The sequence below is a fragment of the Argiope bruennichi genome, chromosome 3, assembly GCF_947563725.1.
Source record: "Argiope bruennichi chromosome 3, qqArgBrue1.1, whole genome shotgun sequence".
Lineage (NCBI taxonomy): Eukaryota > Metazoa > Arthropoda > Arachnida > Araneae > Araneidae > Argiope > Argiope bruennichi.
Genome location: NC_079153.1, coordinates 58,199,603 through 58,260,327, shown reverse-complemented (window position 1 = coordinate 58,260,327; position 60,725 = coordinate 58,199,603). Strand labels below are relative to the sequence as shown.

At 28.0% G+C, this 60,725-nt stretch overlaps 2 protein-coding genes across 3 annotated transcripts; one reads left to right on the top strand and one right to left on the bottom strand.

Annotated features, from left to right (window-relative positions):
* Positions 1-22,485: 22,485 nt before the first annotated feature.
* On the top strand, positions 22,486-60,051 carry LOC129963583 (aldehyde dehydrogenase, dimeric NADP-preferring-like). 2 transcript variants are annotated; one of them, XM_056078047.1, is made up of 13 exons: positions 22,486-22,772; positions 46,828-46,885; positions 48,767-48,910; positions 50,191-50,286; positions 51,186-51,407; positions 53,032-53,195; positions 54,286-54,516; positions 55,297-55,423; positions 55,782-55,852; positions 56,389-56,504; positions 56,673-56,808; positions 58,457-58,607; positions 59,567-60,051. In XM_056078047.1, the coding sequence occupies exons 2-13, from the start codon at positions 46,862-46,864 to the stop codon at positions 59,588-59,590; spliced, it is 1,506 nt and encodes a 501-aa protein (XP_055934022.1). In that variant the 5' UTR covers positions 22,486-22,772; positions 46,828-46,861; the 3' UTR covers positions 59,591-60,051. The 2 variants fall into 2 exon arrangements, with proteins under 2 accessions (XP_055934022.1, XP_055934023.1); XM_056078048.1 differs by lacking the exon at positions 22,486-22,772 and adding an exon at positions 46,281-46,436.
* Positions 31,704-36,836, bottom strand: LOC129962852 (uncharacterized). Its single transcript, XM_056076851.1, has 4 exons — positions 36,446-36,836; positions 33,167-36,067; positions 32,840-33,058; positions 31,704-32,488 (listed from the first exon to the last, which is right to left on the bottom strand). The coding sequence occupies exons 1-4, from the start codon at positions 36,834-36,836 to the stop codon at positions 31,704-31,706; spliced, it is 4,296 nt and encodes a 1,431-aa protein (XP_055932826.1).
* Positions 60,052-60,725: the final 674 nt, after the last annotated feature.

The following is a 60,725-nucleotide window of genomic DNA, read 5'->3' as shown; positions in this document are numbered from 1 at the left end:
TGTGTGTGTGTGAAAGAGAGTGAGGGGGAGGAAGGGAGGGAGTAAAATTGACTGTGATTTTTCTCCTTTACAAAACACCCTATACAAATTTCACCAAATTTGGACAAAAATTACAGATTTGTATGAGAAACATGCACAGAAGAATATTCTCTCTATGTATAAACATCGTCTCATATCCACACACCTGTAATCATTATGACTACTGAATAGATGAATTGACATTAAAAAATAGGCTTTTAATAATAAACACAAAAAATATAGGTTTATTTATTAAATTCTTAAGGAATTACTAATTGAAAAAACTACACAAATATAGAAACGAATACTAAGATCGCAAAAAAAGCAAGAGTATTTACGATTTTACACTGTAAGTCGAAGAATGAAAGTAGCTATTGCTTTCAACATAAAAGTATAGCAAAATCATAATGAAAAGGAAATAAAAACAGTCGAAATTCTAAATCATAATTGGTAGAAAAAAATATTTAGATTAAGAAAGAAAGAATGACAATAAAAATTCTTCAATAATATACATGTATATTTTTATTTTATGGACTTAAAATAAAAATACTTAACAGCATCTTAAAAAATTTTCATTTAGAAAGAGGGCAAATGGAAAATATTTAATTCTGACTTTTACAGTTCATGTGGATAAAAGAATCACTGATTCATGTCTGGTCTGCTAAGCGTGTTTTATTGCAAAAATCAGATTTTCTTTTGAAGAGAATTAAGAATTAAATTTATTGAAATTAAGAGCAAAGATTATTAAAAAAGTGCTATGTTTTGAAAATTAAAATAAATTATTTTGTGGATTCTTTACCTGTATCTTCTCGTCATTGATTATCGGATAAAGACTTGATAATACTTAATTGAATAGATAATGGAATAGATAAAAAAATAACGGAATATAGTTTTCAAATAAAATATTACCTAACGCAACGCACTCTCTTCTGAAATAAAACTCACAACTTATTCGCGCTCAAGATTTAATCATATTTCATGATTTTAAGCATAACTAATTATTTGTTTTCAGTACAACAATGCTCGTCAAGTATATCTTTAATTAGTCTATGAGTCTTATTATATAAAACAGGAAAGAACAATCTTAATATATTTTTGTTCAGCAATATGTGATTTGCGAAACCTTCTGAATCGACTGTGAAGTAACATTTTTTTGTAGTAAATGACTTCTTAAAATATAAGAAAAGTGACAAAATTATAACTTACAATAAATAATTAATAAAATTTAGAAAGAATAAGTTAAAAAACTTAAAATGAAATTGAAATTCAATAAAATTAAAATTCAAGGTCAAAAAATTATTTTATTGTGAGCAGTGAAAATTATATAAAACAATAACATTCGAAATGGTATCAGATACAACTATGAATCATATTGGATTGTAAGTGGAGGTTATCAAATGAAACACTAAGTAATAATTAGCAAAAAAAAAAAAAATAGCTTTAAACTTTTAAAAACCTTTAAGAGGTCTCCTATTCGAATTTTTCCGAAAATCAAAAGACTAAAGTTTTTTGAAAAAATTAAAACCTCTTTCTTAATGAATACTTGTGACTCAAGAAATAACTACATGCCGAATCTGGAAATTCTGTTTCTTGCCGTATATTCTGTGGAATATTTTTAAGAGGACAATTTTGAAATTGCGTGATTTAGAGGGCTCCGATTTCGAAACTCAATTTCACTGAATAACCATCGCAAAGGAGGTTTGGTGTATACTAAATCCGTCGGAAATGCTAGTTGAGGTATAGTCCTCGTCGCCTAACCACTACTCAAAATTATGAAATACTTCATAAAATATAATTCTTTTAGCTTCTAAACTGCCCTAAATATAAGTGAATATAAAAGAAAGCAGCATGCATATTACGTTAAGCAATTTACAGTTAACACCCTAACCTGTAACCACTATAACGTTAAAAATTAATTACAAGATTCTAAAATATTTATAGATAGAGGATCCCTGAGATATTTTTTTTTGGTATTATTTCCAGTCAAATTTCTTATGCATATTTAATAATTCTCCCAAGGAAATATTCGTCAGTATCAAATTGTGACAGATATCATAGTCATGTTATTTTAAAAGCCTTTTGTCCCTTCAATTCATTTAATTTATGAACCATCTGTAATAGAATCAAATCCAAAGACACTGTGGTACTATTAAAAACTTGACTTCAGGATAATTTATCTTCAAATTTTTACGATAATGTATCTTTACTTTTCCATTTCTCATGCAAATGTACTGATATGAAATTATCTGATTGATAATATCTAATGTTAAAAAAAAAATTGCAAAAAGTTATTCTTAAAAATTGCCAAAATTCAAAAACAATTAAATTTATCCATTTCAAAAGAGAATTTTTTGAATTTGAATAACATAAAAATCAGTATGTGCTTTCGACAATTATCCTAGAAAAACACCAAGTATCTCTTACTTTTTAATTCTAGTTGAAATTCTAGTTATATCTTCGAAAAGTTTGCTCCAAGTACCACATTTCCATCCAACAAAGTATATCTGTGCCATGTTTGGTAGTTTCAAGTCAAACGGTTTGTGCTGTAAAGAGCACTGACACATACACATTCTCCTTTAATTTTAATAGAGATAATAAATAAGAAATTAAAAAGTAAAAAAAAAGAATTAAAATAAAAAAATTCTTATTTTCAGTACACTGATAAAATTCTGGTTGTAAAAAGTGTTTTTCTTTATTTTTTGCGTTATGTTGTAAGTCCTATCGAAATCTGAGTTTAAAAAAAATGAATCTTTTTCAAGTATAATAGAATCAGGTTAGCAAGCATTATTCAACAGCGCTTAGACACTGAAAAATTTTCAATGCATATATTCTTTCCCGTATAATTTTGCATGACCTATGTCAGGTGATTATATTTCCGGAAAGAAAAGAGCATTGTCTTTGTTTACGTCCCATTTCGATAGTGGTTACTTAATATCTGGTGTATCTTGCTGGCGATTGTTACAACCGGGTATTGTGCATTTCAACAATGCCGAAGCATCAAAAATTCATAACATTTGACTACTTTCCTTTTATTGCTGCTTTCACTAATACTGGAAAGTTCATTGCAGTAGAGAAAATTTTATTATGCATGCAAGTAATAAATATGATATGGTTTCTTATAATTAGATTAGAATATTGGAAATAACTTTTTGTGGAAATTTTCTGTATCTTATCATTTGTAAATTAAAATTGGATAATCATCTTTTTATTACAGATCTCTTAAACCACACGAAAAAAATAATGTCAAAATAACCGAAATAAAAGTTTACAGTTAGAAAGAAATGTTGAAATATATAAAGAGAATAGAATTATCTCTCGGAGGTTCTTCTCTTATTCTGGAAACAAGGTATTACGTCGAGAATATAAATTGCGTTTAGTTTCCTTAATTATCTTATGCATACTTAACATTCCTAATGCCGTCAACAAAGTAATTTTAAGCATCAAATTGTGATATAGCGATTGTGATATTGTGATTAAAGCGATATTGTCTTATTAGCTTACACTTATTCAGTTGAATGTAAACATTAATGGAGTCGAGTTTAGAGTCATCATAATGTCATTGAAATTTATCTGCACAGATAATCTCTTTCAATTGTGCATTGTATATTTCCTAATTTTTCTGCCATTTCTAAGCAATAAAACCACTACTGTACAATGAATTTCAATTTTTTCCCTATGAATTTGTGCCTTTGTTTTTTAACTTGACAATGCATTATTTAATGCATACACAAGTCAGCATTCGTCAGTCTATTTCTTAACACGCTTAAGATCCGCTTGGTATGAAAAATATAACCAAATTATAAGCTTGAATTACAATATTCAGTTTTCGATTTATTTGATTTAAAAAGTGCTCTTGTCGTTTCTTTTATCTATTTAAAACTATTTGTACTGAATGAAAGAAAGTGAATAAAATCGGCCTGTCTAGCATGCGTCAGATTTGACTCAACTACCATCAATAGGAAGACTGAGTTAGTATTATTAATAAATATTAAGTCGTAATAAATTTTAATTAAATATTAAGCCGTGAATAAATATTAATTTCTTACTTCTTATTCTTATAATTTTTTATACCGTGTGAATAATTTCAGCAAAAAATTACTTGAGCTCAGACTATAGATTCTAGAATGTGGATGCATAAAATCGATATAAAATGCCTGATAAAAGGCCCATATTTTGTTTAAATCTTATCCTTAAGTAAATTATTTTATTGCGGTTAAGAACTGCACTTCATATAAAAGCAGATTTTTTTTTTATTTCTCTTTTACGCATTACGTATTGTTTAAATGTTTTGATTAAAAGCATAGTCAACATGCTGACCAAAGATAAAGAGATTAAAAAAAAGAGAATGTGGGAATACATTCAAAGATTATATATCCTTAAATGGGAATTATTTCACCGGCATGATTTTCACGAGATACTATGGTTTTACGTTGTCCACTAAAATTGCAGAAATTAGACTCTGAGAAGCGAGGGAAAGCCAAAAACCTGGCCAATAAGTTAAAATGAAGTTGGAATTCAAGTAGTTACAAAATAATTATTTTTAAATAAACCGATAAATTAAAGATATTTATATAAATCTTGAATAACTATTCTTAAAAAATTAAGCATAATATTTAAATTCATATCATCAGATAAATGCAACTGCTTAGTTAGATAATAAGAACACAAAATTACAGAAAATCGATTTTGAACAAGTATTTTTAGAAATTTCTATTTAAAGAAAAATTTTAGAAGTGAAGCAATTTTATTATCAACATTGGTATTTAATCGTAATCGTTTTATCTCTTTGTCTTCGTAATCATTTTATCAAAAAAACGATTTAAACCAAATTCTTTTTAGAAGCTGATATGTTTTTATTTTTTTCCAATTAAAGAAAAAATTTAGAAAGTGAGCAATTTTATCATCCACATCGATATTAAAATGTTATCATTTTATCTTTATTTCGCTTAAAAGAATTTGCTGAATCACGTACTACAAGAATTCTCAAAGTCATTTATTATCCATTTTTGCACCTAATTGTGTTGGGATATCTAATCTACAAATGATCAAATAATTAAAATAATTACATATGAAATGATCAGCATTAATAACAGATAATAAACTTTCCTTAATTAACAGGCTACTCGCATAAAAACCTTGAATAAGGTTTCTAATTTTATTTAATTGAACACTTTTAGTATCGTTTTTTAAAAAATGAAATAGAATTTTTACAGGTACAGAATTCAATAACAATTCAAAATCGAAACAATACATACAATTCAATGTACATTTTTAAATTTGGCAAAATACCCACTTTTGCTCAACATGCAACAATTATATGTAACATCTTACGTTAACAGTATTCAGTATGTTTACCAAAAAAAACTCTATACAAGCTAAAAGACAAGGTATTCTTTGAGGCAAGGTTTCTATTTTATCTAAGTTACCATTTTCAAATTCTTTTCAATTGTTAGACAAAAAACAACGAGAATAGTCTTCCCAAAACATTCTCGCATACCCACCAATTAATTCCCCCCCCCCCTCTCATCCGCATAAAATTATGAAGTTTGGATAAAGTTACGAAGCCTTAAATGTCGCTCACTAACACCATGCAAAATAATTACAAATTACAGATGTGGTGATCATAACAAAATATAGATTTTTGGCATGAATCAAGCATTTTAATCTATTTTTGGAATACGTACCGCATTTTGCAGACCGATTCACACCACAATTTGAGATGGAACTACAACTGTAGTCACAAGACAATGTAGCGATTTTCATTGATTTAAGTCATTGTGTTTATACGCATGATAAAATACGGATCAACAAATAGTAACCGCTGGAAAAATTTCGCTCAAAATTTCATACGAATTTCCATTTCAAATGATACATTTGTGTGCCAATTTTTATTTGCATAGCTTTTTGTGTTTTCTAATTATTGAGTCCATTTGTATTCAAACAAATGGACGATCAAAACCTGATAGACAGACCTCCTCTTAACAGAGTTTTTGTAACATTTGATAGAAATCTACAAATTTGTTGAGAAAATTGTAAATGAAATTTTATTTGTCTACCTCAAAGCATTTTTTAATTATCTTTGTCACAGACTGACAGTTAGACAGCCATAATGCCAAAAACGCTTTTGCTTTTGAATATGCTTTTTTGAACTCGGGAAAGTTCGAAACGAAGAATTTCATCAAAATCTCGAATTTTAATATTTTGATAATTACAATACCTTCTCTATACTACGCATACGATAAATTAAAAATAAAATATTACATACTGAAACAACAATAGGTAACGTATTGTATTGCTATCAAACAATTAAATATTTATTGCAAAATAAATAATATTAAAGCACACATATTATAAAAATAATATACAAATCTAGGCTTGTTACTGAAAAGCTTTTAACAAGTCGGCAACAACTGAAAGTTTATCTCTGCCTTTTAAAAACATTTGAAGAAATTAATTATCGTTTGCAAATATTCTTCTTTCAATTAAAAACAAAGAATAATGTTTTGTGCTAGAAAGTGCGAACTTATCGTCTGATTTCCATTCAAATACTGGTGGGAAATAAAACATACTAACTATGTTAATAGTCACATTAACTATCGTATCAAATAGTCTTATATTGTCACGTAGGTTCTTTAGGGTGGAACTCAATGACACACACGCACACGCGCGCACGCACATACACACAAGAAGTAGAGCTAAACCAATTTAACTGAACTGAGAACACAGTGAATGACAGATCTTCTGCTTTTATACTGATAGGAAAAGTTCCAGAATACTTTTCTGGAGACAGTAAGAAAAGTTCAGAACACTTGTCTGTTAAACTAAAGAAATGTCCAGTATCTTCTGGAACATGAAATAAAGGAAAACATAAAATCAGGGAATTAAATATTTACACAGACTGTGAATCGCATTTTCTCTAGCGGAATTCGAACTTACGATCGCGTGATTAAGAGACCAATGTTATGACCATTCAGCCATGGAGAGTCGACTACCTGTTTTCAATGCGGCAATATTAATTGGAGTAAAAGGAAATTTTATTAAAACATTATTCTTTGGGAAAAAAACGGGATATATATACGTTTATTTGTGAATGAATTATATATCGTTGGTGAATATAGTCAATAGAAGAACATGGTATCTTTGCAGATTTTTTTCGATTAATTGCTGGTAGTCTGTTAATAAATGTATCTACACTTGTGTTGAAGCCATATTGATTGTTTTGTATTATTACAATATTTTTAATAAAATACACTCTCAGTAATGCTGCAGACATCAAACTAAAGGAACATTAAATTAAAAATATATATATATAATGATATTTTAAACTTAATTAATTTCCTAATTCTTAGCTTAATTCAGTCCATATTACCTTCATTCTAAATTGTTCTCTTATTTACTGATCCAATTCCACCTTTTTTATTAATTAATTCAACATGAGTTCTAAAATTGCTGATATCGACAAGTTCCCACCCTCAAAGAATAAAAAACTGTCAGCCAAGCGAATTCTTTTTAAAATATCCCTATAATTCCCTTACCCAATTCGACACGTGTAAAGAAATCCCTATCAAAATCTCGCAATATATAATCACGGGGATAAATTTTCTAAAGATTTTCCTCATTTCGTTCTTGTGACGTTTTGTGTTGATGTGTTCGCGCTTCTGCTTGTACATAAATCATGCCTCCCGAGATGGAATAAAACAAAATTAAAACTTCAAAGTGTCTTCTCTCTCTCTCTCTCTCTCTCTCTCTCTCTCTATATATATATATATATATATATATATATATATATATATATATATATATCGTTTTTATAAGTTGCCATTAAATCTTTCTTCTCCTTTATATTTATTTAATTAGTTTTATTTATGGTTTTTTTAATTAGTTTATTTATAGCTTTGTTAATTTTTACTCCACGTGCAGTTAAACAATTTCAAACTACGGAAATAAAATGTGATATAGATCACGCTAAATATTTATTTTCAATAATGCTGAATTATGCGCTAAAAATATTTTAAAATATGATTAACAGGACCTGCGAACTGAACAGAAATCTTACAGCTTTTCGTGTTTTAACCGTCATTATTGATTCACTTAGAATCAGCAAATCAGTAAATTTGAGAACTCAGAATTGATAGAATCTGGAGACTGTAAAAAAAATTTAGATTTTCTAATTTATAGCTTTTATCTTTGTAAATACTTTTAATGTCTATATTAATTCAAACAAAATAAAAAAATTATTTATATCAATATTATTTTTACAACTGGAACTATATGCCTATCTCTAATGGTTTAGTTATTGCACTACGATTGAAGCGGGCAAATTGCATATGTAATTTCATTCATTTGACTGAAACCTTACAACGAGACAGCAATTTAGTACATAACGAGATAGTAAACTATCGTTGCCATATTAGCATCTTTCGTCCAATAACCAAGCAAGGCAAACTCTTACAAAATAGTCTATAAGTATAAACTAACTTCCATCTTATCCTGACGCAACATTTACTATTGCCACCTCAGTTCTTAAATTATTTCAAAGGATTTCTATGATAATATTGGCAGACATTCAATAGCTGCATGGAAAAGAATTATTTCAATACATTTAATAACCCTGGTATGTGCTATATAACTGGTAGCATGCAAAGTATTTAAAATGTTAATTTGATGATAAAGTTAACATTTCCTGCATTTTACGAATTGTCAATTTTTTTTATACAATATTGGCTACCTTCGGTGATTTGCTTATTCTATTTCAATACTGAATTTATTTAATTACAGTTAAATAATTTGATTCGTGACTCCCTTAACAAATATTTTTATCAGTCTTGGATCATGGGTTAAGTGCTCAAATTGAGAGTTTTAACTGTGATAATTTAATTTTCTAATGAAGTCAAATAACTCACTGTGTCATCTAATAGTACATTATAGACATTATTTTCTTATTCCTTGAGCAAAATATGCTCTTGCTTTCGATGTTAAAATGGCGCGAAAGCTTTATTTTCTGCATTATGTTTACTGAAAAAAGGCTGATAAAATTAATTAAAGTTTGGCAACCATAATCGTTGCAAAGAGTCTCAAGTTTTTCTATGATATAGTTTTTCCCCCCTCTTTTTGTATAGTTTCATAAACCTTTCGTTTTTGTTTATTTCAAAGTATTTTTTTAATGTTTTCTTTTCAACTATATTTCCTAAGGAATGTTATAAGCAAATTTGTAATCCCCCCCCCATTAAAGGTGATGTTTTCATATCCACTCAACCGTTCAGTTATCGTAATGATTACAAGCACTAAGTTATGATATTCCATTCTATAATTTACTTATTATCTTAAAGGATCTTGTTTATATGTTTCATAGAAAAATTGATGTAATAAAATAAGAAAAGAAATCCATTGGGATATCACCTTTGCTTTGAACAATGAAAGAAAAATTCATAATTAAATATGCATCTGTATAAAAATGAAAGCTGATTGCATATCTTTGCTTAATTTGTTAAAACTAGGAAGAGAATTCATGACAATTACACTCGTATGTATGAAAAAATAATTTTTGCTCCTTTAAGACGATGCAAAAATTATTTCTGTATGATAATTTATCCAGAAATTATTGACGAAAAATGTCAACATTTTGGTTAATTTTTAATTAATTAATAATTTTATAAAAATTACATTGAAGTCCATATTTTTAACTTCTAAAATAAATTTTTCATCGTATTTGGTAGTTCTAATTCTAATGATGTGTATTGCATAACATCAACAAACACACATATAACAGATAGATACTCCAACATATTCTCTTTCATAATTGGTAGAAATAAATTAAAACACGATCTTTCCAGTCAGTGTTTAAATGCCGGTTTAGAGTTCACGTTTGTTTCGCTTAAACGATATAATAATAAAAATCAGGAAATTTTGCATCGTCATTCCAAAAAAATCGTAGAGATAGATTAATAATTGTAAGCGTATGTGCTATCATGAGAATAATCCATCAATCCTATCTGCTGTGGGTATCAACATCTGCAGAATTCGTAGATGTTACGAATTGGAATAAGAATTACGTAGAATTTTACTCAAAGTTTGAAATTCATATAAAATAATATTTAATAAAACTGTTCAGAAGGTTCAAAAATATAAGTAAATCTAACTATTTTAGAAGGTCTCGATTTTTTGTAAACTAAAAATTTTTAAAAAGTTATATTTACGAAAAAAAAAATCAAGAATTTTAAATTGACTATTCAAAAAGTGCTACACATATTACAAATACACGATATCGAACTGGTTATCACTTTCTTTTCATTTAACATAAGTTATAAATGCAAACAATTTAAAATGAACAATTTAAATATCTAGAAGGTTTTTAAATACTGATGTTTTAGATTTTTATTAAATTAATATTATTCTATAATTGCATGCTAATAAAATAATTATTAATAATTCTAATAGGAATTAGGTTTTTTTAAATACCTATAATTGCATGCAAATAAAATAATTATTAAATCATTCTAATAAGAATTAGATTTTTAAAAAATACCTATAATTGCATGCTAATAAAATAATTATTAATAACTCTAATAGGAATCAGATTTTTAATAGTCCAAAGCCTTTTTCAAACTATTTCAATTTTTCGAATTTGAATTTCAAAGAGCAATTGGTAGTAATCATATTCTTATTTAGTTTGTCCCTAAACTACTTGTCATGGTTAGAAATTATATTTAAATTAAATAAAAACTTTTCTTGAAATAATTTGTAATTATTCATTGATATTAAACGATTTTTTTGTTAGATTTCTTATACAATCAGCGAAAGTGTCTATTTACAATAAGAATATTTCAATTTTAAAAACTTACAACTTGTATTAAACATTTTTTAAAATCAAAAACTCCAATTTAATGTGGATAAGTTTTTTTTCATATAATTTAAAATGTTCTTCATCGAAGAATAAACTTTATTTTGCAAAATAGGAATACCTAATTTTACATAAGTACATATTATAGTGGCTGAATTGCTATAGATTAAGCTTATTTTCCAGTCATAAATTGTAATGCAATTTCGAAATCTAAATGGTGGAAAGGCTATTAGTTATAATGAAGTTCGTATATTCCGATATTTGAACACTACCGTCATAGAGGTTTTTTGTGTAAAAAGTCTTGAAATTAAATCACATAAATTTATTTCATTTTTGTTTTATATATTATTTCTCAAAAATATATAAAACTAGAAAATAATTGATTGACGATTTTTACTCTCATTATTGTAAGCTGAGTGCGAATGCCTCATAAAATGAATCCGCTTCAGAAAAAAAAAGCAATAACACCCGGAAGTCTTAAAAAATGGGTCAGTGTTGCATTGGTTGAAACACATAAAGAATTTTGTTTGTTTAAAAATAATCATTTTCTTTTTCTTGTCAGTTAGACATCACCATTCGTTTCGCAATCGAATAGTGATTTCTCTTAAACTGACAGGTAATAGGAACATATAGGTCATCGGAGATGGTAGAAAACGTCGTAACAAACATCATTCATGTTATCCAAGATAAACATGTCTCTCTTTTCGGTTTTAGAGCATTTCCATTTGCGAATATGTGAATTTCTGAAGCACTTAGCAATAAAATCAAATATTCGACTTTTCAGTAAACTACTAAATCTTTTTCCTTCAGGAAAAATATTGATGCAGAACTAATTTCATTTTTTTTTATTAAAATAATTTAAAAACTTTTTAAATACGCTTTTATAATGTTTTGGACACAGAAATCATTCTTTTAATTCACAGTTTTGGAAATCAAAGACTGGTCGTAAAGGCTTGTGAAACTAATTGTAACAGCCTAATTAAATTGAAATTGTTATTTCCTTTAGAAAATACTAGCTGAAAAACTTGGCGTTACTCGAAATAACAATTAATTATTTATAACATTTTTAATTAAAATTTATTTAATGTTGTATAAATAGTGTTGTATAAATTACTTTATTACACCTCACTATTTCATTGACTGCCCATTTAGTCTGATTAGTCATTTGAAATCCCTTGAAGCTGATCGGTAATTGGTAATTAATCTACTAATTGTAACAGACTAATTAAATTGAAATTTTTGTTTCATTTAGAAAATACTAACTGAATAACTTGGCGTTACTCGGAATAACAATTAATTTTTTCATAATACTTTTTAATAAAAACTAGTGTTATATAAATTACTTTATTGAACTTCACCATTTCATTGACTGCCCATTTAGTCTGATTAGTCATTTGTAATTTCTTGAAGCTGATCGGTAATTTTAATATTAATCCAGTATGCCAAAATTTTACTACACAATGTTTTTACTATTAATTAACATTTGAAGCTTTACATTTTTCTACTTCAAAACAAAAATTTGCCTCCTATTAATATTTCTTTTAAATGAAAATTTTTGACAAAAATTATCCAAACTTTAGGCCCGTTTCAGAAGTTCTAAATATTTTTCAATTTGATTAAAACATTTTTTGGTAAATATGTGGTCATACTGAAAACTTTTTATAGTATTCAAAATTTTAGATATCAGAAAAATATTTTTTTAGCGATACACTTTTATGTATAGTATATTTATGTGCTCTTAGAAATTTTTAATTAATTAATTAATCTTTCGAAATTTATTTAAATTAATTTTTTTTTCAATTAATTCTCAGAAGGCGTGCGTGTACGTGCGGAGGCGTGTTTGCAATGCTCATATAAAATATTTGGGGTTGCAGATTTCCTATAAAAGCCAATGAAAACACATTGCTTCTGAGCAACTAAAGGTTTAACGAACATAAAACAAATCAAGTTAAATAAAAGCGTGTAATAAATGGCAACAATTTATAAAAGAGTCAAAGCGAACGGTTAATTTTTATTGCATATAAATAGAAACAATTTCAGAATTAAAAAAATTCTGCTGTCTGTATGCTTTTTTAACTAATGATTTGTTAATACTACTTTTACAATTTTGACACCCATAATAAATTTATACAGAAAAATTTTAATAGAAATCTGTGTTCTAAAAACTGTTGTAAAAATTAGAATAAGTTTAAATCTTAATAAATTATTTAATAAAAATAAACCAGAAATAAAATTTTATTTTACAGTTGACCTGAACATAATCTGATTAAGCATAACATCTGATCAACATAATCTGATTAAATTAATTTCGGTCTTCTTTTTATTCTTTTAACATCTATCTGATTAAAATCATTGCATATTAATAAATATCCGTAGCCTCATAATCATATTGCATAACAATTATTCTAATTAATAAAAAGAATTTCGTTTTTATTTATTTATTTATTATTATTTTTTATTTTCTCTAGATGGAAGTTGTTTATTTATTTGATTTTTTCTGATGAACAGGCACATCTATATTTTTCCAAGAGTAACAAAACTTTAAAAAATCTCACCGAGACATATTTTATTACGCATCATATTTTATGCTAATTTTTTTTTTTTTTCAATTAATTGACAATACGTTTGGCCTTTTATTAAACGTGCCAATTAATAAAGTGTGAATTAAAACTAATCTATTGTAATTGAAATATTCTTTTGTGAAAATATTTAGATTAAATTAAAATTGAATATTTATAGAATGGAAAAATTGCATATTTATAGGATACATATTTATAGAATGCATATTTATACATTGGAAGATTTCATACTAGCAAAGTTCAGTATGCTACAGTTGCTTATGGGCCGCTCGGCTGATAAAGGGGTGCAGGCAGATCGGCTTTAGGAACACATTTTTAATAGAAATGATTTATTATCTTACTATTCAGTTCAAATTAATTTTAATTGCTTGTTTACATAGAGAAAAAAAATATTTCACTTCGCAGTTGTAAATCTAAATAGAAATCATATATTTTAAACAAAATGGCCAAGTGACAATTACGAAACTGTTGCTCCAACATGATACCGGAATATTTTAGTCAAACTATTTATAATAAAGTTTCGACATTTTCAGTGCTACGCCAATTAAAAAATTGTCCAGCTGAGAGAAAGTCAAACTTTCTTTTCTAAAAATAACTTCTTTACCATTTAATGCAAGGGGAAAAATCTTAATATAAAACTTTTACGACACGTGTTGGACGGCATAATTAATTTCCTCTTTATTAAGGACATTCCAAATTAGCTATGTAGCTAATGTATCTTCAGGTAGAGTTTTTTATTCGTTCATCGCATTATTTGTACTTACATTTTAAACTTCTCGAATTTCCACTCTTAATTTACGCAATTCTCTTTTTCTTCCGAACTTCACATTCTCTTCTGAACCGTGTAGCGATTTTTTATTATTTCTATTTATTTTATTTTATTTTTATTTTTTTGTATTCAAAATATATATTAAAAGGAAGCATTATAACCTAAAAAAATATTAAATAATTTGCAGATTTTGATAAATTTCAACTATTTAGATTTCTCCAATTCTGTTTTTTTTTTTTTTTTTTTTTTTTTTTTTTTTTTTTAAGAATTTTGTATTTCTGCCAATATGAATATAAGTAAAATGATTTAAAAATGTAGCAGGATGCTTGAATAAAATTTGATAGAACTATATATTCGCGCCAAATTCTTAATGAAATTCGCCTACGTTTTTCAATGACAGTGGAAGATTTCTTACTAAGCAGTTGTTTAGAGCCGTTCAGCTGATGGGAGGGGGCGCAAGTAGATGGTCTTCAAAAAAATTGATGAGTGGTTGATATATTTGATGCGCAATAGCTTGATATTTGCCTATTCTTTACTAATAATAATGGTGTGTGTGTGTGTGTGTGTGTGTGTGTGTGTGTGTGTGTGTGTGTGTGTGTGTGTGTGTGTGTGTGTGTGTGTGTGGCGTGCTCGTGTGTATGTGTGAATGTTGTGTGCTTGAGGGCGAGCGTGCGTGTCTTAGCTAGCGCTCTGTAGTCCGGATCGTTTGAACCATGAAATTTGGAACATATATACCTTGAAGGTTAAATGTACAACTCAGAGTGATTTTTTAAACTTTTAATTAGAATTTTAATTAATTAAAATTAAGTGTAATAATCAAAAAATATTTCTACTTCATTAAAAAATTACTTAATTAGCTTTTAGTGATAATAATTTAGTTGCTTCCTAATTTTTATAAAAAAATCTAATCGTCTGTTGGCCTTGTTTGCCTAATAGAAAATTTTATGCGATTCTTACCAGATTAAGAATTGGCCACACAAGACTCACACATAAACATTTGCTGTTGGGAAATCCGCACCCCGATGTACAGATGTCAGTGTCCTATGACGGTTCTTCACATCTTAATAGAACGTCCACAATTTAACAATGAACGAATTCGCTACTTTCACTCTCCCCACATCAAATTAAAAGATATTCTTCATAAAGTTCCCCTCCCCATCTTTTTACCTTTTTTAAAAAATGATTGGCTTTTACTTTTTGATTTGATTCTTAAATAACTTTTAGATTGTGTTTTACCATGCTATTACTTTTTGTAGATTTTACAGGTTGACAGGTCCAGGAAAATGATGCAGTTTAAAAACAAATTTTTTAAGCTTTTAAAATAAGATTATTTCTTACCATACGTTTGGCACAGTTTAATCAAAAATGGTTCTTGCGCCAATAAACTCCATCAACCAACCAACCAATCATAATTTTTACCTGAATTTTGGCAATTTAAAAATATATATATATTTGGAATAATTTTTAACAGTGAGTCACATTGTTGTCCTGAAATTCAAACCATTTTCATTGTTTCTTAACATTTTGCCAAATATTATAACTATTTTATCTTGTATTTCTTTTCCATTGTTGAAAACTAACGAAGCAGATTTGTTCAACATTAGTATAATTCAAAAGACGAATAAAAAAATGAAATTACAGTATTACGAAAATTAGAAGATGGATGAACTGGATAGTTATTTTTTTAATAGCACTATAATGTTATAGAAATGGCCTTAAACAGAACTTAGGTAAAACAATAAAATAACGTGCCTTTAATGCCGGAAAAATTTGCGGAATCATAGACATGAAATTATATCTTAACGATGTCTGAAAATAAATATAATCATTATTCCCTTCGAACCAGCTGGTCACTAGAGGCGCTTTATTGACAAATATATTTGTAAAGAAGAATCTATTATTTATAAGATATAAGGATAGAATTAGAAGTTTGCCAATTAAAATTGGCTAGGTTATTTTCTGTTTCATGACGTTCATTTAGTTATAACAATGTTTATAAACACAAAGTGTCCACTTAAATAATGTTGAGTATAAACATAGATGTCACTCAAAAATGAGTTAAAATAAAATTTAAATAAATATAAGTTTGTATAGAAATGTGATATTACATTGACCAAAAAAAGGGGGACCTATAATTCACACGACTTAAGCAGCAAAATGTCTAAATCCATCATTGTCCAAAGCGCGTTCTTTATTCCTTTCGCTCTGCAGCAAAATTACACAAACCAACTCCATCCAATTTAAAACAAAATCTAATGCAGAACATTTTTCATTTCTACATGCATTTTCAATCAATACAAATAAAATAATTATTTCCTGTCATGAAATGTTTAGATCATTGAACTTATATCAAGACAACTAACTAATAAAAACAATTACTTAAAATATCCATCTTCCTGCCATCTGTAACTCGAAAAAATTTGTCATTAGGAAAATTGAACAACGACAGAAGATTTTTTTGGGTTTTTTTTTTTTTTTTTTTTTTTTTTGTTTTGTTTTGTTTATCTTAATATTCAGAAGAAAATTATTCACTTAGAAGGAAATGATTGAAAATCTTTAAAAAATAAATAATCTTGCAAATAAGGAAATCGATTAATTTGTCAAAATGCTTTGGTTGGGAATTAGTTAATTTCAACATACAAAATTTATTAGTGTATATTATATCTAAATGCTCTTTATGAAACTATATTTTTAAACTTTGATAGCAGCTTTACAAAATACTTTAATAAAATTATATAAATATTTTCAATCTTATAATAAATGTCGCTGAAAGTTTTAAGAAAGACATTACTTTTATTTATAACTAGTTCTGACAAATGTAAGAAATTAAAACATAGTGATAAAATGTGAAATATTAGGCTTGGGAAATAAACACTAAATGTGAAAATCCTCACAAATATGGTAAAACTTGAAAATGAAGTATTTCCATTTCAGCTTTTGAACCAGAAATTGCTATTGATAATAACTAAGGATGAATTGTAGTTGATGGTGATTGGGTGACTTAATGTTCCTAATGAGCTTTGCAACGCCCCTTACTTTCTATTTCAACATTTTACTAATAATATATATATTTGTGTGTGTGTAAAACATATTTTAGCAGGTGCTTGGTCGAATAAAAGAAACTTTTGACATTTTTAAACTTCGATTTATTTCATCCGGGAGGCATGTTATGTACAAGAAGCGATGATAAAAATGACGTCCGTTTTCATCGCGATACAAATTCAAAAGAACAAAAGATACCGAAATTTTCCCTTCAACGATTTTTACAACGATATTTTGATAGGGATTCCGTTGACACGAGTAGTCTTAGGAAAGGGAAATCTAGGTATCCTTAAAAGAATGTTGCAACCATCAAGGATTTTTACCCCTTCACTCGGAGAGTGAAATCCTGTTGAATTTACAGTTTTCTTGAGATTGACGACAAAAAATAAGACATTCACACTGTGACGATGAAGATAAGGAGAGTGGAGATCAGTACCTCCACATTCAATATAGAGTCATACCAAAGGTAAATTTGAATTTTATTTTATGATTTCCTGCAGCATTTTTCAGTTACGACCCGATGCACCTTCTGCCAATGATCTTAAAAATCTGAGCAATTAATTACTGACAAAGAAATATCTGAGCTAAAGTTTGATTTCTCCCAAAGTATTCTCCCTTTAACTTTCCAATATACTTTAACAAAATGGTGATCTTAGCAAATCCCATGAATTTCATAGCTTCGTTACAAATCAAATATGTATTTTATACCTCTTTCCATAGATCGGATGTCGTTAAATTTGCTACAGAATTCAAATTTCGATATCAAGACAAACTAAAATTTCTTCATCTAGAATATTACGTTTTTAAATTATAGCACTCACAGGCGCATGAAAAGATAGATCAGCAGTAGTAGATCTATATATAAAATTCAAGGGATAAAACCATATGCTAGAATCCGTTTATCTAGATAGATACGTTTATTGCATTCATGTACAAAAGAAAAAATCACTAACAGGTAGAAAATAATTTGAGGGATTTTCTCCAAAATGCGACATAAATCCATAATTTGGTAGTAAAATCATTGACCAAATTTCCTTTGCTTATCCAGCTGCGTTCCTACGTACGAATATGGTATTCATACGCATGAATATGCAAACTTTTCTTTCAGAGATTTGGACAAACATTTTATAGAAATTCACAGTATTAGTGTAAAACCCATACATCAAATTCATCTGCTTATGTTGTAAAGTTTCTGAATATTATTCTAACAGAAAGACGAATTCAAACCGGCCACAAGGAAGAACCAATCCCCTTCATTGTTGCCCTGGGTTTCAAATCGTTTCCAACGTTTCGTTGAATAATTAATCGCATGGTTCCCTTTCTTTGTTGAAAACTGAAAAAAGAAATATTCTGATTAACTTATGTGTAATTAGTCATATGAATAAAAAACATGCTGTTAAAGTTCAGAGAAATTTAAAAAGAGATATACCACATATTTACGTTTTTAATAGCGCTGTGGTATCGTGGGACTGGCTTCTATCAGAAAAGTTTAAGTATACATTGAACAGAATATCTATATCTATATCTATATCTATATCTATACTTATAATAAAGCTCAATGTGTGTGTGTGTGTGTGTGTGTGTGTGTGTTGGCGCTCTACAGGCCAGGTCATTTGACATACAGCTATCAAATTTGGTACATGTATACCTTAGAGGTCGGGAATGTGCACCTGGGGTCCCTTTTTTTGAAATTTTAATTAGAATTTTAATTATTAATTAAAAACTAACTTTCCCGCCAAAAGAATCTTCCATTTTCCCCACCGCCAACTTTTCCGCCAAAAAAATCTTCCATTATCCCCAGCGCCAAACGAGAAAGGCTTCCGTTGTTTTTTTCTCCCAACAGTAATGAGGCTAGGGTTAAAATTTTTCGGCGGATTATTTCAATCGGTTCTGCTTATTTTCTTAATGTTTGATGCATTTAAAATTAAACATTGTTAATGAATCAATCTTTCAGATTCATTCTGAAGTACTTTTGAATTAAAATAAAACAGAATAAAGGAAATTAAAAATTTCTAATCCGCATAGCGTTACCCCAACTGGCGTAGAAAAAATCACGTATTTGCGTTACGTTACCGGCGAAGAAAATTCACGCATGCGCATTCTGTTCTGATTGTTGCCATGACAACATGTATATGCTTATAGTTTTAAGTACAACGTTTTTTAAGTAGTTTTTTTTAAACCTGTTTTCAACCGTTTATTTTAAACGATTCGTTTTATTTTCTTAGTGTTTGATGCATTTAAATTTAAACATTGTTAATGAATCGATCTGCTCATAATGAATCTAAGAAAATTTTGTTGACCAACTCTTGAGATATTACATAAATTTAAAAAAATATTCTTTAGTGCCCATAAAGTTTAAACGCTGAGTGACTCTATTTTCAGTAATCAGATTATAAAAAAATGCTTTGTTTCAGTAAAAAATATTATTATATTAATGGAAGATAAATTCTTTCCATTTTAATTTAAAGCATAAATTCTACGGGTGCTAACAGAAAATGAGAGAGATACATATTACGTTATGACTGAAGGCCTTTATAATATTATGAATGAATTATATGATAATCAAAATTTGAAGTTTTAAAATATTTTGATGAAGAAGCTATTAAAGTAGAAATTGCATAAAATATTTAATTATTAAAATTTTAACGAACATTAAGATTGGCGAACCGGCTGGTCGCCAAAGGCGGCTAGTATATATATATATATATATATATATATATATATATATATATATATATATATATATATATATATATATATATATATATATATATAAGGCATGTAATTTGACTTTAATATCTGTTATTTTGACGGAATCATAATCATGAAATTGCATATAAATAATGTAACTGAAATATAATTAATATCCCAGGTGAATCAGCAAATATCATAACCGATTAATATCTTTATATTTTGTCTAAATGGTCCGGTTCAAAAAAATCACTTTCAGCCGATTTCTAGCCATAGTTAGATGATTTCTCTGTAGCGCAATTCGAAACGATTGCACCTCTTCAAACGATAAAGCGGAGAATTTAGAATATTAGCTCCTCAAACTACAGATTACAAAATATATTATATTTCATTAGTTAGTATTTTCTCATCAGCAATAAAAGAAAATAGTATAACGGAGTTGGTCTTATAATTGTCAAATATATATATACAATGGCTCAAAAAATTGAGAGTACACCTTACGTTTACTTGATAAATGCGACTTTCAATATAAATTACACATTACCAGGAAGTGCAAACTTGTTTTAATTTTTACACATAACAAATGGTTTAATTTAGAGTAAAAATAAAGAAAAATCAACGAAAAATTTCTAAATTGAAAATTTTCAGAAGCATTTTAAATAAACATACGCAGAATTTTGCCTCAAAAAATTGAGAATACACCAAAGAAATTTTTGCAATATCACGCATAGAAACAAAGTGTCACTATTAAATTGCATGTCTTTTGGCTCTTATAATGGTCTCTAAACGTCATGGTACCGATTCGACCAATTTTTGGTGGTATCTGAAGATATTTTACCCCATTCTTCTTGCACCCCTTGTTTTAAATGGGTTTTGTTTCTAATTTTGTATTTTTGAATCACTGTTTCGAGTATGGTGCACGAATACTCAATGGCATTGATGTCAAGGTACTGTGGTGGTGTGTGTAACTGTTGTTTACAATGAAAAAGACATCATATTTTGACGTTACGTGTATTCTGTTTGGGGTCGTTGTCTTGCTGGAAAATGGAATTTCCATCTAAACCCAAATTTTTAACACTTTCCTTTAGATTGCTGCTACCATATGGTTCATCCAACTTGTTGCAGAAACTTTTCAAATCATAGGCAGAAGTGTAAGTGCTGAAACTGTGATAAATGCCATTAAACAAGCTGGATATAAAAGTAGCATTGTTAGAGAGAAACCGTTCACCAGCTTGCAAATTCAGAAAAAGCATTTGAAGTTTGCAAAAACTCATCAATTGAAGACCAATAACCTTTGGATGAAATCTATATTTAGTAATGAAAGAAACCTCAACATTTTTGGCAGTGACAACTATCTTACTGTATGGAGAAAACCTAATACTGCTTTGTATCCAAAAAATTTACATCCTACAGTTAAACATGATGGTGACTCCGTGATGATTTGAGGTTACGTGGCTTCATCCGGGGTAGGAAATTTAATTTTTATAGATGGCATAATAAATGATACGGTTTACTTTGATATACTTCGCAACAATCTAAAGAAAAGTGCTAAAAATTTGGGTTTAGATGGAAATTTCATTTTCCAGTAAGACAACGACCCCAAACAGAATACACATAACTTCAAAATATGGTGTCCTTTTCATTGTAAATAGCAGTTACACCCACCACCACAGTACCCCGACATCAATGCCATTGAATATTCGTGGGCCATACCCGAAAACATGGTTCAAAAAACACAAAATTAGAACAATATCTTCAGATACCACCAAAAATGGGTCAAATCGGTACATGACGTTTAGAGGCCATTATAAGAGCCAAAAGATATGCAATTTAATAGTGATACTTTAATTCTATGCGTGATATTGCAAAAATTTCATTGGTGTATTCTCAATTTTTTTAGGCAAAATTCTGCGTATGTTTATTTAAAATGCTTCTGAAAATTTTCAATTTAGAAATTTTTCGTTGATTTTTTTTTTTATTTTTACTCTAAATTAAACCATTTGTTATGTGTAAAAATAAAATCATGTTTGCACTTCCCGGTAATGTGTTATTTATATTGAAAGTCGGATTTATGAAGTAAAAATAAGGTGTACTCTCAATTTTTTGAGCCACTGTATATATAAATCTTGAATGAATTACTATTTCAAGCAGAAAACAGACCCACAAACAGGAAAAAAAAACAATTATCTTTTCTTTTCCGTTTTCTTCTTTTTTTTTGTTGCCATTTTAATACAGCATAAAAATTCGAGAAACTCTTCCAATGTTCAATACTGATTATAATCCACTGTAAAATCGATAACATTACATGCCGCATCTATAATACTATTACTGAAATTAAGCGACACTCAAAATCAAACAACTCTCAGCTACAAAACTGGAAGGTCCGTGAACGTAAGGTCAATGATAAAGTAGAAGCGAGTCACGTGGTTCTCACACATTTCAAAAAAATATCTAAAAAAAAAAAAACCCGCATCAATTCGTCCATTGTGAACAATTGTAAAGAGGCGCTAACGGGCACTTTGACACTCTTTGCACGGAATCTTCCAAAACCTTCCATAAAGCCTCCGAGGGAACAAAACATAAATAGTGTAGACCAAAATCTCGTTCAGCAAGGACGGATGTGACGCACTTTCCCTGACCAACCAATCCATAACTCCGTTTTTTCACCCGCCGGTTTCACTTCTATCGTGAGACAGACTGTTCGAAATCGTACTTCCTTATTCTAAATGTGAAATCTGCGGGGGAAAGCTGCCGATGCGGTTACTGCTTTGAAGTTTCTTAGTGCGATTGCGTTTTAATTATCAACGTGCCTTGAGGGTTGTTTCTTGATAAGGTGAGAATTAGTAACATAATTTTATTTTTGTTTAAAAATCAATGTCTGAAAATTCTGTCATTTTTCTAAATGAATTTACTATGAATAAAATAAGTTTCGAGCATCGTTTTTTTAAAAAGAATTAGAAATTTGATTGATATACTAGAGTTTTATTTTCGAAGCAGAAATGTATTAAAAAAATCAAGCAAGATTAGTCTCTAATTCAAATTATCATATGTTGATAATGTTTTAAGCTTGCTCAGTCTATTTTTATTTTTAAAATTTGTTTTTAATTTTATATCGGCCATGAAGCGCACAGAAAAAAAATGAACATATTAAATCAACGCACGTGGAAATAAATCCAGCAATCAAAAAAATAAAAAGAAATACTACTAAATATACTTAAATTTTTTAACAAATTTATAAAATTAAAAAAATTTCCTATTAAATATAAAATTAATATTATTATATTGTTAAAAGCTTTTTATTTTTATTTTAAAGTGACAAAATTGGTTGATGTAAAAATAAATTTCGAAATTAACGAAAACAAGCTTTAAATTTTTATTCTTTTTTAAATTTAAAATTTAAAAAATGAGACAGAAAAAATATTGAAAAACTCTTCCTTACTGAACATTTACTACCCAATAACTGAGTAACGGACCAAATTTAGCAGCTTTAAGGGTAAAGATCTACTCTGTAGAACATTTTCGATGATTTTCTTATTATGGAGATCACAATTTACAGATATTATACCAGCCTGTAAACAATATTATGTTTTAAATTGTTTGAATTATTAGCAAGATCTCTATAAATTCTCGTTCATAACTCTAGCAAATTATGCATATTATTAAACATCCGCCAATAATTAAATGCTATTTCTATCTATTAATTAATATCTTTTCTAAAACAAATAATATTGCTATGAAAATGAATCAATTGCATTTAATATCTATAGAAATTTGAAACTCTGTGCATCGTTCCTTAAATGCTCTTTAATATTACATGCTTAAATTACATGTTACATTCTCTAATAGGAATTTGGATAGCTTTTGGTTTGTAATTAAAAATGAACCTTGCGGTGTAATAACCTACTAACTTGGTGGTGCACCTCTGATGTTGAAATAATGGTTGATATGATTATTCTACTTAAAAAATAAAAAAAAATCATAATTTTTTTCCAAGTTTTGTTAAAAAGCAATTAGTCTACCGTCTAATTGCAAAATTATTAATTTTTACATAATTTTATTCTTTTTTTTTTTATCTTCTTCTTTCTTCTGTTAAAGATGTTCACGTGGGTATGCTAAGTGATTGAAAATTATTATTCTGAAATATGTACGTAAACTTCCAAACCATTGTAAAAAGTGAATTATGAACGTATGTAAATTTTTTTTTCAAATATCAACAAGCTATTAGTATACTATTATGTCTAGATATATTTTGTTGCGATAAACAAATTTTGAAATGTTTTCCTTCCTACATGGTTTAGTTTGTCAATTGAAACGAAATCTTTTATGTTTAAAGTCCTTAACATTATTGCCTAAACGTCGTGTTAGAGATATTAGTTATCCTCTATTATGTCCTTTAACAATTTTTTTTTTCCTTTTTTTTTTTTTTTTTCCCTGGAAAGATAAGTGCACCACCGTGAGAGTCAAGAGAATACCGAAATAAAAACGAATAGATTTTTTAATTCTTGTCATTTGACCAATTATACTGTTAAATTTGCTTAATATTTTTAAACAAACAAATTTGTAAATTAAAAAAATGCGTTTTCAATTCTAACTGTATATTTGCAAACTACGCGCATTACTAAGGATAGGTAGCAGAATTTTATAATATTGCTAGCTGACCCGGCAAACGTTGTTCTGCCATATAAATTATTTCTAGTGAATATTTTGGTTGTTAATTAAAAAAATAACAAATGTATTATAAGTGTGTGGGGATGGGATCTATGACAGAAAGAAGAATGGAGCCCTATAGACAATGATCGCCGATAAAAACAAAAAAACACCAACCATTCATTTTCTCAATACAATTTATTTCATTAACGTAACGAACATATACATTGTTTGATTTCCCAAAAGTTAAACTTAAAGTGAAAAAAGTAATATATTTTTTATCCTAAAGTATAAAAATGAAATAAAGAAAATCAATATTCATTTCGAAGAGCAATTGACTGTACGATATTTTTTGTCAGCCGTCTTTAGCCAACACAAATAAGCTCGATGGTTTGCCCACGCTAGAACATGCCACGTATAATTGACCGTGTAAAAAACATGATGTGCCCAAATCTAAGCCGCAAACAGACATCTTTTGGCCTTGTGACTTATTGATTGTCATTGCGAATGCCAATCTAATAGGAAATTGAACGCGTTTGAATTCAATTGGCACGTCTGTGAGAATCATTGGAATTCGTGGCAGCAAAACATTTTCGGCTCGGAATTTGCCATTCAAAATGGTGGCTTCGATAACGTTTTTCATCAATTTTTTAATGACGAATCGTGTGCCATTGCACAGCCGTGGTGGGTACAAATTCCGAAGTAAAATAACCGGCGATCCAACTTTTAGTCGTAGAAGGTGTGGTGACATGCCTGGCAAATCCAGTGAGTTCAAAATCTCTGTTGGAAAATTTGCAGTTTTGTTAGCATCGCAAACTGTATCGATCGATTTGTATGATACCAAGTCACCTGGCAACAACTGCTGTATCTTGAAGTTGAAATCGTCGACGTCGACATTTTTTGTTGCCAAAATGCCTCTTTCTGCCAGAGACGCATAATTTATGTATTGCGTGCGTATATCTGGAAATATGCGGTCAATGAGAGCATTTTGCGAATCAACGACAGTGCAGAAATTAGTGGGCAATTTTATGCATCCAGTATTTTCATAGACAGCAACTTTTCCATCGCCGATATCTAACAATTGGTCCGAGAATGTGTCAGCAGATGGATCTTATAGCATTTGGACGTGCATGTTTATTTTTAGATGGACTTTTTCAACATTACACCACAGTGGCGATTATTTCAAGCAAGCGTTAATCTCATCAGCGTAAGTTGAATGTGGATAGGGGCACCCTAATTACCTAGCGTTATGAAATATACTTTACGGCCTATTGTCATACCTACCAAATAGACATAAAAAAAAATTCATAAAAATCGATTGAGCCGTTTCGGAGGAGTACGAACACAAACACCGTGACACGAGATCTTTATATATTAGATTTTTACATTAATTCGATTTCAATTTTATTTCCTACTAGCCACATTTAACGACCAACTGATTCGCCTGAATAAATGCTCGCTAAAATGTTTAATTAAATATGTTATGTAACTTAATAGCTTTTCAGTAACATATTTTTAAGTTTCAGTTTTTGATAGATATATAAATCATGTCATTTTAGAAGCCTTACGCAGTTCTATTCATTTTATTATACATTTACCTTATTTTCTATCAATTCCCTTAAAATTCATAAAACACATATACTCTGCTACTTTTAACAATTTTACCTTTCTTATATAAAACAATGTAAAAGTTGGCATTTTTCTTCATGTCGATCGTAATTTCAATATAAATTTAAATCTGCTATAGATTCTTTTTTTTTTCTTTTTTTTTTCGAATTAAGAAAATACATCGCGAACTTTCCTGAAATCTGCTTTTCCAATAATGATTTGTGTTGAGGGCAGAACCTGAATTTTCCTGTTTTACACGTTCCATTATTTTTTATATTATCAATTGTAATTCGGATTGTAAAACAAAGAACGGAAAAATATCTGCAACTTTAACAGTTACTTTTATCTATAACTTAGTTATCCTTCAGGAGTTATATTTTTGTATTGCCATTTGCGAAATGTTTAATATTCGTTCGAAATTTATATTTATTTTTGTAGTCTCTTGCTGGAAAATATGCTAAAAATGTTTTTTTTAAATTGGTATTATTGAAAAGAGGATTTCTTGTCTTTTAAGATAATGTAAAAATCATTTTTGAGGTGTAATATTTTCAGAAGTTATCGCTGATAAAAAGCTACAATTTCGCGTAATTTTTAATTAATTCAAATTAAAATTTCAAAACAAATGTTTCCGAAGTGCACATTTCCTCCCTGTTTGGTAGCTGTAGATCAATGGATCAACCTGTAGAAAACCACCATATACATGCACAAAAACACACTTTCATCTTTATTATAGTTAATTCCTTACGAAATATTTAATATTTGATAAAAAAATGAAATATCAATTGATTTTTTTAAACTTGTTTAATTACTTGTATGAGTTATCGTTTAATGCTTATAACGAGACGTTGATACAATATGTACAAGCGTTTAGAATTAATACAACATGTATAAGCTTTAATACAATATGTGGAAAAATTGCACCACGATCTTAAAACGTTTCCAGATATTTGTTTTGTGCACTACATTATCAATTACATTGACCGGAAGATAAATACAGTGCAGAGTATTTTATGATTTCATTGTTTTCATGTGACTTAAGATAACTTTTAATGCATTAAAAATTTTATAGTCATATAAAAATATGATTGTGTTTTTAAGGAATTTTAATTCATTAATTGCTTTAATGCATTAAAAATAATTTTAAAATTTCTTTTCGCTCTTGTATGATGCATAATACATTCAAAATTTAAGGTATTTCTGCATAATAAATAATCACGAATTATCTCCATTACCAAATAATTAGCTAGTGCAAGCACTTAAAAAATAAAAATCAATCCATCTGCAAAATTCCATTTCATGGGCTGATGGCATACCATATTTTTCAGACATATCATTTCTAAAAATTCTGACAACTTATCGTTGATTGATTTGGGAAATCTCTGCAAGCGTTAAATAATGAATGGACTATTTTAGATCAATAAAATTATTGCGATATCTGATTATTGAGGCATGCATTGTAATTGATGCAATTGTAACACAGAAATTGCACATTTTGTTAAATAATAGATTACTCGTTTTATTATTTCCATCTTTCTGAATTCTAAAAATAACCAATGATTTTAGTTTCATGTCATTAAAAGTTGAACGCCGAATTCCTTAGCTGTCATTTCTTCGTCAAACAGAAATACGTTGAAAATAATTTCGAAGAATTTTGATGGAGTTAATAATATTTAAGCGTATTATGCAGAACACTTAACGGTAATGCTAGAACAATTTTACTTACATAACATAAAAAAACAACATTTATCTTATATTATCCTGAAAGAAATGCACAACGGGAGATACAATTAACGGGAATATTTCTAAAAGTGTAAACAAAGTATTTACCGTGTATTTTTGCCTCTTTTTTCTTATTTTATTTTAGTTCAGTTCTTATTTGTTCAACAGGAAAATGTTCATGACAAACAATTCATGAATTTCTTTTCCTTATGAAATACAAAATTTTGAAATAGTGCCTTTCTAATTTTCCGCAGATGCATGTGAATTTCAATTTCTTTAAATAAATTCGAATGACAGCATTTAATTTTAATAAAACATCGTTTGCTTTATCATGATACTATCATCGCGTAGGATTGAATTCTGCTCTAAAGCCTATCTGATATGTACTTCTTTTGTCCTTGTTGAACAATTTTTTCTATAGCAGGAAATATTTAAAATAAATTTTCTTTAAAAAAAGTGTGTGGGGGGGGGGAATGACTGAATCACATGGAAAAAATTCATTGAATCACAAAATTGAACAAAATAATCCATCAGTCTTGGAGCATTACAATCTTATCATCAATCTTTACAAAATTATAATAAAAATAAATAATTTTTATTTGTTTATATTGTGTTAAACAAATAAAATATAAACATTTGTTTATATTGCTTTATTTGTACAAAATATTTACTTGAAACGAATAAATTTTAATTCGAGAATTAAGGAAAATTTTACGAAAAATATATGTTTATAAATCATTGATTTTTTAATTATTATTCAAAATTGTTTACACACAATTTTTCCCCTAAGTCGTGTCATGAGAACCATTGCAATAGGTATCCTACCTAGAAGGAATCTACATTTAAGATGTATCATTCGAAATTCTACAGGCAGAATTTTCAATTATAACATGGCAACGAAATGTACACAGCTTATGAAATTTACAAATCGTTTGCTATATTCAGCTATTGCTTATTGTGGCAAAATATTATATAGTTATCAAAAAAAAAAAAAAAAAAGAGAGAAAAGAAAAGAAGAAAATATTGCTAATAAAATAATGGTAAATTTACTTTTCTTCATACTTTCATTTCTGATTTTTATATCCTGAGAAGGAAGCAACTTTGATAGCTAAAAATAGTTCCGCTGACCTCGTAACCTAAAGAAAAAATATCACTAAAAGGAAAAAAAAAATCTATTTCAAAACTGAATTCCATTCCGGTTTAAATCGAGAAGCTTCTCTATCATCATGGCAACAGAGGAATATCGTGGCAATTCATTTAATTCATATTCTTTTCAATAAAGGTGGAATTTAAAATAGTAGTAAAATATGAGCTGATTTATTTCTCGAATCATAGTTTCAGTCTTTAATTCAAATATCACAGTTTGAAAACTAGTAATCTAATTTACTACTTTTTATCGATGTTTTAATTTTGAAAAAATCTGTATAATCTTAAAGCTTTTATAATATCTGTTAATTTATCTGAATCTTATAAATTATGAAAAATTTTAATTAAAATTTCAATGGCTTAATTTAGTAAGTAAATTAATTTTATAACTTACACTTTTATGAATTTTTACTTTATAAATTCATTTTATGAACTTATTTTGTGGCCTACCGTGAATGATTTTCCTTTCCTATTAAGTAAATTTTATTAACTTTTTAATAATCTAACGCAACTTGATGATTGGAAATAGAATATTGATTTTAATGTAAACTGGATAAACTATATATCGGTTATTATCTATTAAAATCATTTTGATTTACATTTCATTTTTAAAAATTTTGAAGCATATAAAATATATTTTTTCCAACATAGCGCCCGTGTTATAAAATTCTTTTTATCTTTTAGCAAAAGTAAATAAATAAATAAAAAAAAAAATTACTAATAATAGTGACATTAAAAAAATATTGTATTGTCTCATCCATATATTTCAATTCTTGTTTGAACAACATATTTTAAAACTCTTCTGATTTTGTTTATTTTTAGCAGCGAATATTATTTGTATTCGAAGAATAAACATTGCATAATTGAACAGAACCCAAATAAAATCGACCTTCATTATAGAGAGAAAATATAGCAAGCTCTGAAATGATTCATTTCATGACCTTCGTTATCCTAAAGGCTCGTGGCAGTCTTGATGACGTTCATTTATTGCCAAATCTAAATTAGATCATATCATTAGATCGTTGTTTGTGTTTCATACCTTTTGTAACTTTGATATTAAAACATAATGTTAATTTATATTGTGTAAAGCTTAGTTGATGAAAAAAATGTTTATTTTGCTGGGATTAATTCGGAAGATTGTAATAAAAAAAAAGAAAATCCCCAAAATTTAATAAAATGTAATCAGTTAAAATTAATTTCTGAGATACACTTTGAGTGAAATATTTGTCACTTTTCGTAGTTGTTGGTTCAGCGGCCTCTGACCAAAGTCACGAGTATAAACTCACGATGTGTGTATGTTTTGTTCATAATGGACAACTAGTAATAATTATTTCATTTTTATGAAAAAATTAGGTACTTTAAGTATTTTGCCTTAGCGCCAAACTTGTGAGAAATCACAATAAAATGATATTATTTTTTATTATAAAATCTCATCTGTTATCTTTAATGCGAAATATTAGAATATCGGCTAGCATACAATAGTTGCTTCTCGCAAAGGCTGTTCTTCTGCCTTTGAACTGTAAAACTCAGAGTAGCGATTTCGTAATTTATGTATAATAATTTTAAAGTATTTGAAGAACAAATTAATAATATATAAAAAAGCACGATTTAATAAAACAAATTTGATAAAAAGCATCATACAATTGATAAGGAAAAAAGATAAAATTTGAAAGAAATTTGATAAGAAGTAGATATAGTCGATATAGTTTTTTAGCTGTAAGTAATACAAGAGAATACTGCTTCACATATATTTTTTGCTACAAGCGATCTTTTTCCTTAAATCGTGCTAATTTCTGACAGTCTGAAATCTTTTTTTTGAAGTTTTTTTATTACAACTTCAAAATTAATCAATCTTTATCAACCTCAATTTTTATCTTTATTCTAAGTGGTTTCTATAGCCAAATTTAAAACGTTTTTAGAAAATTTTCCGAGATTATTACGAGTTTTCCTTTTATACTCTGGTAGGGATCAGTATATTTAGCAAGGGTACCAAAACAAATATATAATTCAAACAAGCAGCAAGATACATTTAGCCTCATTTTCTCGTATATGAAATGAGAAATATGTATTTGTTTTGTGGCGGTCTATGATGGCTCCACAATTGAGATTGATAACTAAATCATGCGGTGTAACTAATTGAAATTAACTAAGGAATTGCGGTGTAGCTATAAGGATGAAAACGATGCTTCTATAAAATGCGGTTTATTTCTATGAGAAGGGGCATGGAGTCACCCCACTACCAACGGTAAGCATCGCGTTCCGAGTTCTTCACAGTTCTGGCGGGTCATGACCCCGCGCAGTTACAAAAAAGGGAGCAACCCTAGAATGGGCGCTTGCCAACTTGGCGCGTTGGTAGCAAAGTACTGAACATGCCGCCCCCGTTGAAATATACATTTCAATAATTACATCAATTACATTTTTTGTAAAAACAAGGGAGACAATTAATGCAGTAAATATATGAAAATAACAAAATGACATTAATAATTCTTAAGAAATACAAATAGTTGCACTGAAAAAGAAAATACAAATAACGATAAATAACAATGAATATTGCAGTTTTTAGATATAATATTCGCTACAAATATTAAAGAGAATCTTACAGATTTCAAGGTACACATTTAGAAATGAATTATGTAAGGTGAAATTAGACTTCCAATGGCAAAAGTGCAATTTTAGAAATGGATCGTTTATAGATACCAGAATGAGTTTTAACATTTACTACTCTTACTACATTGTCTTTACCATAGAATACATTTACAATTCTACCTAAAATCCATTTACAACATGGAAGATTTTCTTCTTTGAGCAAAACCATGTCACCAATTTTTAAATTTTGGTTCTTAATTATCCATTTATGTCTTTGTTGCAAAGTACTTAAATAATTATTTTGCCATCTTTTCCATATGACTTGTACCATTTTTGAGGTTCTTTGCCATAAATTCAATCTATTATTTTCCGTGTTTGTTAAATTTGGTTCAACAATGGATGTGATTGGCCTACCAATGAGAAAATGTCCAGGTGTCAGAATTTCCAGATCGTCCATGTCACTAGACAAAGGAGTAATAGGACGGGAATTCAAAATTCCTTCGATCTGATGCAGAATAGTAAAAAATTCCTCATATGTTAACTTTGAAACTCCAACAACACGTTTGAGATGGTATTTGAAGGATTTGACACCTGCCTCCCATAAGCCACCAAAGTTAGGTGCTCTGGGTGGAAGAAATTTCCATTGAATGCCCTCTTCAGATAAAAAATTTGATAAATATTCATCATGTTTAGTTACAATAAGAGCTAATCTCTTTAATTCAGAATTACCACTTACAAAATTCTTACCATTATCACTAAAAATAAATTGCGATTTACCTCGTCTTGAAAAGAACCTTTTGAGGCATGCAATGAATGCTTCAGAAGTTAGATCAGAAACAATATCTAAGTGAATACATTTAGTAACCATACAGATAAATATACAAACATAAATTTTATGATATAAACCTTTCCTTTGACCTTTATACTTTATGAAAAACGGTCCACAGAAGTCGATACCTGTACAGTTAAAAGGAGAATTTACATTCACACGTTCTTTTGGCAAATTGCCCATAATTTGTTCATTAGTCAAAGGTTTTGCTTTGAAACAGGTAATACAACTGTGGACAATTTTTCTACAAACATTCCTTCCATTTAAGGGCCAGAATTCTCTACGAACACAATACAATAAATTTTGTGGCCCAATATGCAAATTTTTCAAATGAAAATACATAACAATACTTTTTGTTAAATTACTTTTGTCAGGTAAGATAACTGGATGTCTCTGGTCAAAATTTACACTGCTGTGTTGAATACGACCTCCTACTCTCAAAATTCCATCTTCATCAAGAAAAGGATTTAGATTTTTAATCTTACCTGTGGGTTGTTTTCCATGAAGAAGTAAATTTATATCACTCTGAAATGCAATTTCTTGCACAGATTTTACCAAGAATGATTTACCCCTTTGTAATTCTACTGTAGAAAGAGGTCCATACAACCTATTCTTAGGATTTCTTAAATTGTTACAAAACCTAAAAAGAAAACTTACAATACGAATTAATTTAGAATATTTGTTAGTAGTACATAAAAGTAAATCTAAAAATGTAGCATCCACACTTAAAGTTAGAGTCTTAGTAGTCTCTCCTTTCAGTTCATGAAAATATTCGTCATCAGTAGGAATGTTACTTTCATCACTAAGTTCAACAGTAACTTGTTGAAGAAACTGTGGACCATTCCACCACAAATGATTGTTCATAAGGTGGTGAGGAGTCATACCACGGGAAATAATATCAGCAGGATTTTCACAAGTTTTTACATGGTGCCAGGAAAATTCTTTCGTCAGCTCTTGGATGCGGGAAATTCTATTTGACACAAACACCTTAAGCAGATGCAATGAAGTATTAATCCAGGCCAGCACTATAGTCGAATCTGAGTAGAGGCAAATTTTATCTATTTTCAGGTTAAGAGATGACACAGTTTTAGAAGCGAGCTTAGCAAGAAGCTCAGCAGCACATAGCTCAAGACGGGGTATTGTCATCACCTTAATAGGAGCAACTTTAGATTTGCTGCATAGTAGAGAAACCTTCACATGATTCAATATAGTAACACAACGAAGATAGATGACTGCACCATAAGCATCTTTCGATGCGTCAGCAAAACCATGTAGTTCAACTTCCTTGATGGAGTCAGTTAGAATGCAACGAGGAATCTGCATCTTTGTAATATCCCCTAAACAATATCTGAATATTTCCCATTCGTGCTTTTCCTGATGTGGTAACACTTGATCCCATTCAATTTTGCGTAGCCACAATCTCTGGAGGAAGATCTTTGCCTTTACTGTCACTGGTCCTAGAAGACCAAGTGGGTCAAAAAGTTTAGCTATATCAGTCAAAACAGTTCGCTTTGTGGGAATGCTAGTTGATGGAGTGACATTGAAACCAAAGCAGTCTTCTTTTGGGTTCCATTTCAAGCCAAGTGTTTTAATTGTATTTTTATCAGAATCACCAAACTGATAACCTTGATCTTCAGATGGAACAGATTCTAAAAGCATTTCATTGTTTGCACACCATTTGTGCAAATACATGCCACCAGCTTTTAGAAGAGAAATCAATTCTTGCTGTAATTTTATTGCAGTAGAAACGTCATCTGCACCAGAGAGAACATCATCAACATAAAAATCTTTTAAGGTTACAGCAGATGCTAAAGGAAATTTGTGTTGCTCATCTATTGCTAATTGGTTTAGCACTCTCGTAGCTAAGTAGGGAGCAGATTTGGTGCCGTATGTAACTGTAAGAAGCTTATAAAATGAAGGTTCCTCAGAACTCCTGGTTTTCCAAAGAATGCATTGAAAATTACACTGCTCAGGATTAACCCAAATCTGTCTGTACATTTTCTTGACATCAGCAGTAAATGCAACCTTGTGCTTTCGGAATCTCAATAAGATTGAAAACAAGTCATCTTGAACAACACCTCCTTTTAGCAAACAGTTATTCAAAGATACACCTGAAGTAGATGCAGCTGAGGCATCGAAAACTACGCGTAACTTTGTTGTACTACTATCAGCCTTGTAAACGCCGTGATGAGGCATGACATATTTTACATTCTCAATACTATCTAATTTTTGCATATGACCTAATTGCTCATATTCTTTCATAAAATTACAATAAAGATTAGAAAAATTCGGATCATTATTTAATCGCTTCCAGAGACTATCTAATCTTTGTTTTGCAGTTTGAATGGAATTGCCTAATTGCATATTTTTCTTAAGAGGAAGGTTAACAATATATTTACCTTGCTCATCCCTACGATAAGTCTGCACGAAATTTTCTTCGCATTCTAATTCTTCTTTGTTTTTAGATGTAGGTGTATCTAAAATACTTTCAACTTCCCAAAATTTCTTTAACAAATTATCTAAGTTATCTTTTTGAGAGATTAAACCACAATGCTGTGATTCCTGTTTACCTTGAATTGTTCCACTTAGTATATGTCCAAATACAGTTTCTTGCAAAATTAAGGAATTATTTATATCAAATCTATTTTCTTTTAAGATACTTAAGAATATTTCTGCCCCTATTAATATATCCACCTTTTGGAGGGAAAAGAATTCCGGATCTGCTAATTGGACGTAAGGCGGAATTTTTATTCCTTCTAAATCAATAAATGTGGATGGCATTAGATCTGTGATTTTCGGAATGACCAAGAAATCTAGTGTTGCAGTAAAAGAGCCATCCGAGTTCAAAATAGTGGAGGTACTTTTTCTTTTCACATTAAGAGTAGTATCGGAAATCCCCGATATTGGAACATTTATTTTTTCTTTCTTTAAACCAAGTGCATTGGCGAAATCAGATGTCATCAAATTACACATGCTTCCAGAATCTAATAAAGCCCTACCCTTTCTGACAGTTCCGAAACTATCCAAAACATAAACAACAGCCGTAGCTAGAATCACTCTTTTCTTCTGCGTAACGAAACAGGAAGTCAGGGGGGAAGGGTTGCACAACGAATAGGGGTCAGCAACTGAGGGAGTCTGCCTTGAATTCATTGAGGATGAGTCATCGCTTACTGTGGACACCTGCATCCGGTGTAATAGAGTATGATGCTTTTCTTTGCAAGTGAAACAAGTGTATTTCGATTTACATTGAGCGATTTTGTGAGATCTGAAACAATTTAAACATAAATGTTTTTCTCGAACAGTTTCATATCGCTTTTGCGGGGAGAATTGCAAAAACTGATCGCATTTATGCAATGGATGATCAGCGTTTCTACACAGTATACAATACTTGGGATTATTCGATGGCTTAACAAATAGAGTTCGTGCTTTATTTTTCTGTTCACTAACATCCGAATATTTAGATTTGTATGGAATATTGTGCCCAATGGCATTTAAAACTTGATATCTTCTTTCTAAAAATTCTATGAAATCATCAAAATCAGGAACTTCCTTGTTTACTAAGGAAAGTTCAAACTGCTTTCGAGATTCGCGGTCTAATTTTTGCAAAATTATATTTATTAAAATAGCATCTGACAATTCATTACGTTCATATTTTAAAACATTTAATGCTCTTAAATTTTTAAGAATACAATCTATTAAATTGCGTAAGTCTTTCGCGGATTCATGAACAATTTTTTCTTGATTAATTATATTTTTGATATGGGTGTCTACAATTACACGTTTATTTTCGAATCTTTCTACTAAAGCTTTCAGAAGGGAATCATATGTATCTTCAGACGTTTCTATCAATTTTGCATCGTTTCTCAAACATGAACGTAAATAGTAGCACTTTTGGTTTTCAGTTAAATTGGGATTATCATTTATTAAATTTAGGAATTGTTGCTTAAAGGAATTCCATTCTTCTATTTTACCGTTAAACAATGGAAGAGGTATTTCCGGTAATCTAATTGAAGTAACTTTATCTATGGACTCTTTAATAATAGCACCATTTGTAGAATTAGAAACAGAAGTAGATTTGAGATCATGTAAAATGGATTTGAGGCTTACCTCTATTTTCAAAATTTCATCCTCGAGTTCGGATAGATTGGATTCCACTTGATCAAAGTCATTGTCCGACACAGTCCTATAATATTCGTTTCTCAGTTCTTCAAATCTTGTACTTGTTCTCGAAAGAATATCCAGTTGGGTAATCACTGTCGATTCAGTTAAATGCTCTCTTTTTTCAATGAATGTTCGCAGTTTTGTCAACTGTGCTCTAATACTCCCCTTTCTTCTATTTAAGACAACTAAATCACTTGCCATAACTAATTTGAATGGATATCAAATCGAAATCCAGTGCGCTCAGGCTCCGACGGACCAAAATGTTTTGTGGCGGTCTATGATGGCTCCACAATTGAGATTGATAACTAAATCATGCGGTGTAACTAATTGAAATTAACTAAGGAATTGCGGTGTAGCTATAAGGATGAAAACGATGCTTCTATAAAATGCGGTTTATTTCTATGAGAAGGGGCATGGAGTCACCCCACTACCAACGGTAAGCATCGCGTTCCGAGTTCTTCACAGTTCTGGCGGGTCATGACCCCGCGCAGTTACAAAAAAGGGAGCAACCCTAGAATGGGCGCTTGCCAACTTGGCGCGTTGGTAGCAAAGTACTGAACAGTATTGTAATTATCTAAATTCTCGACCTACAGTTTATGATGAGTTTACACATTGTAAACTTCTTTCAGTTCGGGGAAAAAAAAAAAAGTGTGTTTTTTAGTTCGTGTCAGCATAATAATTAGAACATTGAAAGATATAGAGAACGAGTTGTCAAATATTAAATTAAATCCTTGAATTGGTAATTTAGCTATCAGGTGATCCATCACACAATATTTGACAATAATGAGTTACATGCATGATTTTTTTTTAATTTGTGATTCTTGCAACAAACATAAAGATAAATATTAAAATTTGAACCAAATCTGTCAAAGGAATGAGACGCATCTCCAAAATGAGTATTCGACGATATAAAAACGAAATTCTTTTAAAGTATTTGAGAAAGTCGAGGAAAGAATTTTTTAATTCAGAATTGCGAAAAATGTAGCTCTTTATTTGAACTAAATTTTTTAGATTTTCAACCGAAATTTTTTTTAGAAAATAAATTGAAAAATCATTTGTAACAATAAAATAGAAAGGAAATTAAAGAAAAATTAATTAAATAATATTTATTTAAAAGGCATGTTTTTTCAGGACAATATTGAAGATAAATGAATTGTAGATGAATTAAAGCAAATGTGGAAGTGGAAGAGAATTAAAAAAAGAATATTAAATAATCAATCAAATACCATTTGACTGTTAACTTCTAATTTTGACATTAGCTTGGAAAAGTGTAACCTCATTTTGAAAAGTGCAAGAAATGGATTATAATGCTTTGTTTTCCGAAGACTTGTTACTTCATTTTTTTTTTCGTTAAGAATTGAATTCTCATTCAGGGAAAATAAATTAATATACAAAAATAATAAAATAATAATTTTTAAAAGAATTTGAAGCAAAGTTTCTAGCATTAGCTCTAATGGATGAACAGTGGACAACTATTGTTAAAACCGCAGAATAAAACCGTAATTCTTGTAATTTTTGTCAAATCATTGTAACAGAGGTCGAGTACTGGATATTGAAGATTCAAATTAAATCTTGTACATATTCTCAAAAATATCCTGGAATCAACTTCATCAAAATCGATTTTCAGAATAGTAATGAGTATTAAATGACAAGCAGGAAACACTTAATTCTCAGATTTACAGTTATTGTTTTGTACCTTTATCGAAATTAGGTAACAGAAAGAAAGAAATTGAAGGTTCTTTTTCCTTTTAGGTATCTTGTGCAACATAGAAGCTTTGTTTGTAGGAAAATTTGTCTGTAGGAAGAATTCACGTTCTTCAAACCATTACATAAAACAGACACTTTTTTGCATATCAGAACAATAGAAATCTTCCAGATAACCATCTTATCATTTTTTCGTGGTTTAGTTCCTTCTTTACGTTTTATCTTTTTTGGAATAGCATGTAAAGCTGCCCATATAGCATTTACTTACAAAGTTCTTTTTCGAATATAAATGCGAATGTCTTCAAGAAATCCATTTAAATGATCTTTGAAAAATTGTCTGAAACATATACCCCAATTGCATGAGGGCTATTTTACACTTACATCGAAAATCTGAAAAGAAGTCAGATAAAAAGTGTGGCATGTGACCTTCTTCCAAACTGTGAAGGGGTAAGGTTGATGTATTCACAGATACTTAAGAGAATCGGGTTTCAAATATTTGACGCTGCGGTCCTCTTATTGAAACTTTGCCACCAGACTATTGTAGCCACATCTCTTATTTTCAGAAATTCCGCCCTCTTGATTGCGATGAATCACCTTTTAAAGACTGAAATGAGATAGAATTGAAATTGTTGTAAGATAGGAATTATTTTGAATACTATCAAAACTGAATTACCCAACAAAAAAATCATTTCAGTAGAAATTCTTAACTAACTAATGCGTTTTTAACTATCTAAAATTTCAGTAACAGACGTGTTCCCCTCTTTACTTAGTTTTCTTTGTAACCTATAGGTAAAATCTCTATTTCGAGAAAAGGTTCTAAGTTCGAAATCTTATCCTACCTGTGATTCAGTATGTATGTAGATCCATTATGCTCTAATTCTGAGTTAAACTTCATCTTGCTAATATGGCATTGAAATTTGGAGAAGGATCTTCCGATTCTGTCTTTTGCCCTCGTCTTCTGACTACAGTTTAAAATTATTAATCATTTCAAACTATTCTCGTGTTTCTTCGAAATGGGGTGTTTAATATAGCTTAACTAAATTAAAAATATCTTCGTGTTTTATATCTTCTCTAATAAGTTTCTCTCGTTTTTTTTTTTTTTTTCACTTTTGATTTCTTCTTCATTCCTACCCCTTCTGGATATTGAATTTCTTCTGACCTTCCATTCTGATTTTCTCAAAAAATTGAATTTTTAATATTAATAATTTTTTGAAAAGAAAAAATAACAAGAGATGCTGCAGTATTTACTATCAAAAGTGAAGTATCATTATTTCATTTCTATCAATCAGCATTCTGTTAAACTCTGCTGTAATTATTTATAATTAGTCTTCAGAATGAATTGTAAAATTAGCTTCAAAATAATTAATGCTGTATTTATAGCATTTCTTGCATTATGAGTATAAAGAAATTCAACCAGTAATTTAATCAATTTTCTGAATATATTCTCTAAAATAGTTTCTTTTTTAATGTTCCTTAAATACCGAGAATAATGCTTTCTAACTCAAATATTGCTCTGAGAAATAATTCTGTTATAATTTCAAAATTTATGCGAAATTGTTGTAGTCTATGTTACGTATATGCTTAAAAGCCAATTACTATTATGAGACACACCGTATGGGACCTCAAGATCTCATAGAATCCGGTTGTTATCTTCTATTTTATCTGTTTATTTCGTTTTTATGCTTTTACTTTATTTGGTCATTACTTTATAGTTGATTGCTGAAAAGAAGTATTTGCTAACATCTGATAAATAGTTTGAAACTGCATTTAGAAAACTATTTTGTTATCTGCATTTAGTACGCAATCCAGGAGAAACTTCTCGTTTTATTTTATTTGTCAATGGAAGAATCAGTTGAATGACAACTTGATAGAATTGACAGATGAGTTCTGGGACATCTGAATAGTTTGATTGACAACTATTTCGTTTTCTGAATAGGCTGGCTATACCATTTGTGAGAATTCACTTTATTATTGAGCTCTTGTCAAATTATTTTGCAAAACATTCATCAATTCATAGATGCCTTCTTAAAAAAAACTGTAACACTAAATTCGAATTATTTTAAGGTCTAACATTGTTTTTATTGCAGTTGGTATGTGTTATCAGGATTCAACTTACTAGATTATCTAATTTAAATACTTGCATTATCTTCGCGAAACAATGACGAATATTTTTCAAAATAAATTTACTCGCAATCTATTGTTTAAATAACGACACAGAATGCTGAAAATCGTTAAATTAGCGTTCCCATGTATACTGCTTTTACTACCACTTAGTATCACTGCAATTCTGCTTCAGAAAATGATTTTGTAACAGAACTCATGCAATAACAGCTAGACTTTCCTCTTATCTACGCTCAGTATGAATAAAAAATATTAAGTAATGCTGCTCCGTTTGCATCCTACATGGATTTTCATTCGTTAAACCGACTTGAGCTCAGCTGCTTTACCCACATCTTGCAAGAGTTTATTTTGAAAATAAATGCTCAACGCGTTTTACTAATTCAAAATGACAATCACGAGTAGTAGAGAACCCACTTACTCTTTTTTCCTTCTACAATTCTATTGAAAAAGAAGAAACCCATGTTTGTGACCTTGATTCTTCTGTGAGACAGCTATTTCAGTTTTCCTTTTTCTTATCGAGGAAATCGGTGAAAGGTTTCGGGGCATGGATTTCAAACCGAAATTATTGTAAAGGATGAAAGGATTAGTAACACAAGGTGAATAGAAGTCGATTAAGAGGAAATGCTTATAATGAAAGTAAAATCACATGTATACAATTTTTCTTTTCGACTGTCTGATTTCACGTGTGTGAAAACGAGAATTTTTAATCATTGTCTTAATTCTGCATTTTCAGACTTGTGATGTGATTTCCTTTCAGTTTGGAAAGATACTTCAGACATGATTTTTATATAGATCAACATGACTATAGAATAGTTTCATTTTATTTTGACTATGGATGTTCGGAATTGATTTGCTATTATTGATTTCATTTCCTATGGTTGTCTAATCTCACATGTAGAAACACGAGAATTTACTTAATAAAGCATTGATGGATATTTTGAATGCTGCACGATATTGTGAGAAGGTCGTAGCAATATTGTAGAGCATTCTATGTATTGTTTTGTCTGGCTTTTTTTTAAAAAAATTTTCATCTCTCTTTTATTTTGATTTTGTAATTCGAAATGACAATGAAGTAATTTCTTTTTTCTATCAATTCAAAACAAATTGCTTCTTTATCTCCCCTTTGATTCTGTTTTTCAAAATAGAGATATATCCTTTTCGTCAAGTTCGAAAATATTTTTTAAGTATTTTTAGAAATAAATCGGTTGCACATTTCCAATTTAATTTCAACTTCAATTTTGTAAAAAGCAGTTGAAATTTGTTTGATATTTCGATTTATCAGAAAAAAAAAATGTTACGAATTTGAAAAACTTTTTCCTTGTGTCTACTTTTTAAAACCAAATGTTTGTGCGCATATCATAATAGAAAAAATAATGATACTTTATTTCTTCCTATCTTTTTGTACGAAAAAAATTAAGAGTTTTTAATTTCCCGTATACGTAGTATAGAGAATATATATAGTAATCGTCGAAAAATTCGAACTCAAGAATTTGACGAATCGCCACGTTTTCGAACTCCCCGAGTTCGAAAAAGACATTTTTGGGAAATGCTTGTCCGCCTGTCTGTCTATCTGTGACAAAGATAATTAAAAAACTCTTTAAGCTAGATGGATGAAATTTGGTATACGATCTTTACACCAAATGTGTAAATTTATTTCAAATTTTGAACAAAATACATTCAGAGGAAATCTATCCGGCTGTTCGAATATAAATTAACATAATAACTACAAAACGAAGAAGCGATTATTATATCATTCGATGTAATAAATCGAAAAAGAAAGAAAGAAAACCAGTGGGAGTAACTGGCCTCCCGCTGGTTTAAGCGAGATAAAGCAATGACTTAAATAAATCGAATTTGATATGTGTTTTTGGGACTAAAAGTATAGTTCTGTGTCAAATGTTTGTTTCAATAGGCTGGGAAAAATACGTCCGTGACACAAATTCGAATTTCGGATACTATCAACTGCATGCCAGAGATTAATCACTAAATAACTCGCCAAGGATGATACAACAGATTCAGTAAAAATGTAAAATTGACGCCAAAGATTAATATTTCATAACTATACTACGCTAGTGCCATGCAAAGTGTTCTCTGGTATAACACTTTTATTAGAAAGTATGCTGGAAAGTTATAGAGTGGCCACTCCCGCTGGTTTTCTTTGTTTATTTTCTCGATTTATCTCGAATGATAATTTTCAGAAATACCGCAAAGAATAATTGGATTATCAAATATAATGTTTCTATATTGGGCTTAAGTTGAAACATTTATTCTTAAAGCAAAAATAATGATGTTAACAAACAGTACTTATTAATTTCTCGTATATGAAGTTTACAAGGAAAAAATATTTTAATCGTCTTAAAAAAAAATCGGAGTCAGAACATTTAACCAGTCTTTATGTTTCAAACTCCCCAAATTCGAGAAATGTATTGCTAGAATTATGTCTGTTCTGGCTGTTTGTAAACACGATAGTTCAAAAAAGTTTTGAGCTAGACGGATGAAATTTGGTTCATTTATTTTACACAAATTTTGCAGATTTCTATGAAATTCATTCTGAAAAAGTTTGTTCAATATAAGTAAAAATGATAAATACAAAACTTTAAGAAATCCATTGAAGAAGCGGTTAAGAGCCGAAATAACCAGATTTTGGTGCACTTACAGCCCACTGGAATCAAATGTTCTCCCGATGGTAGGTGCGATAGTTTGGGGGAAGACTGCTGGCTTGATTGTCGTCTTTGTCATCTTATTATAATCCAGAATTACAATTATAAAAAATAAAGTCTCGAAACAGTTTTCATGTTGCCTCTAAATGGAATTTAAGTATAACTTTGATTCAACTTTAATTTTATTTATATTTGCTAATTATTAAAACTATAAATTTGAACCAAATATTTTAAATAGGTTCTATCATCTTTCTTTTTTGAGAAAAATTCGATATGGTCAAAATTAATTTTCCAAATAAACTACAATAATTAAACTACTTAAGTATGTTTAAATCTGTGTCTGCGAGAGAAATATTATTTTATTTTGAATAAGCAGTTATTTTTGAATATACAAGTACTAATGTTTTGAAAGGATATTATTTGTAGTGAGCGATGGGCAGTGCTTATTTAAATATGTATGTACAAACAAAATATTAAATATGTATGTAAAATCGAAAGCAAATTTAACACTTTTAATGACTCCCAAGAATCTTTAAAATAAATTAACTAAACTAAGAAATCGATTTATAGTTTATTTCTGGCTTAGAAAGGAAACACCTACAATAATGAAAATAATTAAAGTTCAATGAAAAGAAAATAAGCTCTCATATTTTTGGGCCGAAAAGCTCTAGATTCGAATCCTGACTCAACCAAAATTTTCCCATACATTTGAACCTGGTAACGTGAAATTAGATATTAATGATCTGTTGGTGTAGCATAGGATTCTCCTAGTTAAAGAGTGCCATCATCCTTGTCATCTGGCCACGGCTCAAAATTGTGAAGGCTTTGTCAAAAATAGTTTTCGTTTTGCTTCAAAATAAACATTAATATAAGTAAACTAAATTGGATCATTAAATTTATAGATCCAAAATAGCATAGAATGTGTTATTATATTGTTTCGCATTCAAAATTTTGAAAAAGGTCACGCAGGTATCGTTTTTGCTAATAAGGGATGGTATGTTTTACAAGTGCGTATTTTTTCTTCCTGTGACTTCTATTGCCGATGAAAAGATTTTTTCAGTGTATACACCCTATGACAAACACATTACGAAAGCGCAATTTTATGTATGCAAGTTTAATTCGATATTTATAGTATAAGAAGAAAAATTGTGGACATAAATTTATTGATTAGTTATATTTCTGATTACTGTTCAGAAATATAAATAGTACTTCAGATTCATTTGAATATTTTGCTCATAAAATAAACGTTACGATGGTAACATTAAGGCAACAATTTCAATGTTACACTCAGATTACAGGCATGATTTTACATTTAAATACTCATTTAAAAAATTAATTGAATATCTTATTTTTGACGAAGCTAAGAATTTTAAAAGAAAGGTTTTTTTAAATATAAATATGTGTATAATTTATTATGTGCACGTTATTGCGGCTGTATAATTAACTGAAAGACGTGGTATTTCAGAAACTTTTTCGCATACTCTAAAATGTTTTTCTGCCCTTTCCCTGCATAAAATTGTGGTGCTTGGACGTGGCCGTCAATGCACGAGTGCTTAGATATTTATTTTGAGAACTCCGCACATGAGAGTTTTGTGCTTCGTAGTAAAGAAAGCCGAATATATATTTTAGGCTCCATTTTTTTTTTAATTTGTTGAAACCAAAATTTTACAGAAAACTATAATTTAAATTACAAGATCACATACTATATTTCATTTATTGAAGTCGATGCGTTTTTAAGTCATCCTGTTCACATGCATGCGAAAGTACAAACTAATTGAAGATTGAATTCAAAATTTTGTAAAAATACTTTAAATGTTAAAAAAAGTATAGCACATTTCATTTTTATTAGTAATTTTCTTTACATAGATGCGAATATACAAACAGATAGACTGTCAAATTCTTGAAGGATTTGGTTTAAAATTTGATACAGATATGCACTATAAATATTAAATCTTATGTTTCAAATTTTAACGATTTATGTCTTTACTATTTGTATTCGGACAACCAGAATGGATTTCTTCAAAATTTAATGAAGATCTACAAATTTGGTGTAAAGGCAACATACCAAATTTCGCCCATTTAGATCAAAACGTTATTGTGTTCACAAATAGACATAGTTTCAAAAATGTATCTCTTGGACTTAAAGAGGTCTAAAACATGAAAACTCGTTAAAATCTCGCATTCGAATTTTTTGACGATGTAATATTTTTTCTTTGTTGTACTTTATATACAAAAAAATAAAAATTAATTTAAAAACAATATTTAAGTGGAAAATTTCAGGTGCTCTGAATGTCAAATTTGGAGCATTGTTGCCTGACATTGTTTTAATTCCTATATTGTATGCTCTTAATTTACTTTCGATTTTAACAATGATGCACCCAAAAATTAATGTATTGCATCAAACGTGTGTATAAAAAAGTATCTAAAACAATGAAAGGTTTTTTTTTTTAAATACTTTAAAAATAAAAATTAGAGAATAATTGTTTAGAAATAAAATTGGTAACACCAAGCTAATTTTTTTGAATTTTAAAGGGATATTAAATAAATTTATGCGATAGCATACTATAAAGATATGTAACAGAAACGATAATTTCTAGATTAATTGTAAATTAAAAAATCCTTCTTCCACAGCTACTTACTATGCAAGAAATAACTATATGCCAAATTTGTTAGCTCTAGGTTCAAATGTCTGCCGTAAAAAGCGTTTTGCGTGCTTTTTAATTGTACATTTTCAATTCACAAATAGATTCCAGCACATCATATTAAAAAGCAACTTTTTTAAGCTTTATTTGTGTTATTCGGCATAAATATGTGTTATTTGAAAACAATTCATGAAGCATTTGAATATGCATACGGCAATACTTGCGACCAACGCACTTTAAAAAACAGAATGCCTATTATTTATGTCTTTAACGAAAGATATCCAGATTACCAAAAAAAAATAATCAAGAAATCTATCGACCATAATATTTTAAGATTGTTGTATGCGTTCTTTTAGCAAAACAAAAAAAAAAATGCTAAGTTCTGCTCTTAACAGCATATATTAATAATTTTCGAAATAAAGAAATGTGCATTCCGTAAATCAAAATCATTCGCTTGTTCGGATGGTTCTGTTTCACAATTTTCGTCTGCTATTCTTATTGAAAAGATCACGTGATTGAATGCCGGATAACATCTGCACTTTGTTCCTTTCTGTGTAAACACAGAGTTCGGATTAGAATTATCAAAATGATATGATTACACTTGTCTAATTTTCTTTGGGGTGTCGATACTTGTAAGGTATAGAATCTGAAAAGTTTGACAGGTTTAAAGACAAGTAAGTCATTAAATGACTTCACAATTTTATAACAATTTATGGATGCACCGTGCTTTTGTTTACATTTCATGGTTTGTGTTTAACTTTTGTGTTTGCTTTCTTGGTGATAAATTTTGTACGATAGTTTCACGTGAAATTTTTATTCTTCTTTCATTCATCCGTTGTTATTTTAAAAACATCAATTTTTACTAAATTAGTAAATATTTGTTAACCTGCTTGTCTTTTCTAAGTTGGGCAAAACATTTGTACAAATTCTTTTTCTCGTTATGATAGTCCTTTTCAGAATTATTGAAAAGGATTAAAATACAACTGTTCATCACATTTTGTATTATTTTATTATTTTTAATATAAAATTATTTGTTTTTAAATTAAAAGTTTGTGATAATTTCAGGTGTAACGGTCTCTCTCGCTACCTCAACAAAAAAATGCCTTCCTTTGAATACGGAAAAGTAAGTATATTATTCTTAGTTATTTGGATACGTCTGTTACTAATTTTTCTATTAGTAAGCCAATATATATATGTTTAAATAAAAGTTCTCTAAACTATCAATATCTTTTTTCGTTCGTAATTTTTCTATTTTTCCTTAATATTTTTTTATATTGAATTCTGAAAAAAATTACTTAATTAGAAAAATATTCTTTATTTATGGCCAATTTGTTTTTTATAGTTAAGAAAGGTCAATTTGTTTGTTAAACATTATGAGTTTAGTAAAATTGCATAAAAGTTTGAAGGGAAAAGGTATTTTTTACTGAAAGCATTAGTTAATTTATAGTCACTTTATTTTTTTGTGATTAGGAAATAATATTTTTTGAGTTTTAGAATGTTGCTTATTATGCAAATCTGGTATGAATATGGAAATTTCAAATTGTCTGTAAAATATTATACATTTTCTATGGTAGATTGACAAACATTCATTTATGGATGAAATGTTTTTCAAGACTTGTGTTTTGTGGGGTTATGTGAATCAAAAGTAGAATATGTTGCTTGAAGATCTGCTCCATTCTTCGTTACTAATTTCTTACTATTTTGGATTCTTTATTTATTGCCTTAATAGTTGCAGTAATAATAATAATTTTTATAAATGATCAAATTAAATTTATATGGCACCCACATCTTCTGTGCCTTCATTCAATCTGATTTAAATTATTGTGCGTAATAGATATGGCTAACTTCAGTCACAGCTCTGATTAATTTTACTTTAAATTTTATGTTAATACTAAATTTTCATGTAAGTAATGCTTTTTTTTTTAATTCAAACCTGTAAAAAAATGAATATTTATGTATTATGTGAATTACTTTGAATTTTTTAAAGTTAATTTACTTTGTCTCGTGTACTCCTATTAATGATTGCACGGAGCATTTTTGTAAATGTTTTCAAGAAAAAAAATAATAAATAGATAATAAATTGCATTTGGTGACTAGTAATTTTGCTGGGAATATTTGTTATATTTAATTTCTGTTAAATATCTAATGACGTGTTCTGTTCGTTACTTTTTCAATAAAGTAATTTTAAGTTTCAAATTGAGTTAGACATTAAATCATGTTATTATAACACCCTTACACTTTTTTTTTCTTTTATGCATAAACATCTGTAATGGAGTTTCACGATATCATAGTGTCATTAAAAATATAAATATCTGGGTAACCTACTAATTGTAATTTGCCCTTCATATAGCTGGGACTTCTCTTTCATATTCTCATTCAAACTATACATTCAAACTATACATTAATAAACATAATCTTTCTTTCTTAGCTTTCAACAATGGTAAAAAATTATGCAATTAAATAGTTGATGAAACAGTGAATCTAGATGCAACAATAAAATGTATTGTTGAATGTTAGACAAAAAAAAATGTTTTTTTAAAAATTGCCAAAATTTGGGAACAAATTATGCAACTAGTAAGTTATTACCATTATGAGCTAATTTAGTAACTTTTATTAATTGTATAGAAATATTTTTTACATTAATATTGTCAGAGTTATTGTAGAGAAATTTCAAAATTTCTCTTAATTTTTAATTGATTAAATTTTAAAAAATATATATAATTGCTCATGTGGTACATTCTCACTTTCCAAATTTCACTTGTACCAAATTGGCAACAACAAATGGTCTGCCTTGCAAAGTATTAGCACAATCACATTGTCATTTATTATTAGTAGGATATAAGTAAATATTTTATATAATAAAATTTTGTTTACTAAGTGCGAAATTCTAGACACAAAATTATTTCGTGTTGATTAAAAACAGAATATCTATGAAACAAAGTGCTTTTTTATTGTATGTGTGTTTTATTCTTCTTTATTGACTACTGCATTTTTTATTTGTCAGATCCTTCAGAAGGCTCGCAATGCCTTCAAAGGTGGAATAACAAAGAATATTGACTTTCGTATTCAGCAGTTAAATAACATGTATCGGATGTTAACTGAAAATGAAAAACAGCTTAATTTAGCTGTTGAACAAGATTTATCAAAGGTACTTTTTATATTCATTTTTCTTTTAGAATTTAGTAAAGTAGAGATTTAACATGGTCTTTTTTCTTTTTCTTTTTTTTTGACATAATTTATGTTTTCATTCTTTTTTATTGTTAGTGATTTTTGTCCCCCCCCCCCGAAAAAATCATAATTGGCATTTTATCCAATTTTTATCTTTTCTCCTATATATTTTGCTACGTATCTTTAGAAACAAGCTGGTGCGCTAGAAATATTGGTTATATTAAATTAAAATTAAATTATTTGGATATAGCTTCATAGCAATGGCTATATGGCATCAATATAGTGATAGCTTCATAGCTATATATATATAATGTTCCGAATTTCATAGCTGTATGGTTTGAGTTGCAGAGTGTTAAGACACACACATTCATCTTTATTGTTAATAGAAATTTTTGAAATGCTCATTTAAATTTATATTTCTTATTATTTAATTTAAAAAATTCATAATTTAGTCAAAAGATATTTTTCAAATATATTCATAGTATTCTTATTGTAGATATTTTCAATTTTGTTCAGTTCAGTTCAAATGTTATGAGTATTTCCCATTAAAAAAATTAGCATGTTTGGCTTCATTCTTATCATTATTTGCCATTTATATGCCTATTATTATTTTCATTTATGCTTTATATATTTATTGTTTTTATGTAAACTAAATTAATTGCTTTTAATATTTTGGATTACTTACATTTATTCTTTAAATAGTAATATTCCATTTTTTTTGGTGCATTCTAATGTATTTTTTCCTTACTTTTTGGTAAACATGATGAATTTTGTGAATAGTTATTTAAATTTGTAAATGTATCGAAATATTTCTGAAAAAGTAAAAACTTATGTTTGGATGTTTTTATTTGAGCTGCATGTAATTAAACTGCAAGTGACATGGAGAGATTTACTATAATTTTATTATTAATACTAAGAATGGGTTACATTGTGAAAAATATTTTTTCCTGATTTATACAACGGTTTTTAGAGTTGATTTCACTTAATATCAGAAGAACAATAAGATACTTCTGGATAATTCCTATTGAAAAATAAATTTTTATTTTTGTAAGAAAGTGATTACTAACTGTACACAACATAAACCCAAAAATCTCCATCCTAGAAATTTTTAAAATTTTAGTCGATTTTCTATATTGTGAAATCATTTATAGGATTTCATATTTATTCCAAACAAATGATACAAATATTACTTATCAGCATATACTTAAATGAAATAACTTATTAAATGCATTAAATATATTACTAATGTGTTTATTTCAGCCTCATCAAGAAGCATCCATTTATGAAATTGAATTTGTATTGAATGACATAAGATGTATGAAACAAAATATACGCAACTGGGTGAAATCAACTTCTGTAAGTGTATGCATAGGTATTCTTTGACATTCATTGCACTTTCATTTCAGTACAAATACTGTATTATCAATTTGATCTTTTCAGTAATTTTGTTAAGTATTTGTTTTTGATGTTTGCTTTTAAATGTTAAAGGATTTAGTTTTTAAGAAAGAAATGAAATTTTTGCTTTAAGAAAATTTACATTATTATTCCTTATGGTAATGTTGTTAAATATCATTTTATAAGAAAAATGAATAGAATTCCAGGAAAATGAGAATGCGTAATTCTTTTAGATTAGTTTTTGTGAAAATCGTTTAACGTGAAAATAATTGTGTTGCTTTTCTTATTTATTCATTAATGCAAAAAAAACATATTTATTCACTTTCTATTCAATGAATAAGGTTATTGTTTTTGAATATATGCTATTCATTTCTTCTCATAAAATATAGTTTTGCCTTGTGAAATATTTCAAAATTTAAAGCTAGTGGCTAAGGATATATTTTAATATGTTTTCTGTATTCACTCGTAGCATCTTCATCACCTGTTCATTTTCATCCAAAATATATTAAGACTTTAAAATATGAAAAACAAATATTTATTATAAATAGAGCAAAATTTAAATTTAAATTAGCCTTTCAGCAAATTTTAAGAAATATTTCTTATCATTATGATTTTCTTAATTGTTTTTGCAAGCAATTACTGAAGAATTTGAGAACTGACATTTTATGTATGCTAATCAATATTTTTCTATGTGACTTTATTTTTTCCACAATTTAAATATTTCTATATATTTCTTGATATATTTTTTATCAAAGTAATTTCCTGAGATTTGTACTGAAAAATTTCTTGATCTAACTTTCATTAATATATTAAAATTGCTCTTTGTGTAAAATTTGTTAATTTTCAAAACATAATTTCAGGCAGAGAAAAACTTTATTACACTTCTAGATGAAACATTTGTTAAGCCTGAACCATATGGAGTTGTTTTGGTTCTTGGAGCGTGGAACTACCCTATTCAACTGTCATTGTGTCCTATGATTGGTGCAATTACAGCCGGAAATTGTTGCATATTAAAACCATCAGAATTGGCTCCTAAAAGTGCTGAACTATTGAAAACTCTCATACCCAGATATTTGGATCCTGTAAGTATTTTGTTAATTTTTATCCTGATGAATATATGATTAATTTTATTTTCATAAAATAATAACTACATAAATTCAATAACAAAGCATATATGATAAATGTTTTCAACTTTTGCTTCATATATTTTTAACCTTTTCTTTGCAAACTGAACAGACTTTGTGTGTCAGTTGAATTTTTTTTTTTCACTTATATTCAAAATTGATAAAACTCATGTTCCCCCTAATTGATTTAAGCTTAATTGCTTCATCCTATTCAATCACCTAAATGGGTGAACAATAAATTGATAATTAATTAGAGAATTCTACTATAGTAACCTCTTAATGGTTCAAAATAGTTTATATACCTTATCCATCCATACCATACCATACCATACCATATTAGAAAAAGGAGAGGATAAAGCACTTGCTGCTTTTTTGTTTTTCCTCAGATTCCACTTTTTAAGAAGTTATTTTCAATTTAATTTAAACACTTTGTGTTTACAATTTCTCTTCACCTTTTTGCTTTATCAGTATATAATAAAAATTGTTAAGTATGAAAAACATCGGTTTGTGTGACCCAAATTGTGGGTTGAATATGCAACTTCTAATTCAATATAACTTATAAACCTTAGAAAATATATGATCTAATATATTTCTGAGAAAAAATGTTTGAAAATTATGTTTAAACTTTCCCTTTTCTATCTAAAATAGACCCTGAGATGATAATTGTGAGTTCTTTAGTCAATAAAATCTTTGAATATTATATGAGTAGATTGAAAAATATAAAAAGACTAATTGACTTGAAACCAGTATCAAGTAAAATGGGCAAAAGTGTTATTACAAATCTTCTCATTAAAAAAAAAAAAAATTTTTTTTCTTATTAGAAGTATTTCTTATTTCTTTACCTTCTCTTATTCTTAAGTCTTAAGCATTTAGTGCATATATACTTTTTTTTCTGATTGTGACCTTTTTTACTTATTTTTACCATTTGTGTTTTTAATTTAACACTTTAAATCATAACATATGATTTATAATAGTTTTCCAATATTTTATTTAACTTGAATCGTGTTTTTAAAGATATAATTTTATGAATTTAATATTCTTCATTCATTCTTTTTGATGTATCAGAATTTTGCAATTTTGTACACTTATATGTTCACAATAAAAAGGAACTATTTTCTATATATTATTATTCAGTTAATTAATTTAATTACATTTTGATACCATACAAATGATATTGCCTAACAGTGCCTTTTGAAAAAGACTTGTTTACTACTTTTCATAATATTTATTATAATGAATTATAAATTAGACTGAAAAGAAGAACAAATATTTAAAATCAGAAAGGCAAACATTCTAATTTGTAGCACACTAATAAAAGTATGTTTTTAATGACATTTTACTAATTAATTCTTAATTTTGATTTTGTATTTCTTATATATTACAGTTTTTATCATGTATTTTACTTGTGAACTGATAACTTTAAAACTCTTTTTTTTTTAAAGTATGTTTCCTTGCCTAAGTTATCAATAGTTTTGTATGTCTTTATTTTGTATTTTAATAGTTTTTTTGTTTGGCACTACACAGTCAACTCACTAATAAATGTTTTCTTCCTTTTTTTTTTTTTTTTTTTTTTCATACACAGGAATGTTATCATGTCATAAATGGTGGTCCGGAAGAAACTACCGAACTATTAAAGGAACAATTTGATTATATATTTTACACTGGTTCCACTCGTGTTGGACAGCTTGTGAGAGAAGCTGCAAATAAACATCTTACACCTGTCACGTTAGAGTTGGGTGGAAAATCGTGAGTAGATGCAGCATTTATTTGTATAAGAAACATTCTAATCTTTACATTTTGTTTTTTGAAAAATCAGCAAAGGCTGGCATATTGTGTCTGTTCTTTTATTTTGTAACAAAATAATTCATGTATTTTTTACCTGTTTCTATATGTCATTTGAAAACTTTTCCAGAGCCTTTTAACTCTGAATTTGCTGAAATTTTTATTAAATTCAACTAAAACATAAATAGTCTTCTTTATCAATAATATGACTTAATGGATCTACTTTTTGAATTTCATATAATTAGCAATCCCATTAAAAAATGAATTTTAATCATTTGTGAATAAAATTTAATATATTCATTTTTTTTTTTCTTTTCTTTCCATTAATTTTATTTCTATAATTGTCTTCATTGAAGCGCTGCTATAACTACAATATTGCTATATATTTGTTTCAGTTGCTTTATATAGGTAAAAGAATATTAGCTTAATTTTTTTATAGCATAAATATAGAAGTACTGGAAACTCCTAATTTAATCTTTCCTTTTTATCTTTAAATATCCTCATAATTTATGAATATTCTGTAACTAAATATTACTATTTAGTATTATTTAAACAACTATTATTCTTGAGAAAAAAATATTTTGCAAGTTTTTAACGATATATTTGATCACTAGAAATCAAAATGGACATGCATTTGTAGATAAATGATTCATGATGTATTCATACAGCAACAAAGCATAAAGATATTTTACTTTGTTAAGTCAGGTGAAAAAATATTATTTAATATCAGGATTTTTCATGGAAAATCCATTTCATTTTTATATTTGCATATGTTTTCTGAGATTTTACAGTTTAAAATTATCATGGATTAATATTATTTATTTGCATGGATACTTAACATTATTTTGATATACAAATTATTTACTTAAACAAGAAACTAGCAATTGTTTTTGGAGTTAAGCAGTTTTTGAAAAATTTTTCTTCAATAATGATGTATTTATTATTCGATGCTTATATTCTAACCATTTGATTTTAAGAATATCTTTTATGATTTTCTTTGAATGTAGAAAAAGATAAACTAATATTTGTTTAATTCGAATCCTTATTTTTACAGTCCGGTATATATGGATGACACTGTAAATCTAGAAGTTGCATGCAGAAGATTATTATGGGGAAAGTGTATAAATGCAGGCCAAACTTGTGTAGCACCTGATTATTTGATGTGCACTAAAGAACTCCAAGAAAAACTGATTCCTGTAATGAAAAAGGTTTTAAAGGAATATTTTGGAGAAGATCCCAAGAAGTCACCTGATTTTGGTAGAATCCTAAACAACAAGCATTTTAAGTTAGTATTATGAAGGCAACAAAGCTTTTTTTCCCTTTCAAAATGTCAAATAATACTGATGTACATAAAATATAATGGCAAATTCTATACTATTTGATTTGAAATCAGCAATATTGGTTTGAAAATGCCACTGTAATTATAACTCTTATTAAAATGTTATCTTTATAGTTTTCTTTAATGATAAATACTATATATTAAAAGATTAGAAGAAGAAATAAAAATTGTTGTACAATTTTTATTGGTTGAATTCTTTAAAAAGAGGCATTCTTTTTTTTCCTATATAGAATAATATAAATAAAGTCATTATTGTTGATTCCAATTTAAATTATTTTAATGTTTTAATGATGAAATTTAGGAAATTAAACCAATTAATTAAAGATTATAAGAAGCAAAAGAGAGCGAATGGATACATATTTTTTTTTTTTGGGGGGGGGACCCTCAAACTAATTGCAATGCAAAAATTGTTTAATTTTTGAGAAACTCAATGCAAAATTTTTAAAAAGATCATTACAGACATCATCTTTTATTCATGCCAAATGATGCACATAATAATATTGTTTATTTAATGGTTTAAACTAAAAGTTAAACTGTTATTTTTTGCTATATTGTAGGTAAATTTGTGGATATTAATACAAATTTAAAATACTTAATAAACTACATTTTTTTTTGTTACATTCAAAAAATAATTGGAAAATACATTGATGTATTTTTAATCTTTTCTAATATATTTTGAAAATGTCTAAAATATTCTTCTCTCTTTTTTTTTTCTTCTTATATTAGCCGATTGTTATCATTAATGAAAAAAGGCACAATTGTTATTGGAGGTGATCATGATGAAGATACAAATTATATTGCACCAACTGTCATCACTAATGTTTCACCTTCGGATCCTATTATGCAAGAAGAGGTTTGAAACTTTTATGTGTCAGCTTTATAAAGTTTATAAAAAAAATTAAGTTTTTAAAAATATTTCCATGATTTAAATTCTGGTACATTTATGATCATTTTTGAGTTATAGTAACTATGCACAAAAGTTGCTTAGCAATATATATATATATAAATAATAATTTGGTTCTGAACTCTTAGAATTTGATTTCTGTTAAATTTAATGTTAGAAAAATATTATGGTCTTTTTTTAAGTTAAAGAAACATTTCTATTTGAAGACAAATTTTCAATATATGTATTTTTTTCTTGTATTTTTAAAACACAATTTGAAATAACATTGAATTATTTCTGATATTATGTAAATATTTATAATGTTTAGATATTTGGGCCTCTTTGTCCAATTATTACTGTTGATGGTCCTGATGATGCTATAGATATAATAAATAGCAAGTAAGTTTCATTTTTTTTAACTCAAAAAGAAAATTCATTAAGCTGACTAATAAATGATAAATGTTTATTTATTCTCCATCAGTTAACTTAGACTTCTTACAAAACTTCAGTAGATTTTTTAAATTATTTTTTATAATTGCATTAAATTATTATAATAAAATTGCACATCATGTATTTGCATGTTTTATGTTTAATTATATATGCAATTAGATAATACCACATCTTTTTCAAAATTGATAATACTTGAAATAGATTACTTATATACATCAAATTAAACATTTTATTGTTATTGATACAAATCTTAATTACGTCACTAAAGGAATCTAAATAATTTACAAATATTTTTAATGCTTAAATAATAAGATAATACATGATAAACTTTTTACTCTAAAGTGTAATTTTTCTTTTATACATATAACTCTCTCCTCCACTTCCTGATTATTAGAGAAAATTACATCATTTAAGTTAATATATATTTGGAATTTTAAGTTATATTCTATTCAATTCTTTAAAATATTTCTTTATTTTGTTTGTAGGGATAAACCTTTGACATTGAATGTTTATTCTAAGAAAAATAGTGTGATCAAAAAGTTTTTAGACAACACATCCAGTGGAAGTGTCTGTGTCAATGATTCAATTGTAAACCTTTCAAGTAAGAATTTTTTGTTTTTTGTAAAAATAGATATAAATTCCAAAAAAATATATAGTTTCTGTGTGTGTGTGTTTTTTTTTCCATTAAAGTCCCAATTAACATTTTAAAATTTTAATGATTTACATTTTATTATTATATAGCTAATAATTTACTTTTTAATTTATTTAGTTGATGCCTTACCATTTGGAGGAGTTGGAAAAAGTGGTATAGGTGCTTATCATGGAAAATATTCATTCGATACTTTCTCTCACAAGAAAGCAGTCCTTGTTCGAAACTATGCAATGATTGGTGAAAAACTTGGAGAGTAAGATGTTACTTATTATTCATATTATCTGGTTTTGCTTTCTGGTATATAAAATCCAGTGAAAGCATTATAATTGTCAAAACATTGAACTATGAAATTTTAATGAGTCCATTATTTAAGAATTATTTTAAAAAAAATAAAGAAAAAGTTGAATTGAAAAATAGACTGGTATGTCATTAATGTATTTATGCTCGCATCACGAAAAAGCCACAACAAAAAATTTGTATTTGTCTTAACATGAAAATTATGGACACATGCAAAATTTTTGTAAATAAATCCATCAATTAGAAGATTGGCCATTTTTATATATGTGAGCAATAATTCAAAATCTTAATGAGCTACTGAAATATCACATGCAATCCTTACACCAAAATTGCAGATTTGCATAAGTTTTGAACCAAATTTTAGAAGAAAAGAGAAGCTTAGTAGAGAAGTGTTTGTTATTGTAATTCATACATAAAACATTCTGGATATATTTATTAGTACCATATCATTTTTTATTCATACCTTACTTGTATGAGTATAATGTAAAGGCCACTATGTGAAAATATTGAATATTTGTACCTATTCAGGGCTAGTTTTAAGTGATTTTTTAAAAAAAATTTTTGTGGAAATAAAGAGACTCTTCATTGTATTCATACAAATTTCATTAACTTAATTGCATATGGTTAAATAATTTTTTTCTGTTAATAGTTTCTGAAATTTTAATTGAAAAGCATTTAAAATTTCAAAATTAAAAAGCAATAGAGACAAATTCTCCAACATAAAATGTAATTTTGGATGTTTATATATATTCCTTTCAAAAATATTTGGCTGCATACCACAAGCATAATTAGTTTAGGTTATATGTTACTTTTTCAAGTGACTTTCTTCAATGAAATATGAAATTTTCTATTTTAAATAAATGATAAATGTAAAACCTTTATTCCATTAACTTCATAGCTTTAGAACATTTTTATTTAAAAGTTTTGAATTTGTTTCTCACTTTTCTCCCACTTTATCGAATTCATAAACAGTTTTATTTGTTCCGTAAAAAATGCAGAAATTTTTAAGGAAACCTCATTGGTGATGAATTTTTAATTTACATTGTCACTAATGTAAACTAAAAATGTATGTATAAATGTAATGTATTGTCACTACTGTCAATCATACATTGTTTTGGAGAGAAAAAAAATATTTTTCTATTTTTGATCAATCATACATATTCTGCGTTTATTTTAAATTATTGCATAATATATAAAAAATGATGATAAATGAAATTGTATAGGATATAAATAATACTAAACTTTAATTTTCCTTTTCATAATTGTTATTAGAAAGTAATTTAATATTATCAATTGTGTCCAACAATTTTAAGGCAAGTTAGCTAAATTGTTTTTATTTAAGTCTGCTTGTTTATTTAATTTTATTCAAATTTAATAACAATTTGAATAATAATTTTTTTAGATTTATTTTAAAAATTACATTTTGTCCCCATTTATTCTTAGTTTGTGACTTTGTGTGCTATAAAGTATACATTTATTATATTTTCCAACCTTCCTCTCAGCTTTCTTGATTCAGCTCAGATAATTTCTTCTCCATTGTGTTTTCCTTTTTTCTTACTCATTTTGATTGTATTTGAAAAGAAAAATTTCTTATTTATTTTTAGGGCTAGATATCCTCCTTATTCTCCTACTAAAGAAAAATACTTGAAGAGACTAATAAAGAGACGACAAAATCTGATTCCACCACATATGGATTATGTTGCTATGTTTGTATGTGGTTTCTTAGCTGCTGTTATTGTTCAAGCTATATTGCATGTAAGTTTTAAAAAGTTTTAACTCTAGTATAGGTATTAAGTGTGAAATTATATATAATCTATAGATAGATAGATGCTTGTAATTATCAATAAAACAAGTGGTATAAAAATCTAGATGTCATTTTTGTGCTGGATTTGATGCACAGTATGAAAGTTTTCTTTTAAATTCATTCATCATTATTCAACTAAATCATTATTCATTAAATTCATCATTATTCAACTATGCATTGTCCTAATATTTTCTTTCATTTAGAATGAAATAAAATATCTAAAAATCAGCATTGAAAAATTAACTAAAGAAAAGTACCGGGATGCATTAAAGATTTACATATCAGAAAGATTATAAAGTAGGCAGAACCATGTTAAGGTGAAAAAAAAAAATGATTTAAAGATAGGAAACTCTTTTTAAACCTCCAGATATTTGTTAGAAATTTTGTCATTACATCTACTTGAAATTTGTTTTTGCAATATTGCGACAAAACACATAGATATATTATGTTTTTCTAGCATTTAATTAATGTTTTGTAAATGCCAAAATAAATCATCATAAAGTATGGTTCATTTCAGAAAAAAAAGATGATTACTATTTGGTAAGTTCATGTGCTTTATTGCAATAAAGTACCAGAAGTTTTATTTTAAATTATTAGAAATTTATTATAAAATTAATGCATGCATATTTTATTTATTTATTTTTTGTTGCTTGTAGATTTATTAATTTAAAAGTTTCTTTCTAGCCAAATTTTCCCCAACATTTCAAATCATAATCACATTTATATAATATCATTTAGATATTTATAGCATGTTAATATTCACTGAAACTAACAACTTAAGTATAGCTCTCTAGAAAATATTCTTGCATGATTTTAAAAATAAAATTCACAAATCCTTTGTTTATTTTGATTTATTATTGGAATTTTATCTATGCAAATGCTTATTCTTCTTTCTTTTTCTTTTATACAGTTTGCCAAAATCAAGTATTTTTAATAAAGTAATTGATGGAATGCAGCCTCATTTTGACATTATTTGAATAAGTATGTTAATGTTTATATATAATGTAAAATATGTGCATGCATCCTTATTCAGTTCTGTGATATTATGTTAAAAGTGGAATCTAAACTGTCATTTTCTGACTGTCTGCACAGTGTTATAAGAGAAACATAGCACAATTATATACAATATGAAAGACTGTTACAAAATAGACATTATGTTTCACGAGAAATATATATATATATATAATATAAAATTCCACATGACATTCCACATGACCCACTTGTTAAGTGATTGTAATATATACGTTGATTTACTTTAAAAATTTAGAAAAAATCGTAAAATAGATTTCTTTAATGTATGTTATGTTCTTTGTATATATATTTTTTATGTAAAAACTTGTTTTTTCATGAAAAATGGAATTAAATTTGTTTCATTTAATAAATACAATTATATAATATGTTGCATCTTTTTTTTTTCTTGTGTGTTTGATTATTATGAATGTATTGCATGTAACTTTACTAAATCTAATTGCCCTAAGCATTTCTATTTTTAATTATACTTTATTTGTTAACAAAATGGCAGAAAACATTTGTAATAAAATTTAACTTTTCAATAGAATTCATTGTTCTCTATTTTGATAATTCAGAAAGTAGTTAAGTCTCAGTTATTTGAAATAAATTGGACTGTTGGATGGTTGTATGACTTTTGTGTACAATACACTTTGCGTACGAATCATAAAACTGTCAATCAGTTGTCTCGTTTACAATGCGGTTGTGTTACTGATAAGGGTCAGTTCTAGAAGAGGTTACAACATTTTAAATGTTATCTAAAAGTGTCAGATTTGGCGAGAGTTAGCCTGATGTTTGACACAATTTCGAATACTTAACAATACGTTCATTAATATAATTTTATGCGTTTTAATACTATAGGAGTAATTTCCACTTTGCTTTTTATGAAATATGGATTGCTTTTCAATGTATTTATTTAAAAATGTAAGATAAAAACATTGAGGAATAATATTTCTGCTCATATAAATAGTGTACCCACTTCGAAATAATAATAAGTTTTTCTCGATTTCAGATATAAATGCTTTACTTTACATAAATATAACGTTTTGCATTAAACGAAA

Coding starts and splice junctions, on each gene's coding strand:
- LOC129962852 (XM_056076851.1), bottom strand. CDS start 36,836: ATGGCAAGTGATTTAGTTGTCTTAAATAGAAGAAAGGGGAGTATTAGA. Junction 33,059..33,166: donor ATTTTTAGATTTACTTTTAT/GTACTACTAACA, acceptor CTCTTTCTACAG/TAGAATTACAAAGGGGTAAA. Junction 32,489..32,839: donor AGTTATCTTACCTGACAAAA/GTAATTTAACAA, acceptor GTATTCACTTAG/ATATTGTTTCTGATCTAACT.
- LOC129963583 (XM_056078047.1), top strand. CDS start 46,862: ATGCCTTCCTTTGAATACGGAAAA. Junction 46,886..48,766: donor CTTCCTTTGAATACGGAAAA/GTAAGTATATTA, acceptor TTTATTTGTCAG/ATCCTTCAGAAGGCTCGCAA. Junction 55,853..56,388: donor ATAGATATAATAAATAGCAA/GTAAGTTTCATT, acceptor TTTTGTTTGTAG/GGATAAACCTTTGACATTGA.